At 40.6% G+C, this 72,089-nt stretch overlaps 1 protein-coding gene across 3 annotated transcripts; it reads left to right on the top strand.

Annotated features, from left to right (window-relative positions):
- Window positions 1–38,854: 38,854 nt before the first annotated feature.
- LOC147905749 (ethylene receptor-like) lies at window positions 38,855–57,325 on the top strand. Of its 3 annotated transcripts, XM_087374409.1 has the most exons (4): window positions 38,855–40,009; window positions 40,092–40,829; window positions 54,455–56,263; window positions 56,367–57,325. In XM_087374409.1, the coding sequence occupies exons 3-4, from the start codon at window positions 54,494–54,496 to the stop codon at window positions 56,907–56,909; spliced, it is 2,313 nt and encodes a 770-aa protein (XP_087230535.1). In that variant the 5' UTR covers window positions 38,855–40,009; window positions 40,092–40,829; window positions 54,455–54,493; the 3' UTR covers window positions 56,910–57,325. The 3 variants fall into 3 exon arrangements, with proteins under 3 accessions (XP_087230535.1, XP_087230528.1, XP_087230530.1); XM_087374402.1 differs by having other exon boundaries at window positions 38,855–40,829; XM_087374404.1 differs by having other exon boundaries at window positions 38,855–40,829; window positions 54,377–56,263.
- The last annotated feature ends 14,764 nt before the right edge of the window (window positions 57,326–72,089 follow it).

Genomic DNA, 72,089 nt, shown 5'->3' with positions numbered 1-72,089 from the left:
CAACAAAATGCCCTATTTGGCCAGCATACATATGTTGATTATGCTCTATAAAGCAACTATATCAGGCTACAATTGCCTGATATACATCCAGACCAGTTTCCATTTGCGACCATCACACATTCCCTGTACATTGAGAGTAACACACTTCAGATGATCAAGCATATTTACAGTTATGGGACAGGTATGTACAGCAATTAACGGGTTGTCTATGTTTGCATTTCCACCTCAATGTCCGGGCCTCTGCCCTGGGATGAAGCATCAGCCTGAGGAGAGGACAAAAGTGCAGCAACTTCTTCTTCAGGAAACAAGGTTCGATTTGTAGTCCCAGTGGACATACCACCTTACCGAGGAAAGCTGCAATTTTAGTTAGAAGAGAAGACAAGAATTGAGGAAAATCCACAACTTCTACCCAAACAGGGCAACGATGCCGAATCAATGCCTGATAATCTCGAGTGGGAGACCAGGGCAGGACATGGACCATCTGTTGGCCATAGAAGAGAGGAGAGTGCTCCAACAAAACCTGACGGTGCTCCTCATCAGCCATGATGATCTCAAAAAGCCCCTCGCTGCATAATGAACTTTTTTGACATAAGAACCACCCAAGGTTCGAGTCAACCAATTCCCAACATCTGCTGCAGTAGGCATCCGTCCGGGGAAGAAAAGTATAATGGCATGCTTTGCATACTCCTTAACTGGATCAAATATATCATCCACTTCCACCATAATGCCAGTGGTGGGAAGTGAATCTTTCCAACCTTTGTGGGTGTCTTCAAACCCTTCATGCATAACCTCATAAACAAGCTGAGCCTCAGTAGAGTCATGAAGGGAATCATCTAAATCCATCATCTATTTTTGTTTCTTGTTGGAAACTGACTTGTCTTTGTGAAAGGTTTTCTCATAGGAATAATCCGCCATTCGAGTTAAGGAAAAGGCTTGGAAGCAGTAACGCTTTACAAGCAAGAAAGCACATCAGGTACAAAATTGTACGGATTTTTCCTGGCTGTACGGACAAAATTAAAGATTTTGACAATAGGAATTTTTTATTTCCTGACAGCAAAACTGTACTGATTTTCCCGACTGTACAAACAAAACTGTACAGATTTTTCCTGACTGTACGAACAAAATCCTATGGATTTTTGACAGTATAAAATTTTTTTCCCCCGAATTTTTCGACAGAGTATATGGACACAAAATGCGCGTCAAATGAAACCTTGAGGGCGTAAAATTGAGGGAGAAACAAGAAGCTGCAGTGTGGGAGCACGAGGGCTAGCATGGGATCTCTCTCTCACACTCCCAATGACACACCACACACACACACACACACACCCCTTTCTCTTCTATTGTGGCACTAGGGCATGGTCTGCTTATAGTCTAAGCATCGATCTGTCCACTGGGATTGAAATTGAGTGTAGGAAAATGGCGGTCGATATGGTTGGGGACCTCCAAAATGTAGTCCAAGGTTTTGCAAAAGAGAGCATTTTGTCAGAGGATGCAGTCAAAGTTACCTCGCATTATTGTCTCATGTTGTTGAAGTGCTTGGATCAGTGTGCCTTGGATGTTCCATTCTATACCAGAGTATGGCTCGATCATTGGCCAATTAATGGTGCAATCCTCATCCAAAGTGTCTATGTTGGCCTCCCATCTATGCTGTCATGGAACTGCGTAGAGTTTGGGATGGGTTCTGAGGCATGGAGGTACATGGAGGTATTCCTTCAAGAATTTTACATCAAAGAGCTTGGGGTGGTACCAATCAAGTTGGGGATCCAACTTGCAGATCCAAGCTTCAATAATTTGGTGTTGATGAAGGTTGGTAGAAAAATTGTTCAGGGTCCATTCCCCTCGAGTTTTCATATTTGGATACTTGTTCCAGAAATCCTTCATGGGGTTACTAGGAAGTGGTATTACATCAAAATCATACCCATCATTGCAATTTGGCATGGTAGTGCAATTTAGATTATCTAGATCTTGATATTCAAAATCAAAGATTAGATCCATTTCTACTGATGGCAGCACAAATAGTGTCGGAGGTGGCAGCGGTGCATGGAGAGAAAATAGGGACATGGGGGAGTAATATGGAAGAGTGTTATTTATGGGAGGGGAATCTGAGGGGAGGGGGGGAAGAAATAGGCAAATGGATTGAGCAGTTTGGTAATCCTCGGGGGTAGGATTAGCAAGGGTAGGGAAGAAGTTAGGTGTAAGGGGCTAGGAAGTTTGTGACTTTTGGGTGAATTGAAAGTGGTGAGAGGCATGAGCAAAGAGATAAGGAAGGGAGTAGATATTTGGCTGGAGCTCAGGGAGGGTTAAGAGGCATTAGGAAAGAAGGGAACTCATTTTGGGATCCTCTAAGAAATTCACTATTTACCTATTTTTGTTGCACTCAAAATATGAGAAATACCATAAAATACGGATACTTACGACAAAAATGTCAGTCTAGTCCTCAGGCTTCACATTAAATGCATATATAAGATCCTTGATTTTATGTGCAGAATTTGATGATTTTGACATCACCAATGCATCCGGGAGCAGACGAAAGCCCCCCAATCCGACCCTGGAGACACCAAAAATCAACACGCTCTGAGGGTCGAAAAAGGGCAAAAATGCTCAAAACGAGGGATTTGTACTCAAACGCTATTTGGCCAATTGGCACGATAACGCGATTTGGCACTGTGCCAACTAGCCAAATCGCGTTTTAGTACAAATCCCCCGTTTTGGGCATTTTTGCCCTTTTTTTGTCCTTCGAGTGCGTCGGTTTTCGGTGTCTCCAAGGTCGATGGAGGGGTTTTGGCCCACTCCAGACACGCTGACAATGTCAAAATCATCGAATTCTACACAAAAAATCATCTTTTGAAGATCACATATGTGACACATAATAACAAAAAAAGATTTTAAATATGACTTATTTTATCTTTTTACATGGTTTTTGGTATTTTCCAACGTTACATCGGCCCTCTTCTGATTGGTCAAAAGCCTAATTTTCTAAACCCTAAAAGGTCCCAATGTGAGCTCTCTTTTTTCCTAATGGTGGTAGCAACAAGGGAAAATGAGATTATGAGTTTGGCATTAAGAGTGGTTAGATATGGCAAGATAGATTTGAGATAGGTGATGTCATCCTCTGATACTTTTTTTTGTTGGTGAGATGGGATCATTAGCTACTACAAGGGTGGGATGTTGGTTATGTCATGCCTTGTAGAGATAAGAGTGATGTTGGTTACTGCATTGTAGATAAGAGTGATGGATTTTATAGCAATGGCAACAAACCACCAATGACCTTGAGGGGAGGACTACCCACAAGGCATACATATGCTATGAAAGCATCTGTCCTGAGTGTAGTAAACCCATCATGTGTGCACAAGTAGAAGATATTTTTTTCATCTTTGAAAAAGTGTTGGCAAATTTTATGCAAAGGTTTTGTTCCCATGGAATGTTCCCAATTTTTATTTAGATGAACAGATATGATCTTGAGTTGGAGTTGTTTCCATTGGATAAGCGCTTGTGCTCTGAGATGATCTTCAACTTGTAGAGCAGCCACAAGCCCTTGGTACACTAGCATTGCACAATGTAGTGGGGCTTCATTCGTGGTGTCATCCATTGCCTCATTGTTTTGCACTAGAAATTGGAGTTCAAGCTTTGAGATGGTTGATTTATGGGAGTGCAACTCGTCTGTAGTATTGGTGGGGGGTTTCTCCATTATTAGGCCGGACACTTGGGTACAGTAGTTGTGTTGCTGAGCTAGCACTAGATCTCCTTGTGGCTCATTGACCGGCATGATATTGACAGTGGGTGGTGTTGGCACCACTGTAGCCTCTGGCTCTTGCTGTTGTTATTGCTACTGATGGAGATATATTGGTCACAACGTGCATTGAGCTGTAGCATCTCTTGGGGAAATTCCTCATTTTCTCCCTAATAGGCATTTCTTCTGAGGCATCTGCATTTGGCAATGTGGTAGATGTGAATTTAGCACATGCATTGAGACTATGGAATGAAAGTGTGTGGAACAATTATTGATTCAATCTACTCTGTACCTATGCAAAAGCATGTGAGTGACGTGGCCTAGTAACTAGGCAAGGACTAACTATATCCTTATTTTGCAAAGATTTCATAGGGTAGCTAGGAATCAATCACATTACTTCTAAGCCCTAGGTTGAAATTAATTGATGCTACCTATATGTGTGAAGATATACATATGCTAGTGAGTGCTCGTGATACAATCTAATGCTAACTATGGAAGACTTGGAACTCCCAAATCTTCATTATTTTTAGGGATGGCTTGCATTGGCATGCAGTAGCATTTCAATCAGCTACTGTAATTGTGGTGGCGAATTGGACTCCATCCAATGTTTCGAGCATATTTGCTCCAATGGGATTCATCTTTTTAACTCTATGAGGTCTTGACCTAGATATTTGAGTTTGTCCTTGTGTACTTTGGCATTGTAGAGCATAATTAGATCACCTTGCTTAATCTCTTTATCTTTAAGGTTTCTATTAAACCATGCCTTTCTTCTTCATTTTTCTGCTATCATCGCATGGCAGGAAACTAACCTTGTCTCTGTATGGTTTTCCTCTTCTTAGTTGTGAAAGCCAAAAGAACTCTCTCTAAGTACAAAAGGAATAGGTGAACCCTATATGTGGGTCTCAAACCAAACTCAACTAACCTAGGTGGCATACTAACTGAGCCACTAACTAGAGTACATAAAGATAGAAGTCATCCAGCTATTATTCATGGGTGGTGTACCAACCACATTTGCAGCTAACAAGTCGATGACATAAATGCACAACGGTCACCCTGGCATATCACGAGTGGAGCTCGATATCTCAACATAAGATATGATCAAGAGTAGAGTGTTGTCTCTTGAAGCTAGCATACCCTAATTCTCTCTATTTGTGTGCCTCTATGTAGGAGCTAATCTCTCGCTCAAGCACCACGATCCATAGATATTAGCCAACGTGTGACCAATCATCGAGTGTGATAGTTTCTAGTATCCATGGGATCTCCTACTTTGTGTATTAGCACAATGGTGGTAGTACTCCAAGCAAGGGGGAAGCCATGGAACATAGCATGATTGAATATCTGTGCTAAGATCGGGGTCAAGACCTCCTATCCATGTGCAAAGTGCTGAGTCCATAGCCCCTCATGATACTGGGCTCTTTGGTTGTGGAGCCAGCGTAATGTAGCCCTCACATTCTATGGAGTGAAGAACCTGCAAGTGCTGGGCCATAGGAGAGCAAACATATTAGGTGGTGTTTGAGCCAGGACATCGTAGAGGGATGTCACATAGGTGTGCCACACAACTAGATCTATGATGGGTATAGGTGGCTTCCCCTCGGATAAGAGTCCCCATAAAAAACTGGGATCATCTCCATGAAAAGATTGGATGACTTTCTATGTGAGAGGAATGTCCGCCTCTTCCATCACGTCAGACATTGTGAAATACGATGTGCCTTAGATCTCGTCATTTGTCCCAATCCCTACTACCGTACGAGGTGGGATCTCATCACCCAGCACTCCTCATCAAACCAAGGGTTCTATGGCATCTTCATAGCTGAGGAGAGAGTTGTGGATCTAATCGTAGGAAATAATTTGGTGGCGGCATCATGAATCACTAATACTAGTGTGTTTGAGGCAAGAGAAAGAACTTCGTCATCTCTAAGAGGAATTGCAAGCCCATGGGATAAGATACTTAGACGTGGCTGGGGGAAGGTGGATCACATACCATGGCTGGCAATGTAGTCAAGATACTAAATGACACCAAGAGGGACTTTGAAGTCCTGCAACCATGTCATAAAAATCGGGGAGCCCATCAAGTAGTCTATGGTGTGTGTGTGCATGCATGCATGCGTGCGTGCGTGCGTGCGTGCGTGCGTGCGTGCGTGCGTGCGTGCGTGCGTGTGTGTGTGTGTGTGTGTGTGTGTGTGTGTGTGTGTGTGTGTGTGTGTGTGTGAGAGAGAGAGAGAGAGAGAGAGAGAGAGAGAGAAGGTCCTAAACCATCCACCCAGAGTCACCTTCATGCTCTTAGGAAACCAATGCCTCAAGGAGACCCAAATGACCAAGTAACCCATGTGCATATACCATGATGCTAACTTTGCATTGCTACTGTGCTACTATAGGGATCTCATTCACCATGATCCTTCTTGACTTTCTTATAGAGTTGGAAACTTAAAGATAGTGCTCACATGCCACTCCCTCGACTATATTTCCTACTTAAAACTACTATTATATGCTACGATGTGCTCCATATTCAAACCCATAGCCTTCTTACTCCCATATCTTGCTTCTCATGTTATGACTTGTGGCCTCCATACCCATGTAAATACCTATCCTATACAGTGCAAGCCCACAAGACAATTACTAGGATAATGCAACAATGTTTCAAGAATTTGCACAAAAGAAAAATAAGCATTCTCAATGTTTAGGGAGAGACTAAAGGAATGAAGCCACAATTCGAATGACCTAGTCAGTGTTTCTTTTGAAGAAAAATTTACTCCCAACGTGGAGTGGTGCCCAAGCTCTTCATTTATAAGGATCTATTCTTGTCATTTCTTGATGATGATCTTGTTGTTTTTCATGTTTTCTTGACGTGACACCACATCTACAATTGAATATTTTGAGCACTTTGCTTCCCCTTATCAACATGAAACATCATGCAGATGAATGCTTAATTGGAAATATTAGGCATTGAAACACAATAATATGCACTTGGGCTACTAGATATTAGTTTAAAGTGGTAAGATCTAACAACTTTGTTTGGTGAGACTCTAGAATTACATGTTAGATTTACTAGCTCTTTTGGAATTGATTCTAATTTTGCAGTTGAATCTATGGGTTTGTGGCTTGTCTATAGGTGCATGTTAGAGCTACTAATTCCAAAGCTTTAGATTTTGAAAGTGAAAACTTGCAAGTGGGATTACATATTAACTCCTTGGTCATCTTTTATGTGACTTCCCTTCATATCCTAGGATGCACTTCTTTGGTAGATCCATTATGGTGTGTTAACATGGAAAGCCTTATTGTTGAGTTGGTCCAAGGTGCATGAGATATTGTAGGAGATGATAACCCTATGCGATAGGGTTATTTTTAAACATTTGGCTCACTTATTGATAAGCTAGTCCTAGCATATGAGCACCAATGTACAATATAGTTGGATTTTCAATGCTATTAATCATGGTGGTTGCAAAGTCTTCTCTCAAATCCATATCAACATAAAGGAGAAACAAGCAAAAACTTAAAGAAATGATTGTATGGCAATTTGAACTGCCTTGGAGATTCACGAATGAAGCTAAAAGCACACCTTTGTATATATTTTCATGAATTTCCTAGATTTGACTACTCCTCCCTTTGAACCCAAGTTATAGGGCTACATCCATGGATAAGTGGTGAACAATATTATGAGGCCTTTTTGAAGGATTGTCAAGATTTCCTTATTTCATGGAAAAATATACCATGTATTAGGAGACTTGGAGAAGTGATCAAGGAGATCACGCATTTTAAGGGGCAGATTTCTTTTGGAATGGACACCGAATGGGGACACCTTGAGTTGAGTTCAGAGTGATTGTTTTGTATAGAGTTTATAACCCTAGTCTTCAAACATTTAGTGATCCTGAGGTGGATCTTCCTTGGGTCTTATCCAGTTTGGTAGGAGGCTACATGTCTATAATATTCTAGGTGAGACTTCCATATTATTTAAAATTTTCCTCTTTTTCAACCTACCTATCATTGTTGTCTCATGTTGGCATGGTTTCCTCTAGAACCTCTAGGAGCCTTTTGCCATAGTTTATTTCTTGCATAATATTTGTGTATCTTGATCATCTGATTGGGGCACCCATATAAGGTATTACATTTGGAACACACAATGATAGAAAATATGGTGGAGGTTTTCACTAGTGATGTCCTCCTTTGATTAGCAATGAGTTCCTAAATCAGCTTCCAGGCTTATTGACAAGTTCTTTCTCTATTCCCTCTAGTTTTATTCTCATCACTATGCAAAAATCTAGTACATTATTGATTGATTTAAAACAAAGAGCTCCATGCTCTTTTTCATAAATATTATACATGGTGACATAGTATACCTACACTGCTATTTGAGATGCATAGTTTATATTTCATTGCAACAAGATAATTTAGGTACTCCCCCATGAATTTTCCTTACATGCTCAACTTGGAACATGTAAGCTATGGGCTTGATATATCTTAATTAAGAGCTCTGTCTTAAGAAATATATCATGGAGAAGAGGAATAATGGGTCACTTTGAATGGCTATCAAGTTGAATTGGATAGCTCAGTGATGTTTGGGAGCTAGGAAAAAGAGCACATGGTTTGCTTCTCTTGGATTGGCTTGTGTATTTTCCTTAGCTTCTTTTGCATGAAGATGTGCTTATTGTGATTTTAAAGGTAGCTTTGGTTCTATTTTTGAGCTAATTTGACTCCTAGAGAAGGTTCTCCATGCATCAATTGTAACAATTGAGTAGATTAGGATGTAGAGTTTGATGGCTAGATTTATGAAGTTAAATAATGTTTTCACATATGTAATATTGATTTTGGGATACAAATGGGAGGAGTACTTTGTACATGATAATGATTTATGTACAACACATTACTTGTTGAGGGTATGTCTTCTCTTTGCTTCATTATATGGGACTATATGACACATGGAATAGTGTATGCTCATTAGATGTGTAGGGATTATGCCCCATAGATTGTTAGTTTCTAGTGGCGAAAACACATTTGCCTACCCTAGGAATGGTTTTGATGCCTTTTCTTTTTGTAAGGAGGTGTCAAGGGAGTAAACCATTGCATTTCTATTAATGCACTTTTTCTTTGCCACATATGTTTCCATGCATATTGATTAGAGATATGCTATCCTACATTGTTAAAGAGGGTGTATCAAGATCACCTATAATCCCTAAAATATTAAAGGGCTTCTAACACCACTCAATTGGTGGTTGCATCCTTCCATGAAGTTAGGGGTTCGATACCAATCAGTCCACATTGTTGAACAAGGTGCCTTAACATCAATTGTAATAAATGAAATACTAATGTGCTCCTTGCATAACTAAGTTGGTGCTCCCTTGCATGTAAGTTGATGTCTCCTTCCATGAGGTTAGGGGTCCAATACAAATGAGTTCAGGCAACCTCTCAAGCATGGAGGTCTTCATGACTATACATGTAATTACATGACTGAGAGGAATCTTGTAGGCAATGAATCAAAACATATTCTAGGGCTCTAATGCAAATCAAGTACAAAGTTTTGGTACCTATGCTTTCACATAAATATTTGCACCTATGTAATGCTTTGTACAATAAATTATTTACACACAAATTACCATGAACATGCTCCTCTTCCTTAACCACATATGACTTTTCTTTTTAAAAAATTGCTAAATTTATTAAGAGCGAGTGGTCAGCCTGCCAAAAGGACCAGTCATACAAAATTGGGTACGGGAAGGGCTAGAGCCCGGGACCAGCGCTGCATGTAGCTACCACCCACTAGCCTGACCTCGAGGCCGATTTCATTTCCTTCAGCATAGTACTAACTAGGGGCTCCTTCTCTACAACTATGAAGCTAAAGCCTGAAAGATATGCTCTCACTCTAGAGATTATGCTCGAGGCTCTCAGCCCTTTCTGCATATGATATTGGAACGCAGATTGGTTCCTCGTCTCCCACACCACGAGGAGAACCAGTGCCCTAATCAAAGGCCAACATCTGCCAATGTGGAGGGGATTTTGTATGTGTCACCTAAGAGCATTGCTCTCCACCTTGCTCCTAACTTGGACTGAGCCATCAAACATGTGCTCCTAATGGCTCGCTCTACTTTTTGCCAAACTTCCTGCATCACGGGATAGTTCCAAAAGAGATGCCTTACAAACTCTGGGGTCACGCTACAAAGACCACACATCGGATTCATTGGGAGATGTTTTGCTAGCTTCCCCCAAATAGGCAGCCACCAATTCATAAGTTTCCACATGAGGAATCTCGCCTTGCCTATCGGGCAGCTTCTCTAGATCAATTCATATTTTTTCCTCCAACATGACGGCCCGTGTTTAAGGTTCCATTTGCGATTGAAGCCTAGAAATCTCAATTCCGTCTGAATGAGATGATTGTAGAAAAAATTAGCTGTCAGATTGTGATGGGTCTTGCCTACTATCCACTGATTGGCTCTCCAGTCCATTGCAGAGACTACATTGGTTGGCCATGAGTCAGGGATGCAGTCGAGCATGGCTTGAATCACGTCTGCCTCCCCATCGGTGAGAGCAAAGGAGTTGTGCAATTGGTCCATGTTGTGCCAATGTGCCTTCCTTGCATCCCATAGATCTTCCCAGATCCTGATGCCTTTCCTATAAAGGCTCCTCGCTCTGCGTATGTCGTACATCGCAAAAGGCTCCCCTTCTTTGGGCGGTGCTCTGCTCCACCAGATGCTCTCTTTCAAGCTCGTGTGTCTGCGTAGACCCTTTCGCCCCTTCCATGTCATGATCTTGACCCCTAATTTCCAAGCTTGAACCAGACCTTAGGAAACATCCGAGCCTTTATGTTCACCGAGAATGAGGAGCATATGCAGTCGTACCAGCCAAGATTAGGCCAATTTCCTACTCCCCTTGAGTTGTTGGATATGAAATATTTAACCATGGCCACCCATGGAGCATTCACCTCAAATAGGCATGGCAACAACTTACCTAGCATTGCTATATTCTTGAAGCAGTAGTCCAGTAGATTCAGCCTCCTTGTAGCTTGGGCACATTTAGTGGATCCCATGGGATATAATGCATCCTTTTTTTCCCCTGATCCTTTTCCCAAACAAAGCCGCAAAAGAGCTTGTCTACCTCTAGCCATTGCATTTTGGAGAAGTGCCATATTGATGCCGTGTAAGTGATTGAGGCAGTGAGAATACGATGAACCACTAGAATGCGTGATTTCTAGCTGAGGGACAACCCGCTCCATGCCTAAATTTTTACCTTATGATTTGGTCCAGAAACCACTCAAATCTCTACCTCCTTGACAAGTCAATTCCGAGTGGGGCACCCAAGTAGCAAACAACTTTGCCTTTTGGGATGGATTCCACCCCTAGCTCCTCGAGCCAGACGGGTGCAGGATCATTGAACATCCTTAAAAGAAAGGTTTTTGCCCAGTTGCATTTGGAGCCCAAAGCAATGCAAAAGGTATCCAAGATCTGTAGGATCTCTGGACGCTGGGCTTGTCTTCCTATACCATCGCCATAGTCTCATCTACGAATAATTTGCAACTGAGCTGCTCCCTTGAAGGAAGGGACAGTTCGATAGACCAAGGCTGATTTCATCAAAGACATAAGTGGGACCGTGGCCAAAGACAAAAGAAGGGGGCAAGGAAGTAGCCCTCTCTCACCGTTCTTCGCTGTCAAAGTAGCCGACAGCCCTATTGATATATCGAGCTCCACTCGTGATATGCCAAGGTGACCGTTGTGCATTTATGTCACCGACTTGTTAGTTGCAGATGCGGTCGATACACCGCCCATGAATAATAGCTGGATAATAGCTATCTTTATGTACTCTAGTTAGTGGCTCACTTAGTATGCCACCTTAGTTAGCTGAGTTTGGTTTGAGACCCACATATAGGGTTCACCTATTCATTTTATACTTAGAGAGTTCTTTTGGCTTTCACAACTAAGAAGAGGAAAACTATTTTTAGCTTCACCTTTGTGTATATTCCCCCATTATGTATGTGAGAAAGCTGTAAGTGAGACTCCTTCCTTCTCTCCCACTCTCTTCACATGGTATTAGAGCTCGGTTCGTGGTAAGGAGCTAGAGAAAGCAAACCAAGTTCATGGTGTCCTAGTAAGAGGATCAGTGTTGCTTTTCTTTTTTTGAGTTTGGGAGCAAATCTCTGATAGCATAGCCGGAAAGTGCAAGAGTGCACTGCCTCAGATTGGGATGCCCTTCGCGGTGTGGCGAGAGGGCAGTTTGCCCTTGTGAGGCAGAAGTTGTGTTTTTTTGCAGTGATAGAATATTTTGCAGTGTTCTGTAATGGTGTCTAATGCTCTTTCACAAATTGTCACTGAAAAGCTTGATAAGAAAAAATTTCCAAGCATGGAAGTTTAGAATAACGAATTTCCTTAAGGGAAAAGGCTATTGGGAGTTCATTACTAGAGCTGAACAAGAACCACTTATTGCTAATCTTCCCAATCAACAAGAGTTGTAGGCATTTAAAGGTTGGCATGAGAGAGCCAAAAAAGTTATGTACTGGCTGTTTATCAGTATTTCAGATTCTATGATTGTGCATATTCAGGATGCAAGCACGTCAAAGGAGGCATGGGATACTTTGACAAAAATGTATAGCACAAATACGCAAGCCAAGAAAATATAGCTCAAGCAGGAGTTGCATAATGTGCAAAGAGAAAATATGAGCATCAATGAATACCACATGAAGGTAAAGAAGATTGCAGATGCACTTGCTTCTATTGGGTGGCCAGTGGAAGATGATGATTTAGTTTCTGTGACCTTGAATGGTCTAGGAAAGGATTATGCACAATTCTGGACATAAATTGCCGTCCATGAGAATTTTCCTGATTTTGAGGAGTTGATTGCTCTTCTAATTTCTAAAGAGCAGAGAAATGGTGGTGCATCTTCTTCAGGAGGAACTTCAAAAGAAGTTGTCTTCTACTCAAATGTTGGAAGAGGTAGAGGCAGAGGTAGAGCAGGCCAATTTGGAGGCCATGGCAGAAATCAAAATATGCAGCAAATTCAAGAAAACCAGTCCTATGGAGGAGGACGTGATAACTTTAGAGGCAAGGGGAGCCAAAGAGGTCATGGTGGATGGTAGAGAGGCCAAAATGCAAACAGCAATGTTGAATGCTACTACTGTGGTAAAATGGGTCATATGGTTAAAGACTGCTATAAAAAGTAGAATGACATCATGACTAGAAAATTGTAGCAATGCAATTATGCATCCTCTAGTAGATAGGGTGATGATAGAAAAGAGCATCTATTTATGGTGTAGCACATGACCAATTCTGTGACAAGTGTAGAAGAAAGCAATGATGTGTGGTATGTTGACTCAGGTCCATCAAACTACATGACAGGACATGCAGAATAGATGCAGGATGCAAGGAAAATGGAAAGACTAGGATTTGTGGAGACTGGTGATGATACTGCACATCCTATGTGCAGATTGATAAAATTCCTTTGTTTATGCAAGATGGAAAAAATAAATACCTGTTTGATGTATTTCATGTCTCAAACATCACCAAGAACCTCGTTTCTGTTGGTCAAATGGTCGAGCAGGGCTTGCAGGTCAGATTTAATCCTCATCGATGCTTTATTGAGGATATGAAAAATAAAGGTTGCTTGATAGCAAAAGGGAAGAAGAAGGGCAAGATGTTTACGTTGGATGCGGACATGCCTGAATTGAGTGTAGCAATGTTTACACATGGGACCAATGTAGTTGTAGATATTGATATCTGGCATAAACACATTGGTCATGTTAATGTACATCGACTTAAATTAATGCAGGCCCAAAATATTGTTGCAAGATTGCCTAAGTTCAAGGTTACAAAAATGCATAAGGTATGTGAAGCCTATCAATTTGAAAAACAGGCAAGGAAACCATTTCCTAGACATGTTCAAGAGAGTAAGAGGCCATTGGAATTAATCCACTCTAAGGTGTTACTAAAGCTGCATCTATTGGAGGCTATCATTATTTTGTCACTTTTATTGATGACTACAACAGAAAAGTTTGGGTTTATTTTATGAAAAAGAAAAGTGAAGTGTTTGAGCATTTCAAAGCTTTTAAAGCTATGATTGAAAAAGAAACAGGCCTGTAAATAAAATGCCTAAGGTCAAATGGAGAGGGAGACTACCTCTCAAATGAGTTTGCAAGTTTCCTACAGGAGCATGGCATAAAGCAGCAATATTCATGCAGTCATACCCCACAACAAAATGGACTTGCAGAGAAAGGAAAAACAGGCATATTGGAGAGGTATCTCATGCCATGCTAAATGGAAAAGACCTGCCAGATTATTATTGCACTGAAGCAGTTCCTACAGTAGTCTACATAATGAACAGGACTCCCACTGTAGCAATACATGGCATGACGCCAGAGGAGAGGTATACTGGTAGGAAACCAGATATTTCTCAGTTGAAAGTTTTTGGTTGCATTGCCTATGTTCATGTGCCAGATGAGTTGAGATCCAAGTTGGATCCAAAAGCTGAGAAGTGCATCTTTATTGGTTATTCTCTGCAGCAAAAAGGGTATAGATGTTATAACCCTTCTACTCATAAGTTTACAATAAGCAGAGATGTTTTTGATGAGATGAGTAGCTGGTATAAACCACTAAATGTGATTGATGATGTAGATGCACAAAATGGTAATGCTGCACAGAATTCATAGCAACAATCACAAAATATTAGTGGACTTGTAGTGTCCTCTAGTAGTGGTTCACATACTTGACCATGGATAGGCAGATTGAGATCAGGAGGATCTCCTCAAAGCAATGCAGATAGTGGTATGCAAGTATCACAAAAAGGAAAAGATAAAGTAGATCAGCCCATGTTTGATGTGAATGCAAGTCACTCTTATTTTGATGGTGAATCTTGTGGCTCAGAATAGAGCCTTGATGATGAACTGGGTATTCCTTCTGTTGTTACACCTAGAGTAAGGAAGACAAGGGATGTTTTGAGAGCACCTGGTAGTGAGCCTATTTTGCACAGGTCTACCAGAGCTAGGTATCCTGTGGATAGGCTGAAATATGATGGATTTATAGCCATTCACTATGCCTATATGGTCAAAGTGATACATGAACCAGAACCCACTTCTTTTGAGCAAGCCATGGGAAAAGAAAAATGGGAGAAAGCCATGGATGAAGAAATGGATGCCTTGGAAGTAAATGCTACATGGGAATTGGTGCCTTTGCCTAAAGACAAGAATGCAATTGGCTGCAAGTGGGTTTATAAGATGAATCACAATACAGATGGTTCTGTGAACAGATAGAAGACAAGATTAGTTGTCAAGGGGTATGCACAGACATAATTATGAAGAAACATTCAGTCTAGTTGCAAGGATGGCAACCGTAAGAGCAGTCATTGCTATGGCTGCATTAAAGGGATGGTCTTTACATCAGATGGATGTAAAGAATGCCTTCTTGCATGGTGATTTAAAAGAAGAGGTCTATATGGAGCAGCCACCAAGTTATGTTCATGTTGTTTATCCTGAGTTTATTTACAGGTTGAAGAAAGCCTTGTATGGCTTGAAGCAAGCACCCAGAGCATGGTCTGACAAGATAGGACAATATATTGTCACTATTGGCTTTCAGATTTCCAAGGCAGATTTCTCACTTTATGTGAGAAAAATAGAGAAAGGCATTATGCTGCTTGTCATTTATGTTGATGATTTGATAATCACATGTGATAGTGATGAAGATATCCTTCATGTGAAAATGCTATTGAAGCAGAAGTTTGAGATGAAGGATTTGGGAGAGCTGCGTTACTTTTTGGGCATTGAGGTGATTAGATCCACAAGTGGGATATGGCTCTTGGAGGATTATCAAAAAGCGAGCAGAGGAAAGCGAGCAGCCGCAAATAAGCGAGCAAGATTAAATAGGTTTCAAGCGAGCGAGAACCTCATCCAGCATCTTATTCCTCTCAATATCATTGGAACAATTGATGTGATCATAAGCAAATTAAACATATTCCAACAATGAAGGCATGCATGAAATTCACAATTAACTTCTCTTTCATCCCAATACTATCACATTTGAGCCGTTATAGAGAGGTAGAGACACAACAATACATAAAATTTGCGATAAAAAAAGCAAACACTACTCAGATTGAACATCCACACAGCAAGATAATGATAGATCACAAGGTAGAATATATGACTAAAAATATGTAAACATGATCATGTGCTACATATACATATCATGTCTTTCATGCTTGCAGAAGATCATTTATACATTCGATCCAAAAACATGGAAACACAACTAACTATGTCAAAAGAAAAAAAACACATTTTCATCATAAGGATTAATTTTTCTCAGTGAAAATACCTATGTAATCTGGACAATACCATGCTTTAAAAAACTTAGGGAGCCAAAAAAGGATTTTAGCCCTCCATACTTCTATTATGACCAATGTCTGAATGATAGTTCTATCGGAACTAGAAATGAATGCATCTAACCACTATGTTGAGTGCTCATCCCCAGTATCCTATAGACTATTATGTTAAACTCAATATGTGATCACAAACTCAAGCATAAGAGGAGCATGATTCAAGTGAAATAATTGGCAAAGACACTCTGTAAATAGTATCCTATTGCATCTAACGAAAAATATGCACCAGGCATTAACAAGCTTCTATTTCCACCCCTATAAGCAAACTCGTATCCTGTAGTATGAAAAACTTTAAGGAAAACATTGCACTTAATGCATCAATTAAGCCAATGACTACTCATCATGCAAAATCGGACAATCATCAAGGAAAGTCTAGTCAAACAAGTTGAAGCAAAAAACCAAATATCTATTCGGATCTATGCCGTGGTGTATCCGCAAATCATGAGTAGCAAAAGAACCTATGAAAAAAGCAAAATAGGGATTAGGCCACTCTACCATGATCACTTCCATGCTACAAATGAGGGAATACATAGTCATTTTAGGGTACTTTTAGGGTTCATTCCCAACCACTAAAAAGAGAGCCAATGCTATCTATTTGTATTCATAAAATCTTTATGAACATTATCATGTTCAAGATAAGGATAGGAGCCAGCTCAATGGGTAGTCTTAAACAAATATAAATACTATTCGAATTTTAACCTTATGCAAAAGCTTTTTTTAAAACACAAAGTAAAACTTGATTATACATATAGATGGAAATCAGGTCACCATTGTAAGTATGTATTTAGTAATTAAATTGAAAATATTCCCTTAGAAAAATAGCTCAATCAACATAGTACCCATATTATATATCCAAAATTTACAAGATCTCATTCATACCATTAGATTGTTTTCATCACTTGTCATAAGTACTAACCTCAATTGGCATTATGTATTTGGGTCAAAATAGTTTTTAGTATAGGATATAATGGAGCAATACATTTATGTAATATCTAGTGATCATAGTTTCTAATATAGGATAAAATGGAGCATAGAGTAATGTTGTCATTCAAAAATGATAATATAACTTCTTTGACCATATACAAGTATCATGCATTCATAAAAAAAGTTAGACATAAACTGCAATATAATGTGCCCATAATGCATGTACATTAAATCTTCACATGTTAGAATATGAGAAAGGGAATAATTTAACTATGAAATCAGGGATCAATGTAGGAAATGGTCTTCTATGCACACATATATGCTAAGGGTCCATCTAATACAATATTGGAAATTGATGTGAGTATAAGTGTATGCATCCATCGGTGATGTATATGAGTGTATGCATCCATTTGTGATGTATATTGTTGTATTGATCCATGGTGCTTTATGGCTTGAGTTGTTTGTAGCACAATTAATCACAACGATGTTGTATTTTTTAAAGAAAAATGCCATAAAAATTTCATGCTGCAAAACACACACAAAAAAATGGCATTTGTAGCATTAATCGAAGCATTTCCTGCAAGCAATCTCCATCCCTCCCTTTCCTACTTACTCTTTCGACCACCTCCACCCTCTTGTTGCCCTTCAAGACTGCCTCTTGCCTCCTCGCCTCCTTGCTTCCTCACCTCCTCACCTCCTTGCTTCTTTGCCTTCTCACCTCCTTGCATCATGCTTGTTGTTGGCAATTCCAAGGTTGCTATCCCTCCCCTCATTGGCAAGCTCCTCTACTCCTCACGTCATCCTTCCCCTCATTTTGGTGTCTCCAATGAATAGCTTGGGGGTCTTGTTTTTGGAGGGGGGAAGCATAAGAATGGCAACACATTAATGCGCTGTCATTTTTTGTGCTTTTGCCACCCAAAAACAAGACCTGCAAAACCCTTGCTTAAGCTTGAATGAGCCTCTTGATTTTGGGTGTGTTAAGGCATTTTTGACCATTATACCCCCAAAATCAAGAGGCTCATTCAAGCTTAAGCAAGGGCTTTACAAGCATTGCAAGTCCAATAAATGAAATCAATCAGATTAGGAATTGGCAAACTCGATTTGGGAATGGTCAAAAATACTTTGTCTTTGAATAATGCCTTGGATCATAGGATGGGGTCCCATGAACCTACTGCCTATGATGACAAATGGTTCTGCCCTCGACTAAAGGTGACGTGTGTAGTAGCAAAAGGATAGCCCTCATGGAATCTCTAAGGGGTCTTGATTTTGGCCATGATTTGCACATTCTAGCACTTGAGCCATACATCAATTTCCAACACTTGAGGCATATAGTGGCTTTGCCCATGCAACGTTTCCAGCTGCAATCTAAGCATCAAGCAATCTCATATTCTGTATCCAGAGACATCATGAGGGGTAGAGCCTCTTTTTGGTAGTCTCACTAGCAATATGTAATGCATTCAATTATTATATTCTTCCTTGCTATATGAATGCTCTTAATGCATCCAAATTGTAGAACTACTTCAATACTACTTCTTAGTTATATTGTATAATAACCTCCATATGTGTGCTCGTGAGACAACAAAGAAGAGACTTGGCAACCCAAAAATGATAGCGCATTGATGCACTGCCATTTTTGGGCTACCAGGATGTCTCCTGAACATAAGAACAAGCACTTGTGTTCCTTACCTTTCTTTCCAATGGGGGTCTTGATTTTGGGAGTGTATGCCAAAAATTGATAAACAACATTATTTGATGCATATAGTTTTATTAAATAGATAAAATAGGCAAGAAAACATCTAATTTGGCTCTTGCCATTCGATTTGATGTATGACATGACCCCATTTGGATTTGTAATTCCAAAGATACGGGGTCTTACTTTTAGGGCTTGAATGCCTGAAATAGGCAGTGCGTCAATGCGCTGCCTATTTCATACATTTAGGCCTCAAAAGTAGGACCCCATATAGGACCAAATGAGGTCCTACTTTTGAGGCCTAAATGCATGAAATAGGCAGCACATTAACAAGCTGCCTATTTCAAGAATTCATGCCCTAAAAGTAGGACCCCGTATCTTTGGACTTACGAATCCCAATGGCATCATGTCCTATATCAAATCGAATGGCAAGAGCCAATTTAGATGCTTTTCATGCCTATTTTCTCCATCAATCAAAACTGTATACATGAATATATACATCAAGATATGCATCAATATATACATATGTATGTATGTATATATACATACATAAATACATACATACATACGTACATACGTACACACACACACACACACACACACACACACACACACACACACACACACACATATATATATACACACATATAGATATATATGTATGTATATACATACATATATACATACTTACATACATACAACAAAATTAGGACCCCATTGGTTGCCTATTTCATGCATTTTGTTGTCTCATGAGCATAAGAACAAGCACGTTGATTTTGGGGGGGGTATGCCAAAAATTGATAAACAACATTATTTGATGAATATAGTTTTAGTTGATGGAGAAAATGGACATGAAAACCATCTAAATTAGATCTTGCCATTCGATTTGATATATGACATGACCCCATTCGGATATGCAAGTCCAAAGGTACAGGGTGCTACTTTTAGGGTCTGAATGCATAAAATAGGCAGCGCATTAATGCGCTGCCTATTTCATGCATTTAGGCCTCAAAAGTAGGACCCCATTGGTGTTGCCAATGGGGTCCTACTTTTAAGGCCTAAATGCATGAAATAGGCAGCGCGTTAATATTTCAGACATTCAGGCCCTAAAAGTAGGACCCTGTATCTTTGGACGTACAAATCTAAATGGGGTCATGTCATATATCAAATCAAACAGCAAGAGCCAATTTAGATGATTTTCATGTCCATTTTCTCCATATATCAAAATTGTATGCATCAATATATACATATATGCATCAACATATACATACACACACACACACACACACACATATATATATATGTATGTATGTATGTATGTATGTATGTATGTACATGCATATATATACATACATACATACATACAAACATCAAAAGTAAGACCCCATTGGTTTCCCATGTCATGCATTTTGTTGTCTCATGAGCATAAGAACAAGCACTTGTGTTCTTTATATGTGTGTGTGTGTGTGTGTGTATGTATGTATGTATGTATGTATGTATGTATGTATGTATGTATGTGTATATATATATATATATATATATATATATGTATATGTATATGTATATGTATATGTATATGTATATGTATATGTATATGTATATGTTGATGCATATATGTATATATTGATGTATATATTGATGCATACAATTTTAATATATGGAGAAAATGGACATTAAAACCATCTAAATTGGCTCTTGTCGTTCGATTTGATATATGACATGATCCCATTTAGATTTGTAAGTCCAAAGATATGGGGTCCTACTTTTAGGGCCTGAATGCCTGAAATAGGCAGTGCATTAATGCGCTACCTATTTCATGCATTTAGGCCTCAAAAGTAGGACCCCATTGGCAACACAATGGGGTCCTAATTTTGAGGCCTAAATGCATGAAATAGACAGGGCATTAATGCGCTGCCTATTTCAGGCATTCAGGCCCTAAAAGTAGGACCCCGTATCTTTGGACTTACAAATCTAAATGGGGTCATGTCATATATCAAATCAAATGGCAAGAGCCAATTTAGATGATTTTCATGTCCATTTTCTCCATATATCAAAATTGTATGCATCAATATATACATATATGCATCAACATATACATACATACATACATACATACATATATATGTATGTATGTATGTATGTATATGTTGATGCATCAACATATACATACATACATACATACATACATACATACATACATACATATATATATATATATATATATATATATATATATATATGTATGTATGTATGTATGTATGTATATGTTGATGCATATATGTATATATTGATGCATACAATTTTGATATATGCAGAAAATGGACATGAAAATCATCTAAATTGGCTCTTGCCATTTGATTTGATATATGACATGACCCCATTTAGATTTGTAAGTCCAAAGATACGGGGTCCTACTTTTAGGGCTTGAATGCCTGAAATAGGCAACGCATTAATGCACTGTCTATTTCATGCATTTAGGCCTCAAAATTAGGACATGCATATATATACATACATACATACATACATACAAACATCAAAAGTAAGACCCCATTGGTTTCCCATGTCATGCATTTTATTGTCTCACGAGCATAAGAACAAGCACTTGTATTCTTTACCTTTCTTTGCAATGGGGGTCTTGATTTTGGGGGGGTATGCCAAAAATTGATCAACAACATTATTTGATGAATATAGTTTTAGTTGATGGAGAAAATGGACATGAAAACCATCTAAATTGGATCTTGCCGTTCGATTTGATATATGACATGACCCCATTTGGATATGCAAGTCCAAAGATACGGGGTACTAACTTTAGGGCCTGAATGCCTAAAATAGGCAGCGCGTTAACGCGCTATCTATTTCATGCATTTAGGCCTCAAAACTAGGACCCCATTGTGTTGCCAATGGGGTCCTACTTTTGAGGCCTAAATGCATGAAATAGGTAGTGCGTTAATGCCCTGCTTATTTTAGGCATTCACACCCTAAAAGTAGGGGGAAAGTAGGACCCCATATCTTTGGACTTACAAATCCAAATGGGATCATGTCATATATCAAATCGAACGACAATAGCCAATTTAGATGGTTTTAATGTCCATTTTCTCCATATATCAAAATTGTATGCATCAATATATACATCAATATATACATATATGCATCAACATATACATATACATATATATATATATATGTATACATACATACATACATACACACACTTTTTTTTTAGTAATACACACACACACACACACACACACACACACATACACATATAGATATATATGTATGTATATACATACATATATACATACTTACATACATACAGCAAAATTAGGACCCCATTGGTTGCCTATTTCATGCATTTTTTTGTCTCATGAGCATAAGAACAAGCACTTGTGTTCCTTACCCTTCTTTGCAATGGGGGTCTTGATTTTTGGGGGGGGGGTATGCCAAAAATTGATAAACAACATTATTTGATGAATATAGTTTTAGTTGATGGAGAAAATGGACATGAAAACCATCTAAATTGGATCTTGCCATTCGATTTGATATATGACATGACCCCATTCGGATATGCAAGTCTAAAGATATGGGGTGCTACTTTTAGGTTTGAATGCCTAAAATAGGCAACGCATTAACATTGGTGTGATATGGGAATCTCCCAGTCTGCAATTTTAGCACCAATTTTAAGATGTAAACTGCATAGTCAGGTCCAAAAAAAGTTGTCTCAATTCTTGCATTAAATGTAGGGTGATGAATATATCCTATTTCATCATGAGGCCTACAGAAGACGGAGGGAAAAAATTGAACCTCCAAAAAGACTTCTTTTACCAGTCTATGGGGCCCAGCTCTTACTAGCATTGATAGTGGACAAGACAGCTACCGCTGGTGTGATATGGGAATCTCCAAGTCTCAAGTTTTGGGGTACATGAAATTAGATCATGCTAACGGTAACTCTAAGAGGTTCCAAAGGCAGGAAACATTCTTCATCATAGCTAACTCAAATGCAAGGTAGTCAAAATGCCAAGAGAGTTGCTAGGTAGCATTGATTTTGGGAAGGGATATGATGATACTTTGTTGTGTTATGTAGGATATTAATTTCCATTAAATTTGGGACATGTTAGATATAACTTCCTAAGTCATGAAATCAATACATTACAAGCTCAAGCATAAATAATAGTCATGAAGTTAATGCATTAAATATTCAAGCCTAAAGAAGAATTAATCAAGACCTAATGCACCATACCAGAGACTTTGGCCTTACCCTCATTCCATAGACTTGCCAACGTAAGGCCAAAAATTTCATTCTTAAGAATATATGGAAAGACCTTACGTTTGGCCCACTTTTGGCGAAAAAATTTCATTCTAAAGAATAGGTGGAGTGAAATTTTGTTTGATAAATACAAATCAATGCTCAAGTTTGGTAATAAATAAAGGTATCCTTTTGAAGATATTGGAACACATGAGAGAAATAATATTGAAGATACATGAATTTTTAGACATACTATTAAAGACAAATGAACATATAATGGATGAAATCCTATTGATGATACATGAATTTTCAATAGAACTATCATTCAAAAGATTTGATGGATTGAATGTAGCTTTAATACATTATCCCTTTTACAAGGGTGTTTGAGTTTGAGGCTTGAAACATAAAAATGAATCTGTGTTGAAGCCTAGTGGTTTGTTAAGGATATGTGAAACTTATAGTAAAAGTACTTACAATGGAAGGGATTATATCAAGATTCTATTAAGGACATGTGAACATATAGTAGAATAATTCTACATAAAATCAGTGGATCAAACTTAATGGCTCAAAAGCAAAAAAGGATGATGGTGCAACCTAGGGGCTACTCTACGGCACTATGGTAGCAATCTTTGTAGTTACTATCAAAGGTAGTGTAGCTTTTTTGTCAAGGAAAGAGATGCGAACCACTCCACATGACCTAGATCTATATGACCTAGGTTGCACCGACTTGTTTCTTTCATGGATAAAAAGTGACCCTTAGGTGATGCTATAGCACTCCCTTTTTTGGTCCATTATTATAACACAATTGGGGCCTTTTGACCGAATACTAGCTACCCATCAAATATTTGTTGTAGATGTTAGGGGTAATTACCAAACTACTAGTGGTAGTTTTGTCACCACCATTAGTAATTTTATTAGAGTGTTCCTTAATGGTAGTTCTCCTATTACTACATACAATATTACCAATAGTAGTCCTAATCCCAATGATAGTACACATAATATTATTATGACTGTCTAACTTTAATCATCATTATATCTATAAATGCATATATATAGGTCTATCTATATCTATACCTATTTATTCCTCATCCAGTATGTTTGCATTTATTTTTGGTGCTTTGCTTACTTTGAAACTAAAGATAATGTGATTTCATTATTGTTTGCATTCTTTCAAACATGAGGAGCTGGAATGCATAAGAGTTGGGAGGCACACTATAATTGTTGTGCAGATTTGAGCCATTGAATAGCCTATTGATTCTGATTGTTTTCTTTCTTATTAAATCCTTAATTTGGTTATTTCACACCGAACATCACCATATCAATTCATATTTTTTTTGTTCTAGTAATGTCCTATTGCAGCATACTCTAGGGTTGATCATACAAGATAAATGGGTGCTCACATTTAATATATTTTTGGGAGTCAGAGAATAGTGGCTGTAGACTACAAAATCATCACTTTGAATAAATTTGGCAAGATTCTTCTGATAGAAAGAATAATTTCTATTGCACTAACGATGAAAGAAAATTATCAAAAGGTTGATACAAGGCTCAAAATCACACTGGTGCTACTAGGCTTAATGGTCGTAGGCTACTAGTAGTACTAGCGTATTTACTAAGTAGTGTGCATGCCTCTCCTCATTAAAATTCATAGTCTTCAAAAATAGATAATACATAAGTCAAAATATTCTAATTAGTTTTATCATCTTAATGTTGAAACTGACTTAAATTCATAGTCTTCAAAAAGGTATAATACATAAGTCAAAATATTCCAATTAGTTTTATTGTCCTCATGTTGAAACTGACTTTCTCTTCCTTCGTCTCCTATGAGCTTCAAACCTTTAATCCATTAATCTCTCAAATAGTAAGAATGGTCTTGTATTAAGAGGCGATGATATCTAAAGTGATCCACAAATACTAAGAATGGTCTTATATTAAGAGGTGATGATATCTCAAGTGTTATACAAATCCTAAGAATGGTTTTGTATTAAAAGGTGATGATATCTCAAGTGTTCTACAAATAGTAAGAATGGTTCAAGTGCTCTACAAAAGTATTAGGTACCTCTTAGTGGCTGAAGGGAAGGAGTGATGATATCTCAAGTGTTCTACAAATAGTAAGAATGGTCTTGTATTAAGAGGTGATGATATCTCAAGTGTTCTACAAATAGTAATAATGGTTTTGTATTAGGAGGTGATGATATCTCAAGTGTTCTATAAAACTATTAGATACCTCTTAGTGGTTGAAGGGAAGGGGTTGGAAGTATGGGCAAAATCTCTAGGAACTACAGGATGGTTGCAAGAACAATTTTGAATGTCATAAATGACACAGGTTTTTCAACATACGGGTGAACTATTTTTAAACATTCACTTCTTTCATGGTTGATAACACTTTTAATAAGAAGAACCATTTTGAATGTCATAAGTGTTGATGCAATCCCATGCTATGAAGTCTACAGACAGTTTTTTTTCCCCGCATATGGGTGAAGTGATGTTTACGTTACTAAGTTCAACATATCAAGCAACGCATTTGTTTGATTATTGAAGGAGTTTGATAATAAGACCCATTTCAAATGCAAAAGAATTGTTGTATCAGTAATGGAATTCGCTTTGGAGTGGAAATTCGGTCTCTTTCAAACCCACATACTATTGTTGCATAATGTGAGTATGGCTCTAATTGGAAGTTAAGGTAGACTATAATTCGCAATATTGGTATAGATACACATAGTAACATAAGTTTTATTTTCGATAATCTTCCCAAATAGTGGTTTCCACAAAGCTATGTTGAGTACCTCGATAAGGAAATTGTGGAAAAGCTCGCTCGCTTTTTTGGGCCCGCTCGCTTTTCCTTGCTCGCTCTATCGACTGCCTCTGGCTCTTGCAAAGGCAGTATGGATTGGACATGTTGTCCAAATATGGGATGACAGGCTGTAAGCCTATTTCAGTTCCTTTGGAGCAGAATGTGAAGTTGAGCACAGATGCAGGTGAGCTTCTGGAAGACCCTACTATGTACAGATGCATAGTAGGAAGTTTGATTTATATGACTATTACCAGGCTAGATTTGAGCTATGATAGATTGGGTTATTTGCCAAGTGTATACTGCTCATTTTGTCACAATAAATGACAACTGGCCCATCTGTAGACTAATGCATATCATAAAGTAGCTTATGCAACCAAGCTACCTCACATGCAGCCATTGCTGCACCCTTGTACTCAGCCTCTATGCTCGACAAGGCAACTGTAGGCTGTTTCTTGCTACCAAGTGACTGCAACACTCCCAAATGAGAATACATATCCACTTGTAGATCGTTTATCAGAAATACTACCAGCCCAATCAGCATCAGTGTATCCATGCAACTGAATCTGAACCCCAGTCTCATAAAATAGTCCATACTGCAATGTGGACTTCACATACCTGAGTATGCGTCTAGCCGCATCGAAATGCGGTTTCCTTGGAGCCTGCATAAACTGACTTACCAATCCAACAGCATAGCTCAAATCTGGCCTGGTAATAGTCATATAAATCAAACTTCCTACTATGTGTCTGTACATAGTAGGGTCTTCCAGAAACTCACCTGCATCTATGCTCAACTTCACATTCTGCTCCAAAGGAACTAAAATAGTCTTATAGCATATCATCCCATATTTGGACAGCATGTCCAATCCATATTGCCTCTGCAAGAGCCGTATCCCACTTGGTGATATAATCACCTCAATGCCCAAGAAATAATGCAGCTCTCCCAAATCCTTCATCTCAAACTTCTACTTCAATAGCATTTTCACATGAAGGATATCTTCATCACTATCACCTGTGATGATCAAATTATCAACATAAATGACAAGCCGTATAATACCTTTCTCTATTTTTCTCACATAAAGTGAGAAATCTGCCTTGGAAATCTGAAAGCCAATAGTGACAAGATATTGTCCTATCTTGTCAGACCATGCTCTAGGTACTTGCTTCAAGCCATACAAGGCTTTCTTCAACCTGCAAACAAACTCAGGATGAACAGCATAACATAACCTGGTGGCTGCTCCATAAAGACCTCTTCTTGCAAATCACCATGCAAGAAGGCATTCTTTACATCCATCTGATGTAAAGACCATCCCTTTGATGGAACCGTAGCAGTGACTGCTCTTACGGTTGTCATCCTTGCAACCGGACTGAATGTTTCTTCATAATCAATGCCATATGTCTGTGCATATGCCTTGACAACTAATCTTGCCTTGTATCTGTTCACAGAACCATCTGCATTGTGCTTTACCTTATAAACCCACTTACAACCAATTGCATTCTTGTCTTTAGGCAAAGGCACCAATTCCCATGTAGCATTTGCTTCCAAGGCATCCATTTCTTCATCCATGGCTTTCTCCCATTTTTCTTTTCCCATGGCTTGCTCAAAAAAAGTGGAATCTGGTTCCTGTATCACTTTGACCATATAGGCATAGTGAATGGCTGTATATCCATCATATTTCAGCCTATCCATAGGATACCTAGCTCTGGTATACCTGCACAAAATAGGCTCACTTCCAAGTGCTCTCAAAACATCCCTGGTCTTCCTTACTCCAGGTGTAACAATAGAAGGAATACCTAACTCGTCAACAATGCTCTGTTCTGAGCCACTAGATTCACCATCCACATAAGAGTGACCTGCATTCACATCAAACATGGGCTGATCTACCTTCTTTTTTCCTTTTCGTGATACCTACATACCACTATCTGCATTGCTTTGAGGAGATTCTCCTGATCTCAATCTGCCTGTCCATGGCGAAGTATGTAACCAGTGCTAGAGGACACTATAGGTCCACTAATATTTTGTGATTGCTGCTGTGAATTCTGTGCAACATTACCATTTTGTGCATCTACATCATCAATCACATTTACTGGTTTATACCAGCTACTCATCTCATCAAAGACAACATCTCTGCTCACTGTAAACTTACGAGTAGAAGGCTTATAGTATCTATACCCTTTCTGCTGTAAACAATAACCAATAAAGATGCACTTCTCAGCTTTTGGATCCAACTTGGACCTCAACTCATCTGGCATATGAACATAGGCAATGCAACCAAAAATTTTCAAATGAGAAATATCTGGTTTCCTACCAGTATACATCTCCTCTGGCATCATGCCTTGTATTGCTGCGTGGGAGTCCTGTTCATTATGTAAACTACTGTAGCAACTGCTTCAGCCCAATAATAATTTGGTAGGTCTTTTTCATTTAGCATGGCCCGAGATACCTCTCCAATATGCCTGTTTTTCCTTTCTACAAGTCCATTTTGCTGTGGGGTATGACTGCATGAATATTGCTGCTTTATGCCATGCTCTTGCAGGAAGCTTGCAGACTCATTTGAGAGGTACTCTCCCCCTCCATCTGACCTTAGGCATTTTATTTGCAGGCCTGTTTCTTTTTCAACCATAGATTTAAAAGTGTTGGAATGCCCAAACACTTCACTTTTCTTTTTTATAAAATGCACCCAAACTTTTCTGCTATAGTCATCAATAAAAGTGATAAAATAATGACAGCCTCCATTAGATGCAGCTTTAGTAGTCCACACATCAGAGTGGATTAATTCCAATGGCTTCTTACTCTCTTGAACATGTCTAGGAAATGGTTTCCTTGCCTGTTTTCCAAATTGACAAGCTTCACATACCTTATGCATTTCTGCAACCTTGAATTTAGGTAATCCTGCAACAATGTTTTGGGCCTGCATTGATTTAAGTCACTGTACATTAACATGACCAATGCGTTTATGCTAGATATCAATATCTGCAACTACACCGATCCCATGTGCAAACATTTCTGCACTCAATTCAAGCATGTCCGCATCCAATGTAAACATCCTGCCCTTCTTCTTTCCTTTTGCTATCAAGCGACCGTTATTTTTCATATTCTCAAAAAAGCATCCATGAGGATTAAATCTGACTTGCAAGCCCTGCTCAACCATTTGACCAACAGAAACCAGGTTCTTGGTGATATTCGGGACATGAAATACATCAGACAGGTATTTCTTTTTCCCATCCTGCATAGACAAAGGAATTTTACCAATCTGCACAATAGGATGTGCAGTATCATCACCAGTCTCCACAAATCTTGGTCTTTCCATTTTCCTTGCATCTTGCATCCATTCTGCATGACCTGTCATGTGGTTTAATGCACCTGAGTCAACATACCACACATCATTGCTTTCTTTTGCACTTGTCACAGAATTGGTCATGTGCTGCACCATAAACAGATGCTCATTTCTGTCATCACCCTGTCTACTAGAAGATGCAAAATTCCCTTACTGCAATTTTCCATTCATGATGTCATTCTGCTTTTTATAGCAGTCTTTAGCCATATGACCCATTTTACCATAGTAGTAGCATTCAACATTGCTGTTTGCATTTTGGCCTCTGCCATCCACCATGACCTCTTTGGCTGCCCCTGCCTCTAGAGTTACCACATCCTCCTCCATAGGACTGGTTTTCTTGAGTTTGCTACATATTTTGATTTCTACCATGGCCTCCAAATCGGCCTGCTCTACCTCTGCCTCTACCTCTTCCAGCATTTGAGTAGAAGATAGTTTCTTTTGAAGTTCCTCCTGAAGAAGATGCACCACCATTTCTCTGCTCTTCAGAAATTAGAAGAGCAAACAACTCCTCAAAATCAAGAAATTTTTCACGGACGGCAATGGATGTTCGAAACTGTGCATAATCCTTTCCTAGACCATTCAAGGTCACAGAAACTAAATCATCATCTTCCACTGGCGACCCAATGGAAGCAAGTGCATCTGCAATTTTCTTCACCTTCATGTGGTAGTCATCCTCTAAATGCGTGCATTTCCTGTTGATTGGGAACATTAGGAAGAACTGGTTCTTCTTCATTTCCTATAATGAACTCCCAATAGCCTTTTCCCATAAGGAAATTCGTCATTCTAAACTTCCATGCTTGGAAGTTGTTCTTGTCAAGCTTTTCAGTGACAATCTGTGAAAGAGAATCAGACGCCATTACAGAACACTGCAAAATATTCTCTCTCTGCAAAAAAACACAGCTTCTGCCTCACAAGGGCAAATCTGCAAAACTGATGAAAGTGGTATTTGACCACACAGTCACTTCCTAGTGATGATTTTGTAACTCCCAATATCTTTGTGCACAGGCATACGATGCAATTTATGTGGTAACTTTTCACCGACCTGCAGAGCAGTGGTCGCACAGCAAAAAACAAGGCCTTTTCTCAGTGTTTGCGGAGAACTTCCGCCTCCAAAATGGGCCCCAAAATGGCCTAGAATTAGAAATCCAAAGCAGTATATATTGCCCTCTCACCACACCGCGAAGGGCGTCTCAATCTAAGACAATGCACTCTTGCACTTTCCGGCTATGCTACCTGTAGAGATTTGCTCCCAAACTCGAAAATGGAAAGCAACACTGGTCCTCTTATCAGGACACTATGAACTTGGTTTGCTTTCTTGAGCTCCTTACCACGAACCAAGCTCTAATACCATGTGAAGATAGTGGGAGAGAAGGAAGGAGTCTCACTTGCGGCTTTCTCACATACACAATGGGGGAATACACACAAAGGTGGAGGCTGAAAACAATTTTCCTCTTCTTAGTCGTGTAAGCCAAAACAAACTAGAGTACATAAGGATAGCTGTCATCCAGCTATTATTCATGGGTGGTGTACCAAGTGCATCTGTAGCTAACAAGTCGGTGACATAAATGCACAATGGTCACCCTGGCATATCATGAGTGGAGCTCGATATCTCAACACTTTTGACCAACTGGAAAAATACCTTGGAGGGGCATCCTCGACTGTAAGCCATGTCAGCCTGCTTTCAAGACAGGCCTGCTCAACCTCTGCTAACTTGACTTCATGGATGGTGACCTCCATCTCTGTCAGTAGTGTGGTAGCTATTTGATATTTAGGATACTCTTGGAGTGTCAACCACAATACTTCATAGATCTTGATGACGGCTTCACGACTCAGCTTCTGTCCTACTTTCAATTTCTTGTTGGCTTCTTTAGTTAAGGCATTAACTCTGCGGATCGCAATGTCCCACTTGGTCAATAAATCAGATGCCTCTTCTGTATCCATAGTCCACGTCCTTTTGACGGCTATGCAATAATCTCACAACTTCAGGAGTAGGGGATTTAATTTGAGGGGTACCTCAAAAGATCTGTCGGTTTTGCATGAAAGGCTAAACCTCCACAGCATCGACATGTGATTAGGTATGTGGATGTGTATGTGACATACTCGCAGTTTGCTAGGGCACGGATCCACCAACCCTCCTCAGACAGGTAGAAGTGATCTTGGTGTGCGGCCTTGAATTCTGCTCCCTTTCGGTGGTTGTTCCAAGAAAAACCCTTAAGGCCTTCCTGGTCTAACTCTATAGCATCGACTAGGCCACGTTTCAGACAAAAATCATCCCACTCTTATTGCTCTACTTCCATTAGGGAGGCTCCTACTTGAGTGCGGCCTGTGATTTTCTCCGTGAAGTTCCACCAATCTCCTCCTAAGATCCAATGGCTGCCTTTTATTCTTGTGCTTAGCTAACTCCAACGTTCCCTCCGTTCGCATAGACAATTCAAGGCGTACACACTCACCACCCCAGATTCCCACCTCGACCATTCGTTTTTTTTGGTTTGCTTCGGGCATGTCTTCATTGGGTTGTGCTTCATGTTGCTGAGGCTGGGTTTCATCGACCTGGGAGGCAAATTCCAACTCTTCACCTCCATTCTTGAGAGGAACATCCAGCTACATGTCGCTATGTTACGGAAATCATATTTTCTGATATATCTTGCTTTGAACATTATTATTTTAGTCAAGTGTGACTATGGCAAAGTACTCCATAGGAGCGCATCGGACGCGGCGGGGGTCCTAGTGGATACTTTGTGTGGTTAGTTGGGGACGCCTGACTAGCTTGTGTTTTGCCATGCTAGATGATCGGTATTGTGGGTGATTCCATGTTAATACTAATGTCACTAGTATTATTGGTGTGTGCTTGATTATTGTGCTTTGATCGTGGTTATGTTGGGATCGGTTGATTCGGTGATTCGTTCAATCGATTGTTAATAACTAATGTAATTAGGGGCTTGAGTACAGGTGATGAAACTCATAGCGAGGATTGGAGTTAGTGCGAGGGTACTGATCGAGGTGTTGCACAGCGCATTATATATGGCCATGGGCCAATTTTTGTATTTGCTTTATTATTGCAAGTTTGAGCAATATATTTTATAGTGGACATAATTCATTTTTGGGCCCTAAGAAGGCTATGTAAAGCAAATCCCTCATTTTTGGATGAGAGGGATAATTTTGGCTCCTTGGTGCTTTTATGAAATATCATAAATACTCTAGATGAGGAAGCGTGAGCCACTCATCTAGGGGGGGGGAGATTGTACCCAATCTGCTGTCGTTTTCGTGGTGTGATTGTGTTCTTCTTCTCCAATTGATTAAGTGGTGACTTTGCATGTGAAAAGAAATATCTTGTTTTTTGGCTTCAGTGGTATCAGAGCTTTGGTTCACTCCAAAGCTTAGGGAGAAGGAAGCTCCAAAAGAAAGTGTGGTTTCTGAGAAGGGGGAAGCTCTGCATCAAAATTTGAACGAGGCTCAAGGTTCACTTGAAGAGTTTAATGCCCACAGGCTATATGGGTACTTTGAACCATCAAAAGAATCTCCTTGAAAAAAAAAAATCCTGAATGAAAACCCCCCGACTGTCTCCACTGCTGCTCATTATTAGAGCTCTTTGGTTTGCCCCGCTACTGCCAACTATCTACTCTCCTACCTCTGCTCAGTGCTAGTTCTCCAGTCTACCACGTGCAGAGCTGCCACGAGTAGAGCCGCAAACTCCTCGGGCGCAGAGCAGCAAAGACTCTCTCGACCGTCGAAGAACTCTACCTATCGCCTCCAGCCCTCCATAATCTGTGCAGTAGTCACCTTTGGAAACCTTGGGACTCCAAAGTTTTCCATTTGCGTGCCCGTCTGCAGCCTGTAGACCTACAGTCAAAGGCAACCTACTCATTAAGATAGACCGTTGCCCGTGCGCAGTCCCACACTCCACCCGCGCGCAGTGCAACAGTTTGCATAGAGGCCACCTCTATTGCATCTTCCTACCTACAGTCGCCGGCAGTAGAGCTTATGGCTCACGGGCCTCTGTCAACGCGGTGCATCCCTGTAGTCTCATCATAGCGGCCACCTCCTTGGCCACCTCCTTTGTCTCTACCATCGTGCGATGCAGACGCCTCAGCGTTTCAAGCGAAAGTTCCTTTTGATTTTTTTTTAAACCAAAGCAAAGGACCCCAAAGGTTCAAAGGTCCTCTAAGGAATTTATCATTATTATTGTTTTAAAAGAGAGAGCTCTAAAGTTCAAAAAAGAAGCTTTCTTCTTGGCGATCTGCAACACAAAAGTGAGAGGCCACTCCACTGACTAGCAAAGGCGATTGGAACCGCGAATCACCTAGCAATTAATTGGAGATCAGTCGAGTGCAAAGACGATTACGAGCGACATCATTGATCACATATCTCCCACTCTAGTCCTTTCTACCTCCGATCAAAGAGCGAGATAAGTGATTTCTTTTGCTTTATATTTCATACACTTAGTATCTTTCGCCATCCATTTCTTACCATACACTCGAATTACACTTTCTCATCCCTTTGATTCTGATATACTTAGTATCCTTATTTTCCTCTCATGGCGCATCAGCCACAACCACCCATGCTCCATGGGAGCTGAGTTTCTTATCAAAACCGATCAGCAAAGTATCAAGCATTTGTTGACTCAGCCACTAATATCCGATAGGCACATCAAGTGGGCATCATTTATACAGAGTTTTTAGCCCATGATTCAATATCAACCTGGAAAAGAGAATGTAGTTTCTGATGCTCTTAGCAAAAAGCCAACTATTAATCACATCACTACTGTAGAGACCCAGCTTTTCGAAGGTATGAAGAATTCTTATCAAGGTGATCCAGACTTTTTCGATACATGGAAAAAATTAAAGGATAATAATTGGAATCCTATGTTGGACTATTCATGCAATGATGGATACCTCTTTTATCAAAAGAAATTATGCATCACTCGACCCTTTAGACAAATTGTAATGGAAGAAATGCACCAACCACCATATATGGGACATAGGGGAGTGACTGCCACTTTACAAGTGATAGCAAGAGAATTTCATTGGCCTACTATAAGAAAAGATGTGGCTAAGTTTGTGGCCGAATGCATCACTTGTCAGAAGATCAAGAGTTATAAAGGAAAGACCCCATGATTGCTAATGCCTTTGCCTATTCCTACGCAACCTTGGGAACAAATATCTATGGATTTCATAACAGGTTTTCCTATTACAATGAATCAAAATGATATGATTTGGACGATAGTAGACCGCTTTAGTAAGCAAGCTTATTTCATCCCATGCAAGAAGACTTTAACAGCTCAGTAAGCTGCACATTTATTCATCAAGCATATCTTTGTTCATCATGGCTTGCCAAAGATTATAGTGTCTGAAAGTTTTGCAGTAATTTCTAGACTGCATTATTTCATAATCTAGGCACTAAGTTAGATTTCTGATTAGCTTTTCATTCGGAATCGAATGGACAAACTGAAGTTACAAACAATACTATTCGGGATATGATAAGAACTTATGTGGGAAGTCAACCAAAGACTTGGGATAAATACTTTCATCTCTTACAGTTTGCTTATAATAATACTCCTCATTCTGCAACTGGAAGAGCACCCTTTGAGATTATCTATGGGAAGGTTTTACCTATTCCTATCACACGATTGACCCATAGAGTGGAGGCAGCAGATGCATTTACCCATGACTATCAAAATATTCTCAAAGAGGTTTGAGAAGCTATAGCTCAAGAGAAGTACACAAAACAAGCTAATAAGAAACTGAAACACATGCTTTTTAAAGAAGGCAATTATGTACTTCTTCAGATTGAGAAAAGAAGATTGAAGAGTGTTGAGAAATGGCCAGTAATCAAGATGTCCCCATGTTTTTATGGACCATTCAAGGTGATTCAGAAAATCAATGATCTAGCTTATAGGCTTGAATTACCTGATAATTGGAAAATACATAATGCTTTCCATATCAGCCTCTTAAAGCCCTTCAAAAGACCTTTACCTATTCATCCTGTCTATGAAGAGGCCCCATTGATTGTTGATGAAGAAGAAATTTTAGAACCCGAATGCATTATTGATCATCAATAGATCTTGACCCGAAAAGGAAATGTCTATATTAAATACTTGCTCAAATTTAAGAATCATCCGAGAGATGATGCTCAGTGGATGCCTGAGTGGTTCTTTCGAACTTTTCTAGACCTCATTAGTTCCTATAATCAAACATGCAACTGAGGTCAGTTGCAATCCAAGCAAGAGGGATGTTACGAAAATTATATTTTCTGATATATCTTGCTTTGGACATTATTATTTTAGTCAAGTGTGACTATGGCAAAGTACTCCATAGGAGCGCATTGGATGCGGCGGGGGTCCTAGTGGATACTTTGTGTGGTTAGTTGGGGACGCCTGGCTAGCTTGTGTTTTGCCATGCTAGATGATCGGTATTGTGGGTGATTCCATGTTAATACTGATGTCGCTAGTATTATTGGTGTTGTGCTTGATTATTGTGCTTTGAGCATGGTTATGTTGGAATCGGTTGATTCGATGATTTGTTCAATCGATTGTTAATAACTAATGTAATTGGCGGCTTGAGTACAGGTGATGGAACTCATAGCGAGGATTGGAGTTAGTGCGAGGGTACCGATCGAGGTGTCGCACAGCACATTATATATGGCCATGGGATAATTTTTGTATTTGCTTTATTATTGCAAGTTTGAGCAATATATTTTATAGTGGACATAATTCATTTTTGGGCCCTAAGAAGGCTATGTAAAGCAAATCCCTCATTTTTGGATGAGAGGGATAATTTTGGCTCCTTGGTGCTTTTATGAAATGTCATAAATACTCTAAATGAGGAAGTGTGAGCCACTCATCTAGGGGGGGATATTGTACCCAGTCTGCTGTCGTTTTCGTGGTGTGATTGTGTTCTTCTTCTCCAATTGATTAAGTGGTGACTTTGTGTGTGAAAAGAAATATCTTCTTTTTTGGTTTCACTGTGATTGGAAGCTCTATCATGAGAAATTGATTGCACGTCGACCTATGACTGTTGATGTATCCTACCCTTCCATCCCACCACCATCCAGTGTTTTGACTGGTCTTAGGGAGCGGAGCTAGGACGGATACTGGGGGTAGCTGCATGATGATCTTCTAGTCCGGTGGCACGTGACAACGCGTCCTCTCCTTCTTGGCTTGTGTCATGGATTGACCAAGGCTCTACCTCCTCTTTGCCTTTGGCGCCCTCTTCCATTGTCTCTACCCCCTTCACCAGTGCTGTGTTTGCCGGTTTGAGAGGATAATTGCGCGCAAATTGGCCTAGGCCCTCGTAGACAAAGCATGCATCAGGAAATGGGCTAAACTTGATATGTAGAGCTAGGGGTGGTCTGTCAAGGAACTACACTTGTGTGAAGTCTTGAGTCTCCTGCGATCTGTCCCACAACACCCACGCTCTCTTTTTGCCCGATGGGTAGATGGAGGAATCTGTAAGACACGACTGAGAGAGGCAGCCACCATCCCAAAGTTTTCTTCCAACCACAATGGGATAAACAGGAACTCGATCCAAACTAGGCATTCGTGGAGGAGGAATCTGTCGACGCTGAAGTCTGCACTCCAAGGAAGAACCAAAATAGGGGCCCTTGAAAAATAGAATGATCTAGCCAACATGTCATCTCTAATCGCCTCAGACACATAGTGGATGAGGAAGAAGCCCTTCCCCATGAATCTAGTTGAGTAATCGTTCGACGGGAGGTCGCATTCGTAGGACATGAATTGCTCCAACTCCACAAGGGATGGGACTCGACCCGTGAAGAATAGGTAGACCACTGCTCGTGCTCGGCGCTCTAGTTGGACATGTACATCTTCCACTTGTAGCATGCAAAACGTCTTGTGTTTCTTGCCTGACTCAAACTAGGGCATCCTTTCCACCTCCTTCGCTCTTCTACCCAGCTCAGCTTGTAGGATCTTCTTGGCCCCGTCTTCGGGGAGGGAGGAGAAACTGCTCTGAAACTTCTTAGCCAACACTTCCACATATGATGGCATTTCCTCGAGGGCCTCGTTATGAGTATGGGGGCCGGCTGGATCTCCTTCTTCGCTTCCCTCGACGGAGGCTTCTTCCTCGAACGTATCTTGCACAATTTGGGGGGACGAATCACCACCGTTGTCACTCATTGCCTCCTTAAACAAGGGAGCCGGGTTCTTACTGCACACTCTAGACCTCTTCCTGGGCAAGCCTACTCTTCCTCCATATAGGTGTTGTGTGTCTACCATGCACCTCTAAAGTTTTCCTAGAAGATCATCCACATACAGCTTACTTACAACTAATGTGCTCTTCTTCCAAATTCCCTATTCTCTCCTTATTATGTACATGGAAACGTTTGCCAAATAATAATCACCTACTAGCTAATCACACAATTCCTTCTTTCACATCCATGCTTTCGCATGCTAGAATTTGCCTCGTTGCTTGTCAACTCTTGTATGCTAAAATTTGCATCATTGCTTGTCAGCTCTTGGATGCTAAAAGCTGTCTCACTACTTCCCACGAATTCCTAAAACGATTTGAATGCATCAAGGGTGACTTGTGCAATGTTGTCAACTAGGAAGTTTGTTGTGCGAGAGAGAGAGAGAGAGAGCGAGAGAGAGAGAGAGAGAGTCACATGTGCGCCTTACACTATGTATCTATGATTTAAGAAGCTAGAAACCTTCAAAAACATTGCCTTGCTTTGAAAAGGCAAACTTAAAAAATAATACACTCTCCTCTTTTTACCTAATACACTTGATATTTAGGTAAACTTAGTACCCTCTCCTCTCTTCCTTGCATGTCACATGGGTTTTAATTGATTGAATGCTATTTTCCTAACATTCTAGGTATTTATTGCTAAATTGTCTATGCCCTTGTGCACATGATAAAAAGTGCTAATAGCACCTATGTTTGCTCTTCCAAGAAAAATCTCCCATTATATAGGTGACTAGACCTCTATATCCACACCTCTTTGTGTAAAAGAGTATACGAATTTGCCTCTATACCTCTATTTTTCTTTATCAACCCCTCCCTCATAGATTACCCTCCTCCCTTCCTAGATCTCGGTATATGGATCCCCAAAAAGTACCTATCTTTCAAACTCACATGCTACTTTACATCATGATAAGTGCACCCCTTAGGTGCCAATGTACCATCTATTTCTCTATTTTGAAGGTGACCTCTCATTGGCTAATATTAAGAGTATAGTTATTAATAGGTTCATGACAGTGGGTTTTTGGACACTCTAACCCAAAGTGAGATAGATCTTCAATGTGTTAATGCCAGAGATCGTTGGATCCTATTGGCTCAAGACACATGCAAGAAAAAGAATAAGAGGGCCTCTCAGTTATGGAGACATAGGCCATTTGAAATTTGTCGGAAAGCTTTTAAGGAAATGCCCAAGGGAGGCATTTCCGCTTGGGCATTTCCTGAGAGTGGAGGTCCTGAGGAAGCTAAAGACAGTGACAGGCAAATTATTTTCCGGGTGACAACTCAGGAAGGCTGACAACGATCGGACGTATGACCTTCACAAGGATTGCTCATGCGCTCAGATGTGAATTCAATGAAAGAAAAGTACGTGATCGTACGGTATAGACAGTCGTCTAGAGCTTCCCGAGGACCTTCATCAAGTAGGATATGCTAATAATAAGAGGGGATCCCCGCGCCAGCCTGTAGGGCTGGAGCAGTGGCTCAAGCAAAAATGCCCAGCCGGTATTTTTGCCTGGTAGTGGACTGCTCTCCTACTAGGATGGATTTCATGAATTCCAGCCCTCTCTCCCCACTCTCCATTGGATGAACCCGTTGCAGGTGGTGCAACCCGGATTGTGGCTCACCAGACACAAGGCTGTAGACACGCGGGGATGCTATCTCATTCTTAGAGATCCCCATCGACTGGGCAGCGTCCTTGGAGCTCCTCTAAAATTTATGTGGGGAAGGAGTTGAGATGGCGTTTCCGTGGAGGATGATGGGAGCATGTTTTGTGGATGTTTGGTTGCCATGAACGAGATACGTGTGAGTAGGAGATTGTTGGACTTGTTTAGTTGCCATTAGCGCGTTGGTTGACGTGGGTGCATTCTGTGACAGGGAAACGCCTCAGATATTTTCTGTGACTGCTCAGTTTTTAATGCCAAGTTGAGAAAGGCAAATTCTGTTGTTGATTCACTCGTGGCGGAAGACCCGTGAGTGGAGATAGATATCTACATCATCGCAAGTCTGAAGATGGAGGGAATGTTGAAACTGAGTGCAGAAATATGGAAACAAACGCCGAAATTCGAACGATCAAAGTCTGTGGAAGATCGGAGAGAACACAGAGATTTCGGAGATGAGAGGATGCTCAGAAGGTAGGCAGGACGCGTAGAGAGTGGAAATGCAGAACGATCAAAGTGCAAACGCTGTGATCGATGAGAGCAAAGCGAGAGACTTAGCAGCTTAGAATGGGAGGGAGACAACAGCAGAGCAGACAGAGTGATGAATTTGTGAGTGAAAACTGTAGAGTAATTCCCGGGAGAATCACGGAGGATGAGAGGGAAGACGGCCAACAGAAAGATGAATTTGCGGGTGACAACTGTAGAGTTCGGAGGCACAAACTGGGAGATCTGAGCAGCTGCAGTATGGTTGCATGAAGTGCGTGAAGATCTGCATTCGTGAGTAGATTCTCAACCAGCGCAGACGGCTGTCGATCGTTGAGTCTCTTTCGTTTTTCCGAGTTTGGACTCTGGAGGGAGCGCGGAACTGCCCATTTTGTTGCCTACTGCCTCGTGAAATGTGATGCACCCGCAGCTCGCCTCTGCAACGCTCCCTCCCCCCGCGAGTTTCATCCTCTTCCGGGTCCTTGAATGAGTGATCGTCACATGGAACGGAAGGGCCCTCGTCCTCACCCTTGCATGGAAAGGAGCTCCACCGCGAAAGACGAGAGAAATGACGTCTCCTACGCAGATGGTCACCCGTGCGAAGTGTGGAAGGGCACGCCGGTGGGGTTTAGTTTTATCGTATTTGTAGGATTTGAGCTCTGCGTCCTGTTTGATTCCATGTCTCTCCCCATTCGATGCACAGGATTCCGAATCGATTGTGTCCAACAAGGAGCATAGTAGGGGGTCGCTGAGGAGAATGAGAAGGCTGGCGTACTAATCAATCCCGTTCAAGCGTGAATTGGAAAGATAGGCAGATGGAAGGCAGGTCTGCTCTTGCGTCTAGCACCTTGGGGGCAGAGAAAGAGGAGAGAACATCTTGGGCATCTCGAACGGGCGCGCAGAGAGAGAGCAGACAGAGAGAGAGAGAGAGAGAGAGCGAGAGCGCGCGAGATGTGAGTCGAAATCAATGTGCAATGCGAACGACTTTTCTTTGGCGGACATCAGGAGCACGATTCGCAACCTCGCTCGCAATAATACACATCTGATGACTTCCCCTGCAGCCAAGGTGCAGGATCGCCGAGAATACTGGGAGCCCATCTCTTTCATCTCAGTGTCCTTGTTCAATGGATCAAACGAACAGAACTAATTCATTCCTAGGTTTTCCCGAGTGCCTCTTTCTGCAGTGATATTTGAATCGCACTGGCTGCTGGCTAGCAAGAAACAAACTCCATTTTGGGCTCTGCGCATCTGGGATCGTGGTGCTTCAAAAGGGGAGAATACAGACGAAAGTGACAAAGCCTTTGCCTGTAATTTAACGAAAAAACTTTCCGGAGAGGGCTGCTCAAAATACGGAGAGTAGACAATCAGAGTTTTCGTATTTCCAAGCTATTTTTTACCTCTTGGGGCTGATGATCCAACATTAGCCGACGAAAAACTTACGGTACTTTCTCCACTTTCTGGTGAATAGAGAAATCTCTGGATGCTTTTGTTTCATCTCTATGAGTGTGAAGGTCGCGTAAATAGTTTTCACAGCAAATGTATTGAGAGTAGCGGTCGGTATCATATAGAGTTTTGAATTTCTTATCTCGGGATGAACGTATTCTTTTGGGAATACTGACTCTGCTACTAAATTTGAATGTGCGACGTGCAAAACCTTGAGGAATTCGGGTTGACAAACAATAATAGGGAAGTCGATTACGTTAAACAGAAGCAGGTGAGATCTGGGATGCCCGTCAACGTGCATGCTTTTGTAAGTTGTGTCAAGCTCCAGAGGTTGAAGTGAGAAACGTTTACGTATACTATATTGGCCACCGAATTTTCTCATTTAGTGTGTTCAACTTTAAGCTTTGATGGTCAATAATTTGTAAAATGGATCGGACCTCTGTGACCACACCTCGACCATATACGTGAGAAGTTGCGGAAGCGCAACTAAGAAAACTCCAAGGGAGTCAACAGAATATGTTCTGAGTTTTACTTGACACATTGTTTTTTAAGATTTGTGACGAGTCACATTGTTATCTACGAAAATCAGTCAATGCATCCACATTTGGACATTAGGTTTCATAACCTCCAGGATTTTTCGTGCCGAATGTGTGGAGGATTCCTAAACCAAGGTTATGGTGGTCAGTTTTTAAACGAGTGTAGTTTTCAGCTGCCTCTTGCTAATTGGTTGGACTCATCCCGCCGTATAAACTTACAGCACAGAAATCAGGCAATGGGCCGTTGCAACCTAAGGTTAACAGGAAAATTCCTTCCGTGGCACACGTCTTAACCATGGTGATCAAGACCGCCTGTGGAAGCGAAATTCTAAATAAAACAGAGGGAATGAAACGCTTGGCTAGGCTGTGAGTGGCAGCTTGGAGGCGAGTATTCCCTTATCACGCCTCGCTTGTGGAGAATAGGAAGAGTCCGCGGAAAGCTGTGGCTTCAACTTAGGCAGCCTCAAGTCCAAATGCTACCAAGGGTGTAAATAAAAGTTTGTCCACTTCCAATTGGGTTGCAGAGGGTTAATGTTATGCCCGCCCTGGCAGAAAGCCCCAAAGATTGTTGGCTGCTAAACTTCCTGCACCTCCTAGATTGTATCCTGACCTGCGAGGTCTCTGCATATGCTTGAACTTTCTGAATTTAGGATGATTTTGAAACTTAAAACAGCAAATACTTACATGACCACATGGATTAACTTCCCTAGGAATGAAGTTCCTTCACCACAATAGGTTATTCCTCGATCTTGCCACCCCCATCCTCCACATTTCTTTCTGCCCATACAAAGCTACCTTAGGTGACAGACGGTTGGTTTTTGTATACAGGGCTTGAGAACAAAAAGTTAGGATTCTTGTAAGGTTTCTTCTGAATTTCTATGGAGCTCAGATTACGGAAACATAAGGATGTTGTTCTGGTTGCAAAAAGTGTGTACTGCTCTATAGTTTACAAATAAAGTAGCTAGGAGTCTGACCAGCAGGTAGATGAAACTAGTACGGCATCAGAGGTGACGGAATTTGCAAGCATTGGTGGCTGGTTGAATCGTCCAGATTAGAGGTGATGATTTTAATAAGGTACTTCTAAATGCTGGTTAGTTCTATAATCGGCATATATCAGCAAATCCACGGTTGAGGGAGTTGCATGAGAACGTACCTAGTACCAACAATTTTAATTTAGAAGGGTAGACAATGTTGCAGGGAGTTGGACAGATTTGAAACCCAAGGTGTTTTGAACTGGGTAGGTTAAAAAATGCAACCCAAGCCAGGAAAGGTGATTTCAGACAATCGGAAGGGTGAGTGCGATGTGGAGGTTTTTGAGAATCATGGATTTCTAGAAAAACAGCCTGGAGTCAAGGGCAAGTCTAAGGACTTCATTTAAAAATTAGGTGATTTCATAGATACTTAGTTGTCATGGACTTGATGAGTTGCTAACGTGTGGGCACTCCACTTAACAATCCTTTGAATAAAGCACATTCCTTTGAATAAAGCACATTCCTTTGAGTCATTTCAAGGTATTTGACCTAATAAGCCTAGGTTATCTTGAGTTCTACTTGTCAAGAATTATTCATAGTTTTGAGAATTAGAATCCCCTGATCGACTTCTACGACGTGACAAACATTTAAGGTTTGGATTTGTAAAACCCTCCCATCCTAACGTATGGGTCTTACCCTTTGTATCTTTGGAGTCTTTAGATCAATTATCCCACTCTCAAAGATCGTTCCGGACTATACGTAGGTTGGCCCATTATGGGACTTAGGTGGGGCGTGTTTAAGCTTCCCCAATAAGGATACTATCATTGCTTTTCCACATAATGGTTTGATTAGCTACCATCAAAGTGGCATGTGACTCTATTCAAGATAGTTACTGTTGTCTATGTCTTAGTGCAAGGAGAAATTATAAGTACAGTACATTTGGGTTGTAGGCATTTCGTGATTGAAAGTTGTGATTCTTAGGTATGTAGCATAAAAATAGAGAAAACACCAAAGTGATACATTTTCATTTGATCTGGCTCCCTTTGTTGCTGATTTAGTTGAGCTCAATTGCAAAGCGTTCTCGTGTGCAACAAGAATTGACGCATAATCTTGTTTTAAAACTAGGGTGCGGTAGGCCGCCTAAGGGGAATGAATGAAGAGAGTAATCTATAGTATGTTGATTATAAATTAACGATGAAGAAAGGATGACATGCCGGTGTTTGAAAAATACCCGACTATAAACTAAGCCGACAATAGCAGGCTCGACCAAATGGCGTATGTGTTTAAGCATTTCCTTCTTGCGAACACCTCGGCACACAAATAGAAAAAGAAGAATTTAGAATATGCAAAAGCAAAAGAAAACATAGAATTTGAAATGGAAAACATATATATATATATATATATATATATATAGAGAGAGAGAGAGAGAGAGAGAGAGAGAGAGAGAGAGAGAGATATGTATATATTTTATATAACCACATATAGTGTGGGCGGGGAGGCGGCGCGCTTCCTTCCCCAAATAGTTATAATCCGAGGGAACGGGCCCTTTCCCGTGCGTTGAGGTTGTAATGGTCGAGAATTTTAGTGCCGAGATTGAGTATCGCGAATATGTAAGAGAATGATTTATTACCTAAATCTCAATGAGTGTATCTGTATTCCAACTCGAGCATCGGCCAAATTCTTGTCATGATTTGGTTTCTCGATGTGAGCGATGTTGGAGAGAGAGGGTGGCAAAGCCAACATACAATCCAAAGAGTTGAAGTTTGCGAAATATATAGATTTAGAGGCCTTCAAAAGCACTCATGCTTTCCATCAAGAGCTTTTCATCAAGTGTTGTAGGCCTTCAGATCAAAATTAAATCCAAGGCTTATATTAGGACATGTGGCTCAAGGAGAGGCCAAGAAACCCAAAATTCCCCATAGGCTGCCTTCAGTGAAGATTTACCCTCGTCATATGCATTGGCAGATCCTGGAAGTTGAGGAGATATCTCTTGGAGCACAGCCTCTTATCGGTCTTTGGTTGTTGGCTTCTGTAGGAATGTTTTCCACGTATGTTTTTAGCAGATTGATATAAAAAATATAATGTTACAATTATGGGATAGAAGGTCAAGTCTGAAATTACATGGATGACTTTGAAAATGTGATGTGGCCTGAGGGCCAAAGAACCTCAAGGACAGCTTAAGGAAAATGCATCCTATGGTCTTTGATTTCAGCCTTGCCTTGTCACAGCAGAGAAGAATCCACTGTCCCTCTCGAAGTGCAAGATACCTTGATCAATTGTCTGTAACTTTAGGCTTAGAGGCAAGGTCCAATCATAATTGATCGCATTTCCAGTGGAAGTACTAAACCGTGTTATAACCAAGGCTAGAGGTGCTCCCATAGTTTGTTCATCATGCATATAAAATTTCAAGAGGTCTAGAATAGCAATATTTGTGACCAAAGGAGGACTTCCAGTGGAAGTATTGACTGTGTTGTAAGCAATCTCTACAGAAGCTACAACTGCTGCCATAGTTTGTTGATCATGCACATAAATATTCATGAGGTCTGGAATAATACTATTTGTCCTCATGCACATAAATATTCATGAGGTCTACAATAAATATTCATGAGGTGTAGAATAGTACTATTTGTGGCCTCATTGTGCCCGTTTGTCTATTAGTGGAAAGCTGCAGAAAAATTTAGATCGGCTCCTAAGTTGTAATTACTGGTGAACTTATTGTCTGTTTGAATTTATGGATCCGGGAAGACCTTGATGCAAATGAATGTGAATAAACAAATGGGCTCCTGAATCAATTTACAACAGTCCTTATCATATCATGTCCATGAATAGTCTATCATGAAATCCATTGTGAGCAAGTGTGCAAGCTGCAACATCTTATATAGCAGCTTATGCAGGTTGCAGCTACAGTGGTATGGATATGTAGCTTAGATTACCAAGTTTTGTCTTTCTAGGATTATGGTTAGGGTAAGAGTTTCATATATAGTCCAAAACCCTTCATGTTTTCAATAGTTGGTGGTTCATTGTGGATTCTGCTCTTATGTCTTGCTTACTGACTTTCTTTTACTCTCGTCGTCCGCCATACCCCTCCGCTGTAGCCTCACAGAAACCCCGCCCAAGTACCTTGTCGCTCAAGTAACTTGTCGCCAAGCAGCTCCAGGTTGTCGACCAGTTAGGGTTCACGCCACTTCAGTTCAGCCCCAACTAGTCTGATCCAGTTAGGGTTCGTCAGGTTGTCAGCTACATTTCAAGTCATCCCAGGCTGGGCTGAACTCCAGGCCCTGTCCAGGGGCTAGCTTTAGCTTTGGGGTTATTTAGATATGGCCAGTATGGAGTGGCCAACTCTTTCTTCAAAATCCCCCTCAACACCAGCAACGTACGATATGCGACAGTGACAGCCATGACGCCCTCTCCATTTGCATATAAGTAACCAACACGCAGGTTCAAAGAAACCCATCATTGGGCAACATGAACAGATTTATTACTTGCAGCAAACAGTCAGAGAGTTAAGGCTGGAGCTGGCAGAAGTAAAGGCTCAGCTCGAGGTTCTAGAAGGGCCTGGCAAACAGGCAGTGATTGATGAGGTTGTGAAGTCTTGTAAGGCTTCCCCCACTACGCCCAAGTTAGTCTCTACAGTTAAGGATTTAGTTCATAATGAAATATGGACAGCCAAACAGGACGTCATTGTGGAGTTGAAGCAAAGGTCAACAAAGTTGATATTCAGCAAGAGATCAAGGAACATGAAGCCAGACAGGATAATGCATTAAAAATCAAATTGAGGGACTCTCAGAAGGATGTTACAAGGAGGAGGACTCATCCAGTGATACCTTAGCAAATGTCAAAGCAGCATTGTCCGACAACAGTGATTGGACAGTTGATGAGGATGACTAGTCTGATGATTCTGATGATGACGGTGAAGGTAGAACAGTCTCTATTTCCTGGAGTAAAGGTCATACTGTCCTTACATTCAATTCACGAGATCTATGACTCAAGATTTTACGTCAGTCTTACAAGCTCAAAGGTACTAAACTATGGATAGCCGAGGAACTCACAAGGGCTCAGCTGAATAATAAAGCAATGGAATTAGCCAAAGTTAAGGCTGCCAGGAAGGATGGTAAATGGGCAGTGTACCGTGGAGGAACAGCACTCATTAAGGAGTTTAAATCAAAACCAAAAGACTCTCAGTCTTAAAATGATGTATGGCGACTATATGTTTTTTTCTAGTGTATAATCTAGGTACTCCAAACAAATGGAGTTGCTTCATGCACTCTCAGGGAGCTGCCATGTGCCCTCCCTAAGCTGATGTATTGGCTGGCTTTTCTATTGTCCCATAGACCTTTGGTCTCCCGTGGATGTTGATAGACTTTCTTTCTTTCTTTCTTTCTCTGTGGCTTTCTTTGGTATAAGAGACTCCCTTTTTGTTCCCAGTTGCATCCCTGCCAGGACTTGAGGAAGATGACTTGGAAACCTCCATTTCTGCATCAGTTTTGCAGCGGATTCTTTGCTTGCAGTAAGCATGACGTTGGGGTGCAGCCAGGCAGCTGCTTATTTCAGGCTGTTGTGGTTAAAATTTTGAGCTGCTGGAAACTCAACAAGGATATGTAGACCTCGTTTTTTGCCTTTCCAAGCTGTGGATGCTGTCATTTTTGCCTTTACAGCTCTTGCTTGTTATGCCCAGCCCATGTAACCACTCGGGTTGAAGTGGTGCCCACCACAAATCCCTAAACAACAAAGATGTTTGCAGACTTTACACGTGAATGCATCTTCTAGCTTGTGCTTTCACATTTGCAGCTTGTGAGTCGCAACTTGAGGTGCACTTTGGTGGGGAATTTGTGCAAGTTTATTTGAAATTTTAGTTAAGATTCAGGGAAAATATTTTTGATTATTTGATGCACATTTTGCGGCTCCATACATTCTATTTTGAGAATTTGCTATCAAATACATCCATTGCATCAGTTAAAGACATGAAATGTAACTTGTTTTGCTCTGTTCTAAGTATAAAAACGTCACTGAAAGCTTTTTTGTGACTGTTGTAAAGACACGCGTGTCTTATGATAAGACGCTTAAGACACTTGTCTTACCTTAAGATACTTTTAGACACTCATGTTTTTTTTTTTTTTGTGGGTGGGGTGTAACAACAAACATTGAGTTTGACTTAACCATGCTATCATTGATGGTGACTTTGGATCCAGCAGTGGCAGTGACCTCGCAGATTTGAATCTTGAGAGATTTGACTCTTGAGAGTCGAAAGTTTCCTTTCAATTATATGTATCAAGATTTCATTCATGTCACATGTGACTGACAGACTGTTGCCATGATACTGATGTTTATTGATCTATCATGATTGGTATATAATCTATATAGCCCTCTAGGCTCTTGCTAAGTTGTTTATCTGGATTTTCGAATATCAAGATTCAATTATCAGTTTAAACCTTTAAAGTTGTGAGTCGTGACTTGCAAGCTCTCGAGTTGTGACTCTTAACTTGCAAGCTCTTGAGTCGTGAGTCTTAACTTTAACTTTTAAGTCTTGAGTGACGAGGCTTGACTCTAAACTACATTGTACAAGTGCATTGTTACTTCATGCATTGTTTAAGTGTAGCTTATTGTACTTCTAGAATCTAGTAGCTAGCTATGCTAGCAAGTTGTACACTTGTATACTTATACATATATTAATTAAATTATTATTATTATAACCACAATGATGTGTCTTACGTGTCTGAAGCGTGTTTGACGTGTCGTGTCTTAACATGTCTTACAACCATGTTGTAACCTATTGTGGTTGTCATGCTTCAATTTTCATGTTTTTAGCAGACATGCCTCAACTTTACATGGAATTGGCATATACTCCAAGATACCCAAGATGTCCGACTCCAGAGATATACCCTATTTCTCAATTTCCGGGGTCTGGTTTTAGATAGTTTTACAACTTGCATCCCAATGCAAATTTCCTTGGGACTGCCATCATAGAGATAATATGAGGGACTGCCATCACAGAGATTTGGGATGCCAGAAATAGCGAGATTTTCAGAATATTCTGTTCAAAGTGGAATGCAGTAAAAGTGTTAAGCTTAAAGCTCTGGGCCTGCTGAAGGTTAGGGTCGAAAAGTGATCTTGAAGCGAATCTAGCCGTATAGCTTGTTTTTTATTACCCCTTTCAAATTTTAATATAAATCTTCAGTATCTCGGGAAAAAAAAACTTGCAAAAGGATGCCTGAGTATTATGTCAGATTCAAATGGAAATTAAATAAGCAGTATTACTCAAATCATTTTTCAATTCACCCTTAGAAAGGGAGTACCTGTTGAGGAGGAATGCGTCCCAAGGCACTTTTTTGTTTAAAAAATGGATTTTCCCTTAAAAAATGTTCCAGAATGTTGGGCTTTTGATGCTTGAAATGTGGGTACAATCTGGGTCATCTGGGTCAAATTTGGTGTCAGAATAGTTGACTAATAGACCTCCAAAATTAGGTGGAAAATAGGGGGGAATTGTGGGTTGTAGGCTTTAAGGACATGTCCTTGTGTGAATAGACTAAAGTTTTAAAGTAACTAGACCTAATGGGTAGGATTCAGCTAGATTAACCATGGTGTTTTAGTAGCCCCAAAGCATGTGAAGCTGCAGAATGTCTTCTGGTTCGGGTACTAAAGGCCCTTCCCTTGGGACTTGCAAGGACCTTGAGTCCTTATACATGCAGAGGCATTGAGAGCCTCAAGGGAATGGTACAAGGCTATTGACAGCTGCTTGAAAATCATGACTAGTACTTTGGGACAAGTACTTTGGGGCTGTGTAGGTGTTGTAGGAGCCCGTGAGCTCCCTCAATTGCTGTGCGAGCTCCTTGGCTCCAATCTTTAAAGCAAAGGATTTATTAAAGCCTTGGCAGGTCAGTTCGTTGCGATGATTGTTGTAGGTCACAAGGGTTCCATGAGTGTCTTGAGATTTAGAATGTGCATCGAAGACCTTCAAGTACTCAAACGGACTTCAAGGATTGCTTCTGGGACGGTGAATCAATTAAGAAGAAGTGCCCAAGTACAAAAAAATGATTTGAGGGATCTCACAGGAAATTTGCAAGCCTCTTTCTCCTGTCCATGTTGCCTAAAGCAATAACTCCAGCTCCGTGAAGCCAATCTAGAGCTCTTGGTCTCAAAATGGAGGGAAAATTGTGTAGCACGTCATCTCAGCTCTGATACCATGTTAGAAGATCTGGATGGGAGAGAGGAGTGCACACCACAAGACAGCTAATTGTATGCTACTTTTTAAAGTGAAGATGAGGGATATATACGACTAGGTGGACAAGGGGTTGCTCCCATGAGCACACATGTTGATGGTATTGTGCCAATTAAGTGCAACTTACCATATGCTCCTTTTCAGTCCTCAAGGAGTCCAAAGTGCTTGAGTTGGGAACCTTTGTATCTCCCTACTAAAGGTCCTATACTTCCAATCCAAGGGCTTTGATATAGGAGGTTTGATCGGCCTTCTTTCAAGGCACCCTGTGACTCAATGTGGCTGTTTTTGAGCACATGGACCTCTTCTTGTGGCGCCTTATGATTAGCCCCTTGAATGTCTAGTTTCACCATGCAAATCATGATAATACAACTTGGTTTTATCAATGTGCACTAGAGAACCGACAGGATCTAAGGGACAAAGGCATTTTACTGTATCAAAGATTACATGTCGCAGCTTGAATTTGGTGTTAGAATGGTTGAGTTATAGACCTCCAATTTTGGTAGAAAATAACGGGAAAACGTGGGTTTTTAGGCTTTAAGGACACGTCCTTGCATGAATAGATTAAGCTCGTTTAAGTAGCTAGACAAATGGATAGGATCTTGTTAGATTAACCGTAGTGGTTGAGGAGACCCAAAGCATGGGAGGCTGCAAAGAGTCTTTTGGTTCGAGGCCTAAGGTCCTTGCCTTGGGACTTGCAAGGACCTTGAGACCTTATACTATGTGGAGGAAACAATAGCCTGAACAAAATGCTACAGCACTATTGACATGTGCTCAAAAGTCGCTGACAAGCACTTAAGGGCTGTGTAGGTGTCTTTGGGAGCCCTTGAGCTCCCTTGTTTGCCGTGCGAGCTCCTTGGCTCCAAATATCACAACAAAGGATTTTCAAAGCCTTGGTAGGTCAGTTTTTTGAGATGATTGTTACCAGTCACACGGTTCTCCGTGGGCATCGTGATCTTTAGATTGTGCATTGCAGACCTTGTACCCAAACATATTGCAAGGATTGCTCCTGGGGTGGTGAAAACCCTAGGAAGAAGAGCCGAAGTACAAAAATATGATTGAGGGATCTCATAGAATGTTGTAAAGCTGTCTCCTTTCCCTGTTGTCTGTTACGCTCAAGTCGAGGTAACATGACCTCGGAATGGTCAGTCGACATTTTCCTTGAAAAGATCAATGTTTGTATTATATTTGTTTGGGCTTCATGTAAATGATCAAGAAAGGAATAAAGGTCAAGGTCCTTGGTGAGGGTGTCATGGCACTAGACTAGGTGGATCTAAGGCTAAGGGACCTAAATGCATGAATTGTGCCTAGGAGCAAATGATTTAATAGATATCCCAAGAGAGGGGTAAATGATGCATTAAGGAAGGACCCTAAATTGCAGACATGTGGCATACTAGATCCATCTAGGGAGTTTTGGGGCTCGTTGGGATTAAGCAAGCAAAAGCTTTTACGAAAACAGATCCTTCTGGATTTTCAGCAGAGAAGCTTGCAACCAACGAGGTTGGCTGGGAGGATAAACCAAGTGCCTGTGCCCGTGATTCAACGAAAAGCCGGAAGAAATCAGATTGGGATGTTTCATTTGGTATCAGAGCTTTGGTACGATCTGTGGAGAGTAGACCGTTCAGATCATCGTTACGTTGGATAATAAGAGAAGCGCGCAGAATGATCAAGGGTAGAGCTGATAAGCAGCGCACGACCAAGTCACTGTGGGTTCACGTAAGCTGTTGACGAATTAAAGGTGTGGAAGACGAGAGTCACTGACGTGATAGTGCAGATAGATTCGGTATTTAATTACCAGTGCGCTCCAGCTGCTGCGGAACATACAGCCACTATACGGCTTTGCTCCATGAGGGCCATGACGATTCAAGAGGGCCTTGGGCTTCTTTTGGCCAAAGATGAAAAAGCATATTCATGAATATGTGACGTTGTTTTTCGTGTCAGGTAAGTAAGGTAGAGCGGGTGAAGCCACCCGGACTTTTACAGCCCTTGGAGATACCACTAGGTAAGTGGGAGAGCATTTCCATGGACTTTATTGTAGGTCTGTCTACGACACAAGGTGGATATGATTCTATCCTTGTGGTGGTTGATCGTCTTACCAAAATGGCTCACTTCATTTCAACTAGAGAGTCTGTTAGTGCCCCACAAGTGGCGGATTTGTTTATTAGACATATATTTCGTTTGCATGGATTATCCAAATCCATAGTGTCAGACAGAGATGTCAAATTTACCGGTCATTTTTGGATTGCGGTATTTGAGACACTAAGGATTGAGTTGGGAATGAGCAGTGGGGATCATCCAAAAACGGATGGTCAGACGGAAAGAATCAACCAAAATTTTAGAGGATATGCTTAGAGCATATGTGTCATTGAGGCAACATATATGGGACAAGTGGTTGCCATTGTTAGAATTTGCCTACAATGATAGAAAACATTCCTCTACAGGGATCAGTCCGTTTGAGCTAAACTATGGTTATAGACCAGCGAATCCAACTATAGTTGGAATACCTCAGAAAGTGCCTAGTGCCGCGAACTTTGTGGTTCAGATGCGGGAGATGCTAGCACTTGCGAGAGCTAACATCCGCCAAGCTATGGATAGAGCTAAGGCGTATGCAGATGAAAACCGATCCGCTAGAGAATTTAAGGAAAGAGAAAAAGTTTTTCTCAGAGTTCCTTCGCACTCTAAGTCATTGACTGCAGGAGAGTGTGCCAAGTTATCACCTCGATATTGTGGGCCATGGGGTAATTCTAAAAAGAATAGGCAAGGTAGCCTATAAATTAGAATTGCCACAGGGTTGTAAGGTGCACCCAGTGTTTCATGTTTCTCGTTTAAAGAAATTTTTGCATACAGGTGACTCACTAATCGAGGGTGTTGTTTTGTTTCAGGAGATAGAGGATAATGCAAGACGCAAACCAACAGGAATCCTGGACCGAGGAACAATGCAAGTACGCAATCGAAAGATACCCACGGTGTTGGTTGCATGGCATGGTCTACCTCTATCAAAAGCTACCTGGGAATCCGTATACCAGTTACGGAGAGTGTTCCCAGACTTTATCATCGAGGACGCTGATGCCTGAAGAGGGAAGGAATGTTACGCTCAAGTCGAGGTAACAGGACCTCGGAAGGGTCAGTCGACATTTTCCTTTAAAGGATCAATGTTTGTATTATATTTGTTTGGGCTTCATGTAAATGATCAAGAAAGGAATAAAGGTCAAGGTCCTTGGTGAGGGTGTCATGGCACTAGACTAGGTGGATCTAAGGCTAAGGGACCTAAATGCATGAATTGTGCCTAGGGGCAAATGGTTTAATAGATATCCCAAGAGAGGGGTAAATGATGCATTAAGGAAGGACCCTAAATTGCAGAGATGTGGCATACTAGATCCATCTAGGGAGTTTTGGGGCTCGTTGGGATTAAGCAAGCAAAAGCTTTTACGAAAACAGATCCTTCTGGATTTTCAGCAGAGAAGCTTGCAACCCACGAGGTTGGCTGGGAGGATAAACCAAGTGCCTGTGCCCGTGATTCAACGAAAAGCTTGGGATGTTTCATTGTCTCTCAGTCACAAACCTCTTTCTTTCTCATTTACAAAACCACACAAACTTCACAAAAAGAACCACATTCTTTATAAAGCAATAACTCGAGTTCCGTGAATCCAAACCAAGAGTTTTTGTCTTGAAATGAAGGTACTACAAGTTGGAAGGTAAACAATGGACAATGTCTTAGAAGGAAGATTTTATGCCTCAACAGAAGGCTTACTCACAAGAGGGAGCTCTGATACCATGTTAGAAGATATGGGTGAGAGAGAGGAGTGGACACCACTAATTGTATACTACTTTCAAAATGAAGATGAGGGGTATATATACAACTGGGTGGACAAGGGTTGTTCCTGTGAGTTCTCATATTCCTGATGTTGTTGTGCCAATGAAATGCAACTTACCATATTTTCTTAACATTTTCAGTCCTCAAGCAGTCCAAAGTGCTTGAATTGGGAACCTTTGTAGCTTTAATTACTGTACCTCCAATCCAAGAGCTTTGATATAGGAGGCTGGATTGTCCAAGGTCTTCTTTATGGCATTATTGCCTGCTTTCAAGGCATCCTGTGGCTCTTTTTGAGCGCATGAATCCCTTCTTGTGATGCCTTATGATTAGCCCCTTGAATGTCATGTTTCACCATGCAGATCATAATAAATATGACTTGATGTTATTAATGTGCACAAGAGAACCAACAGGATCTAAGGGGAAAGTTACTGTACCAAGATTATAGGTTACAGCTCTAAATTTAGCTGTGAACAGTATATTTTTCTTATGCACATGCTGCTAGTGTGTGAGCACCTATCGAAGACCCAACTACATTGTTCTAAAAGTTTTTTTAGCATAGAATCCGACCAGGTTGCCCGCATGCCCAAAGATTTTGTGGCTGTGAGAGCTTGTATCTTGTATTCCTCCCTGATGTGCTGATATCTCCAGTATAGAAGAAATGTATGGTGTTCATCCCTCAACTTCTCTTGATGGCATATTTTGCAAATTTTGTTCTCATTCTCCCATTTGCTTATTTCCACCTCAGGCTCATGAGAGCCGGTTCTTTTTTGTATTTTGGCCTGAAGAGAGATTGTCGTTGAGTTGTGTGTGTGTGAAGAGAGAGAGAGAGAGAGAGAGAGAGAGAGAGAGAGAATTGTTAACAATAATTAGCATTGTTTGACCATTGCAAGTCTCGTCTTCAGAAAAGAAAGGGTAGAGTTTGGTCAAATAACTTTACTGCATGGATTCTCTTCACAGTTGGCACTCTGAAGCTTGACGCCATCCTATTAATTGTACAACGTTTCTATGTAGGTCAACTTTTGATGGTGCTTTCCCATTTTCTGGGCTAGCTTCTGAGCTGTAGCTGAATAGCTTGAATTGCTTTCACAGGAGAGAGTGTGTGCTATTATTGTCTACAAAGCACTTGCCATGATGACCCGGATGTGGATGCCTTTGTTGGGTGTTCTTCTCCTTTTGGCAATATCAGTGGCAGTGATCGGTGCACCTAGTAGCCCACATACATTGGGCCCTTGTAACTGTGAGGAGTCTGGATGGAATCTGGAAATTATGATGCACTTCCAGCTTGTAGGCGATTTCCTCATTGCATTGGCTTATTTCTCGATCCCCCTTGAGCTACTGTATTTTTTCAGCTGCACAAAAGTATTCCCATTTTGGTGGGTGGTAGCTCAGTTTGGAGCATTTATTGTGCTATGTGGTCTAACACACTTTGTATCCATGTGGACCTATGGACCTCATTCATTTAATATAATGCTGATTCAAACTATCTTGAAAGTACTTACAGCTCTCGTATCATGCGCCACTGCAATTTCCGTTGTTCATATTATTCCAATTTTGCTAAATGTGAAAGTTAGAGAACTATTCCTAAGAAACAAGGCTGAGGAGCTGAATCGTGAAGTCGATTTGATTAAAAGGCAGGAGGCGGCAGGAAGGCATGTACGCATGCTCACTCAAGAGATTCGGAGCTCAATAGATAAACATACCATACTTGCAATTATGCTGGAAGAGCTAGGAAAAATACTTAATTTGGAAAACTGCACCATATGGATGCCAGATTCCAAAAGTGACACACTTGAGCTCACTCATGAACTGAAGCGGCGGGTATTGCAAGTCCCTGTGCTGGTGCCTATGGCTGATGAATTGGTCAAAATGGTGCAAGAATCTAGGAATGTGGTAGTTGTCCCTGCCGATTCTGCTCTTGGAGTAGCAAGCAGCCATGCCGCTGCAGTGCTTGGGCCAATGGTTGCAGTCAGGCTTCCTTTGCTGATATGTTCAAATTTCAAGAGTGGTACACCACAGAGGCTGGATACAACATATGCAATAATGGTCCTAGGACTGCCCCATGCACCTGGAAGGGAGTGGGGTGAAAATGAACTGGAGATAGTGGAAGGGGTGGCTGATCAAGTGGCTGTGGCTCTTTCTCATGCTGCTGTGCTAGAGGAATCCCATAGAATACAAGACCAGTTAGTTGAACAGAATAAGGCTCTACAGTTGGTCAGGCGAGATGCAGAGATGGCTGTCCAAGCCAGGAATGATTTTTTGGTCGTAATGAATCATGAAATGCGGACTCCCTTGCATGCTGTTACAGCTCTTTCATCATTGTTGCAGGAATCTAGTTTGAGCAATGAGCAGCGGGCTGTTGTAGAGACAGTGGCAAAGAGTAGTGGTCTGCTCTCAAATATCATCAATGATATGCGGGATTACTCCAGGCTTGAGGATGGAGGCCTGGCTCTTGAACTTCAGCCCTTCGAGCTGCCAACAGTTTTCAGGGAGGCTGCCAATTTTGCCATCCCTATGGCAAGAAGCAAAAACCTCAAATTTTCATTGGAACTCTCAACAGAAATACCCCAGCATGTGATTGGAGATGAAAAGCGCCTCCTTCAGGTAACTTTGAATCTAATCGGGAATGCTATAAAGTTTACTAATCAGGGAAATGTGGTCGTGACAGTAAGGGCTGACAAAAAAGAAGAGTTTAGGTGGGATCCACGGAATCCAGTGTGGCGCCCCTCTGTACGTGATGGATTTATGTTTCTGCGTGTGGAAGTGAGGGACACAGGCATGGGTGTTGCAGAAAATGAAATATCAAAAATGTTCCATAAAGTTGTACAGTATGCGAATGTGGCCTTCAATCACCAGCGTGGTGCTGGGCTTCGTTTGGCCATTTGTGAGAAATTTGTGCAGGTAAGCCTACTTTTTTGCTCGCACCTTTCAAGTTTGTTATTTTGCATTGCAAAATTTTTCTACCTTTTTCTCACGATTGATACTTGTTTGGGGAATAATGCAGCTTATGCATGGTCATATATGGGTTGAAAGTGCTGGCCTTGGTTTAGGTTCTGTGGTCACCTTTGTGGTACGCCTTCAGCTTCCTTCCCCGTCAGTTGGTGTACCTCAGCAGGAACCTCTATATATGGAGGATCTGAAAGGGCTCAAAGTGCTTGTAACAGATGACAACCTTATCAATCGTACTGTAACAAGGCAGCTGCTTGAGAAACTGGGCTGCCAGGCAACGGTTGTAGAGTCAGGGCGCCAGTGCCTAGCTACACTTGCACAACCTGGAAGAATGTTTAAATTGTTGCTACTTGATATATGGATGCCAGAGATGGATGGCTATGAGGTGGCACTACGCATCCAAAAGAACATCCATCCAGAAAGACGGCCTTTGGTGGTAGCTCTCACAGCTGACACAGACAAAAGTACACAGGAGCGCTGCTTGAAGGTCGGAATGGATGGAATTGTGCTCAAGCCAGTTTCGCTGGCTGAAATGAGCAGCAAGCTCTGTAAAATATTGCAGGGGGCAAGTAAGGTGCATTATAATATAATAAGGTAATACAGCTGGTTATTAATGTCTATGAGTGATCTTAAGCTTCCCTTGAATTGTGGGGGTGGATAGTTGATTTTAGAGTAAATTGTATGGCATATGCTCAGATTTTTTTTAGTGTGCCATTGTCTGTAGGACGCAGCAATTCTAAGCTTTTGTAACTGTAATATTATTTCAGGTAGGTCATGAGAAACAGTAATTCCATTGTGTCACCTTGGTCGCAATTGCTGTATCAAGATTGGTCTTAACCAGATCGACTTCACCTGGCTGTTCTCCCAGATTTACAAAGGATTTCATTATCAAATGTAACGCTCAGACCAGGCATTTTCTGTTGGGATGCAGTCGTGGTGCCAAGAGATCCTTAAGCATGCTTGGGAATCCCATTCACAACACATTGAATCACCTTATTTAGACAAGTATTCAGATCACGGATATGAAATTGCCATGTCTATCATTATTGAATTTCAGTTTGAAGCTGTAAGATGCTAGTCTTTAAACTCTATTCTCTGCTGGCAAAGGTTCCAGATTGATTGAGAGCACATGTTAATACCATTGGAAGAGCTTGCTCCACTAGTTTGTAGAAGGCCACGAAAGATGTGTTTTTGTCTGAACAGAAAGGCATATTGATTATCGGGGTTTCCAGGTTGGTGGAATATGATGAGTTGAGACTTTGAACAAAGTGTCGATTTGTGTTGTGGGAGCAAGCCGATTCTTCTGAAGTATTGTCAATCCGCTGGTACTGTGTTTGTGGGCCTGTTTCAGCCCCTACAATGCCTTCTTAGATGGCCTCATTCAGCTTCCCGTTCAAGAAGGCTGGCTTGACATCCATCTAGAAGATGGACCACTCCAAATGGGCTTCCAATGCAATCAATATCTGGATCGTCTCCATTCATGTTGTGGGAGCAAACATGTCGGCGCAGTGCAGCCCTTCCATCTCTGCAAATCCCTTTGCCACCAGCTTGGCTTTATACTCGTCAAGCATCTCATCAGATCAGAACTTGATTTTCTATATCTACTTGGTTCATAAGAACCCTCCACGAGGTCAACCTCGGAACTAGATCCCACGTCCGGTTCCTCTCAATGGAGTTCATCTCCATCTCCATTGCGAATTGCCAATTGCCAATTTGGATTGTCCCTTGCCTCTACAAAGGACCTCGGCTACTTTATCTACTTGACTTGAGCCGTCAAAGCTAGTCCACCATAGTCACGTTTGGAGTTGCCTCGACCTCCATAACCCTCGGAACTAGTCTCTGGGATATTGGCATTCCCAAAGTTGTCCAGTGTCTCCACACACCAAAGTGGTCTTCTTTACATTTATGGTAGGGTTGACTACCTTTCCCTAGAACGATTGTTGGAGGTCCTTCCCTGTCAACACAATCAACTTCTTGACTATCACGTGGCTCTTACATTGTGTTGTCCCATTCTTCTAAGATGTCCTTGCCATTTGATCTCGAATCTGTAGCACTTGCAAAACTCCATCAATGTTAACTCCACCTTTGTTAGTCCAAAATGTTTTCAACAATCGACCTTCATTTTCCACTCTAGGAACATGTCAAAGGCCTCTTAGATAACGTGTAAATCCATGTCACTTGATTGTTGTTATTAATGAACATGAGGAAGTACTCATTCGATTAGGGATCTCATGTGCATGGGCCCAGCGATGTTGGAGTGGACGAGCTACAATAGTTTCATGGCTTGAAATCATGGCCATCATCAAGAATGGATTTCTGGAGTTGATTGCTTTCCATTCAAGTCCAATGTTTGAGAATGTTTGGTGGGAGCCTAGTGTCCATCATTTTGGATCTCTCTACAATGTATCTAGGATAGGATATTTGGCATGGTTGACTTTTTCATGTTAGGATCTTGAGGCATCTCTCTCATCTCGTACCATTCGTGCACTAATCTTGTTGAGGCCTTCCGCCTCTACTCCTTTCACAATCACTATGCTCGGGACTTTGGAGTGTTTGACAACATCATCTTTATTGAAGACCACACTCATCTTGCTCCTTGCAAGTTGATTGATGTACAACGGGTTTATGCACAAGTTTGAGACGTACGTTATTCCCTTGTGTACTTTCTCCTCTCAGTGGGTGAGAGTTTTGGTTGTCATCCTGGCCACTCCTAGGTACCGCGAGTATAGAACACCTTTCCATCACCCATGGTCCTCCTTGACGACATTTGTCCACTTTGCATTCACTCGAACCAGTTTGGCATCTTTGGAGCACTTCCTGGAATCACCATCTTGCTTCGGTAGTCCTTGGTAAAATGGCCCAATTGGCTAGCATCTCTTGTACATCTTGTTAGAGTTGAAGCATGCCTTGTACCCTTGTACTCTTCTCGGGTCTTCGTTGACCATTCCCTTTTGCCAAGGTCTTGTCTCCGAATGTGCAAAGTTTCTTTTCTTGAGCCTCTCCTTGTAAGAACGATCACACCAGCTCTTCAAAAGTAATAGGCACCAACCTCTACCTTGCAATTAAGGTCATCACGAACCCTTTGTAGTTATGGGGAAGCATGCCCAGCACCAATTTAGCAATCCAGGATGACTCCATTCTTTGTCCAAGTGCAACCTTAACCTCCATGATGTAGCCCTGTATTGAGTTTCCCTCATCTATCTTCCTATTGTGAAGATTCGTTTCGAGGTTGAATATTCAAGCTTTCATTACTCACTTCGAAAATCTCCTTGAGCAACTTCCAAAATTGTGTTGACATCTGACTCCATTTTTTGTCCAAGTGCACTTAACCTTCATGATGTATAGCCTTGTATCGAGTTTCCCTCATCCATCTTCCTATGTGAAGATTTGTCTCGAGGTTGAGTATTCAAGCTTTCATTATTCACTTGGAAAATCTCCTTGAGCACCTTCCAAGATTGTGCTTGACATCTTAGTAAAAGGGTGGCATTTGCAAAAGTCTTGATGACAAAGCCTTTGCATCTTGCACTACCCAATCTCGTGTTGCAATCGATCCATTGCTATGGGTACCACTCTAATGGCATTTTTTATGTCCTTGGGTCTTGACTCCATTACGGCAATAATTTGCTAGATACGTTTGACAACTATGTGACTAACACTCTTCATCTTCCACAATGGATAGTTGGACTTGTCAAGCTTTCCGATTTTCTCAAAGTTGGAGATGGACAACTGGCTAGCCATCTCAAGGTAAACTTGTTGTGTTAATGGGTTGCAGGATCTAACTGAACATTGAGCTTCCTCAATCAAGAAGGAACTCCTTTGTTCAGCGTTGATGTAGACTACGATAAATTTTCAACAAGGCTCTTATACAATTAGTTGAAATACACGATCCATGCCACCCCCAGAAGTATAGAAAAAATTATCTACCTAGGGGCCTTGACCTTGAAAGCTTCTCTTTGCTTCTACACTCAATTGATATCGCAGATACATGCGTGAACACATTGCACCACTTATCCAGCTGTGCCTTCTCCCCACAAGTTGCTCGTTCCACACCAAACAACACCTTGTCAGGTGTCTCATTGTACATATGCTCCTCTGCTATGTGCATTAGTTTGCAGTCTCAGTTTGCATTTGCATCATCCAATCTGGTATGCACGTCTCCTTGTGCCATCTGCTCTCTGCATCTGCTTGTGTGATTAACTCTACGCCATTTGCTCATCTAAGTGCAGCTAGCCTGTATAGTTTGCCTTGGCCATCTCTTGGCCATGCACAATCATATCTGCCATTTGGCCCATTTGCGTAGTGCAGTCTTCCTTGGCCGCTTTGCACCATTGAAAAGTCGTAGTCGATGCCCTATTGTCGCAACATGTACCAATTATCACATCACATGCCCACATTGTCTACATGTCAACGTCGTCGCTACCATTTACCCTCTTCCACTGCCAAATTTGAGTAATTACCATCCTTTACTCTATCAACCCCCTCTCTCACTTGACCTTGATGGTTGAGAAATTGCTCTGGTTGCACTTTCCTGATTGGAAAGCCGTTGGAAATGCGGCTCGCGACCTTCTGGCTACCTGTCGCTTTCTTGCGGCTTCCCTCCAAGAGCACTTTCCCTCCAACCATCAAGCTTGCCTTGGTCTCTTATGCACCTTAGAGACATAAATTCTTTTGTTAATCAGAAGACCAAGAAAGTAGAGAAGATCCATATGCAAAAGGATATATTAACTACTTGAAAGGCAAGCTAATCATATAGTCGCTCAACAATCTCATGAAAAGAAAGGGTATACATATTTGAATATATATTTTGGTCTCTAAGTGCCAAAACATTCTCTTTTCAACAAGGCCTAACCATAATTAGCAAACTACTAAATATCCTTAAACTGGTTCGAAGAGAACCCTTCCCCTACCAACATGTAAGAGCTTTGTCATTTAGCTTTATCACCCCATGAAAATAAAAAAAATGCCACTAGACCTTGCCTTGCATTCGTAATAGAGGACCATCATACAAAAGGCGGCATTGACACTAAAAATGGCCATGAAATCTTCATTCAAATTGAGGACTTTCAAAACACCTACTAACATTTTATGACTTTTTGTTGACGAGTCATTTATAGATTTCACCAAAAGCAATGCACCAATTGAGAACTTTCAAAGCACATACTTCCATATCAAGACTTTATGTTGAGGACTCATTTAGAGGATTCTTTGAATGTTTCAATTTTATGATATCATGGGCTTTATGTACGATTCTCTTGAACGATGCTACACATTTGTATTATCTTTCTAAGAGAAGATTTAAAGTGTGTGTTACATGTAGATGTATATAAAATTTTAAACTCCCTCTATAGTATTGTAATGGCCTTATAACTCTTGGCATTGTGCATAACAACCTGCTTGTCTTATGCCCTTTGACAATACACCCACTATATAGGTACATGACTTGTTTGTGTGTGATGCATCAATTGACGTATGGAAAGCCCCCCTCAGGTGATGTAAGTATTACATTCAATAGGAGATGGTGATTCCATCCATCCAAGACCATTGTTGCATTTGCTAGTAAGGATTGCTATTGATATTATCTTTCTCTTTAGCATAGGCTTTGTCCACTATATTTGTGTGCAATGTGTGTTATGATGGTGTCTTGAAATCCCAATCCATACCCAACAATGCAATTTCATGAAATTCTATGCATCTTGCATATCCTCATTATCTAGTGGTGCAATTCTATGCACCTCATATATCCTCACTAGCCACCATACTTATTGGATTGTAGAATTAGTATTGGATCAAGGAGGACACTTCCTAAATAGAAGCATAAAAAAACTGACAAAAGTTCACATGATTGTTCATAAAATTGTATCAACATACCATCCTAGCTGGACAGGTAGAAAGTTCTAACAAAATCATGAAGCGGGTTTTGAAATTGACAGTTTCGTAAAATATGATAGACTGGGACACAAATCTCGATTTAGCATTGTAGGCATTCCGAACAGCATTCAAGGTGGGAATGACACCCTTCAAGCTGGTCTATGGAGTTGAGGCGGTAGCTCCCATGGAATTTGTAACCGCTAGTTTACGAGTCTTAGTAGAGAAGCTAAATCTAGAGGAGCCAATACAATTCCAATGATAGCAGTTGAATCAATTGGAAGAAGACCGACTTGAAAGTCGACATACTACCCAAGTCATCCAAGAGTGAAGAAAATCTTGGGTTGACAAAAACATTAAATTTAAAATTTTCAAGGAAGGAGATTGGGTACTGATGTTTAATACAAAATTGGGGAAGTTCCTTGGAAAATTGAAGTTAAGATATGATGGACCATTCAAAACTATGAAGGATTTAGGCCAAGGCACATTCCGACTGTTTGATGTATCATTAAAAGTAGTCAATGGGTTCTGACTGAAGCCATTTGTCAGATTCAGGAACAAGTACGATTCTCACTTTGGACTAGTTGGTCGGACATTGGACTTTTGAAGATTCGATGGTTCGTTACATTGTGCCTTTAAAAAGGGAAATCATGCAAGGAAGTGATAACAATGACACTTCATATGTGCAGGTGTTTCAATGCATGCAAAAATCAGCATTTCACTTTGTTCACAATAGTCAATCCAAATTTCCCATTGTCCTGCACCTTCTTCAACACTCAGATAATCATCCCTTTTATTCCCATTGGTTTGACAACATGCGGACTAATCTCAAACCCATAGCTGAAGAGCACATGGGTGGTAAAGGAGCTGCAATCAGTTCTTCTAGTTTACAAGTGATGGCCACAACCATCACAATGGTCACTGCACAGTCAAGTGAGTACTAACATCGATGACAAATTAGTGGAATCACCTCGACCCACAAAGAAAAGGTCACGAGACAATTCAACTTGTGATTTCTAGGATTTTAAGCGTGATCTATATACGACTGGTCCCCAAAATATTGCATGGTTACATAAGATGGGACTCTATGATTATTATCATCTTCCTTGGTGGGAGTGGGCAATGACTATGGAGGAAAAGGCCAATTAGATCATTTGCGGGACACAAAAGGCATGCTCACATCGTAATTGTCCGTGATAGTCGAGGTGGTAGCTTAGGTTTTCAAATTACTATTTATTCCAAATGCACCAACAAAGGCTCTAAGCCGGTAGCCAGATGAAGTTATGATAAAGGAGTTCGGTGAGAAAGTGCATTCAAAGGGCTACTTTTATGCCAAGATTTTTTTGAAGGGTTAGAGACGTTGCCAATGAAAATTTTTTCTGGAAAGGATGTTACTTTCGACTACGTATGATTACATCTCAAAGGATAATTATTCATTGATGCATTTTGTTGAGCTCGGTAATCCAGTGAATTGGGTTGGGTTCATGCATGAATGGATAATGGGAAAAATCAGTGGCAAAGAGAACCACTCCCAACAAGCACCGATTGATACTATATACTTTATTTATTAAAATTTTGGAGGGTCCAAAGCCACACCAGTGCTTCCCATTTTTGGATGAGGAAAATGAACTAGACAACCAACGCCTCGGGAAAGAGATTCAAAGACAGGAAATAGTCAAACTACTGAGGGAGGCTGGTTATGAGCAATCAAAAATTGAGGCAGCAGTAGGAGGACAGAAGGATTTTCAAAACCCACTGGAAATTACCCACCAACAGACCAAACCCAAATCAACCAAAAAGCCCAATTTAAAAATTAGATGCAAGACCATCCATAGGAGACCATGCAACAGAGATGAGTAGGAAGCTAAAAGACAATAAGTGCAGCAAGTTGAAAAAACCATGCCAAAAAAGCAATACAAGAGAATCCAAAAGAATAGAGGCTAGAGAGTCATGGGGGAACACCCCAGTGGAGGAAGAGCATCTGAACTCACCACAGCAAAGGCACTCACCACAACAGTCACCACTACACACACGAGAATCCAAAAAATAGAGAACAAAATCTTGAGGAAAATTATGAAGATCAAATAACATTTACTGATGTAGATGAAGCCATTAATCTTCTATAGAGATTCTAAGTACAATAATATAGAGGGATGCAAAACGTATAGTTAGAATGGCAGCAATTGAAAGAAGATAATGATGTTTTGATGGAATAGAATCACTGCCTAAAGCAGGATATACAGTACAAGGTGGAAGAATAGAAAATGTTGACACAACAGGAAAAAGTGAGCTACAATAGGATGTGGAGGAGATGTGGAGCAGCTCAAAGCTGATTGATTGAAAACCAACAAACAACTAAGGCATTGAGGAAATGGTCAGTACACATCTAACAAGGGATGCTAAAAGACAAACTTATGCAGCATATGGTTCACTTATGGGTGCAAGTGGACAATAGGCTGCTCCATTTGCAGAAACAACCAGCTCAACATTGGGATGATAATTTGTCTTAATTATTACTGAACAAAGAGGTACATGAATTGGAAAAAGAAATCTATGTGTTGAAGATCAATTGGCTAAGATAGAAGAGTATGAACCAATAGGTCCCTTAGCTCAGGTTGAATCAGAACAGGTGATCAAAGAGGGACCTGAAACTTCTTCATCTCAATTCTTATCCCTTGCTAAATATTTCCCTGCATTTGTAATAATTGATTTTGAGAACCAGTGGCTCCAACAAAACAGAGTTCAGTAGTAACAGAATGCCTGACAGAGAAGGAAGAAGCTCATACTTTACTCATGATAAAAATAGAGAAAATAAAAGATATGGATGTGGAAATCATGATATTGAGGATGAAGACACATATTTTAATCTTACAGGAATTGATAAATCCCTTGATACACTACAAGACACAGGCTACTTTTTGACGCTAATACCAATGCTAAATACACTTTTTTTTGAAAAAACAAGTGAAAAGTGTTGGAATGTCCATCGGTGTGTACGTCGCAAAGAAAGCATCGATATTATCATTGGTATGGGCATCGGTACGTGAATGTTCCCAATGTCCATTAGTATATACTAACACTACAACGTTGGTATATACCGATGTTTTAACAAAAGTTTTAAAAAAATTGTGGGGCAGGATGGGGCTTGTTTTAGTCCCATTCTGCCCCACAAATTTCTTTTCCACTAAAATCATGATAAAATATTACAAAAGAGTCTACAAAATCATGTTACAATGTTACAAAAAAGGTATACAAAATGGCAAAAGTGCCAAAGTTGAAAATGGCAAATCTGCCGAAGTAATGCACTACAAAATGGCAAAAGTACCGAAATATAAAACGACAAATTGTCCTATACTACTATTGCTCCTCCTCCCAACTCTCCTCATCCTCCTCACCCTCCTCATCCTCCTTGCCCTCCTTGTCTATGGCCTCTCTGCGTAGGCTTGATCCCTTGTCCTCCTCTTCTACGAGCCTCTTCTCTTCTTCTTGAGATCTAGTCTCTATGTCTGGATATTTGGATGGGTCGAAGTTCCCTCCCTAAGATTGAAACAAGCTAGAAAATAAGATAAGAGCGTCGATTGTAAGACAATGATGATACTAAAATGACAATGATGAGGATTATGTATACTCACATGATGCTCCGCCGCCACCTTTTGCCAATTGATTCTATATTCTTCTTGCTCCTTCTCCTTAAACCAAGGATTGGCTCCAATCTTGTATGCCCTTCTGTATTTGTCATCGTCTGGAGGCCTACCAATCAGAGATTCATGTGGATCAGGAGTTAGATATAAATAACAAAACATTTTTCAAACAACCCTCATAGAGTTGATTCATTGTATACCTCTTTGGGAGATTGTTTAATGGTTTACCTTCATGCCATAATTCTGTGAATGTGCTAGGGATTCCCATTTCATTCCTTGCTATTCGAGAAACCTTTGCAACCCAAATTGGTCCCCCTTGGTCATCCAACTTTGATTCTGGATCTGCTGCACAAACGGCAACAAAAAGTCCCTTATCAGATGGTACAAACTCTGGCAACGGCTTATCACCCTTCCTACCACAAAGTTTATGAGGAAAAAGGCATTGCTTAGTTCCTTCCATATCTTCAGCTCTAGTGGACTCTCTAGAAAATACAGAATCTTCATTTGACTCAATTTGTTGCGGCCAAAATAGATTTGAGTATTCTATGTTGGTAAATTTTCTTTCCCTTTTAGATATTTGACAAGAGATTCATTTTCTGTGATTATCTCCATATTTTCTCAGATTGCTCTTGGTATTTTCGCATCATACTCCTAATGTGAGAAATGAATGCTTGCAAGCCTTTCATTTTTCATCCATGTCAAGTGCTTTGTTTTTTGTGAAAACTAAAGTAGTCTCCTCCAAGGGGATTATTTGTTCTAGTTAAAGCGTATGGTGCACCCCATAAATGATCTATGTCCACTAAGTACTACTTCCACTGCACACTGGAGTGTTGTCATGCATGCTAAACTAGAAGTAGTGTGGATTTGTGTGTCCACATAGTGCAGAATCTCCTGGTTTCAAATGTGGCTCTATGAATGCTCTCCAATCTTCTCTAGGACAGCCACTTCTGACTCTTCCTTTCAAGAACATCCGATTTTTTTTCCAATTCGATGATTTATGTCATCCATTGTCAAAACATCCCTTGACTTCAACTCTCTAGAGATAACACTAAATATTTGATCTATGTCTTCGTGTGTATGGCCGACAAGAAGAAAACTAACTTCCACTTGTTCAAATATTTCCAAACCAACTAGCATAGAGCACAAAGCAAAAATGTGTATTTCTTATTTTCTCTCAGCAATTATCAGCTTGTATACGCAAGATGCAAGGTAAACATCCACGTGCATCCTTGACCTTTCGTATTGCTTTCATGATGGATGTTGCTACTTGGTTACTATCATGTTCATGCAAGCAATCAATCCATAGATCACAAAAGAGTCGAAATCTATGTACTAATACTCAACACAAGTGTGTTTTAAGTCCATGTTTACCCTCCAATGGAGGCAGGGTGCGTTTGAATGTAGGCAAAGTTGTTGTATTCTGATCCATGCCATCAATGCTGATGCAGATAGACTTCCTGATATCTAAAATAGCTTCCTCCCTCTAAGAAGCATACACCATTCTAGCATCTTGCACATGACATAAATGGATATCTCTCCATCTTATATATTTTCATCAATGTTTCTCGCATTTACTATGCTCAATGGCATTTTTCAATTCATCACATATCTTGCATTTTGACATTCTTTGCTTTGATGGATGCCAAATTTTATAAAAAGTTGCTCTAGAAATTTCTCTTTCTTCTCTTTCTTGTAATGTTCTGTTAATAGACTCTAGCACAATCATTCCTAGAGGAAGATGATGTTGGCATATAATACTTCAATCTGGCATTATTTGTGGAAGATGAGTTGTGGCAATGCATTATCTTCAAGGATTTGCTTTAAAGTTGTGGTTGCATTCAAGGTGCTTCTTTGTCCTTTTAACTTGCATACATTTCCATGAACTCTATGAATCACTTTATCTTTGTCCTTTGCCGATATGCTCTAGTAGCTACCATGTGATAATCCACTTAACAAAACTAGTGTCATCGGTTACAAATGACTAGTCCATTAACCATTGGCATTAACCGAGGTTTGCATAGCGTTGTCTTTAAGATGCCTTCAAGTTGTCGAAGAAAGCAAGAAAACTCTTGAAGAAGATGATTACATTTATTTGGCCATGTCTTGCTCCAATTACATACACGTATAGCCTCACAATCTTCCTTTGTAACTCTTCTAAGGTAGAGTTTTTTGCAACAAGGTTTCATTATAGTTTCTTGTATATTCTATTCAGATAGCCATAATCTCGCTTGTAATACTTTTCTAGTAGTTAATTCCCCTTGGAAATGTCCTCCTGATGAACCCAAGTGAGCCTCCTGCAACATGATAGCTCATTCGTGGTAAAATCCAATGGCTTAGAATCCCATCTTCACACAATGACGATAGAGTTGCCCGCCAATGAAAGTGTATGTCCAAGCCTTTAAGGCTAGTTTCTTGTGTTTGTCTCGAGGCATGGTTTGAGGAAATCTACCTTTAGATAAGTAATCCACCAACTCAAAAGATTCATTCTCACAATAATCAGTTGCAAACAATTTAGCATCTGGCGATTCCAGATCAACTCCATGTGTTTCCTCAAGTGCTGGCAACCTGGACTAATTATGGATAATTTTGAAGTTGAATCCTTATAGCAAAAACATCCAATGAATAAGTCATCCTTGAATGAGAGTCTTATTGTTGATAAGATCTAGCAAAGGTTGATGATCCACATAAAAGACAAAGTTGTTACCGAGTAAATATTACCTTAGTTTTTTCACACTAAATACCATCCCCAAAGCTTCTTGCTTGGTAGTGCTATAATTTATAGGTGTCAGCAATTGGCTAGCATAATATATTGGGTAGTCCATTCGACCATTTGGATGAGCTAGAATAATACCTAAAGCTTAACCAGAAGCATCCACATGTACATGAAAGATAACATCCCACTTTTACTGTCTGAGAATTGGAGTAGCCATTGCTTGGTTTGAAAAAATCATTGAAACCTACAATTAACTCGGCATTCCATTCAAACTTAGTATCTTTTTTTTGTCAATTCATACAAAGGTATCGCAATTCTGGTAAAGTCTTTGATGAATCTATGGTAGAAACTGATAAACCCCATAACTGAGTTAAGTTTTGAGGCTCAAGAATCTATTGTATGGCTTTAATTTTACCTAGCTTGGTTTTGATACCATCCTTGGAATAACATGTCCTAGTATACCAACTCAGACATAAAACACAGTCTTAGCTAGATTTAAAGAGATATCCACTTGTCTGCATATTAGAAAAACCTTCTCCAAGTATTCTAGGTGATCATTCGATATATGAGGAATACACACAAAAAGTATCTAAGTAAATAGCAATGAACTTGGTGAGGTAATCTTAGAAAGTGTCAACCATAAGCTTCTGAAAGGTTGATGGGGCATTTCTTAATCCAAAAGGCATCACTTTGGTTGCATAGGCACCCCACTATGTAAATAAAAGTAGTTTTTGATTGATCCTTTAGAGCCACTATAATCTGGTTATACCCTCTATAACCATACATAAATGAGTACATCTCATGTCCTACAACTTGATCCAAAATTCCATTAGTAAAGGGTATGGGAAATGGATCAGGAACTATCTGGGCATTTAATTTCTTGTAGTCCACACAGACTTGGAGTTTGTCATTTTTCTTAGGCACAACCACAATAGGAAGGAGCCAGTCACTATGGTCAATGGCATATATAAACCCAGCATGTAAGAGTTGATCCAACTAGGCTTTGACATGCTTCACATAATTGGGATTCATCATGTACCTTTGTTGCCTTATTCACTTAACATCTGCCACTATAGTTATCTTATGTTGACACAATTTAGGAAGAACTCTCCATAAATCTATGTAACTCCATGCAAACACATCCTTATGTTTGAGGAAATCATTCTGAGTTGCTTGGTAGACAGATTGGCACTCACCATTACCATAGCCAGGTGATCTTGTGTTCCAAGTTTTAATTCTTGAGTTGGTTCTGGAACTAGCTGTTTAGTTCTGAGTCAAGTGATAGCCACTAGCATTTCAACAATCTCCCTTTCTACTTCAATGTCTTCAGTGAAATTGCTTGAAAAGAGATCCTTCTGTTTAGCAATCTTCTCATCTCTTAACTTTTGCTTGATGTTAGACAGTAGCTACTTGAAAAATATCTATCTCACCAATAGGTAAGATGTGCAACTCCATTAACCGATACTCAACATCCTATGGAAATGGATCTTTGGCTTCCAAATTCTTATGTCGGCAACAACTTGGGACTTTTTGAGGGTTGGTCAGTATATGCACATCTTGACATCTATCTTGATAGTCATCTCTTTTGTAGCTCAGTCATGGAGTACATTTACACTCTTCAACCAAGTGCTTCCCAATAAGATTGGGTAAGCTTGTTGTTCCATAGCAATCACAATGAAATTGATTATATAATAGATGCCGCCTATTGAAATGACCACATCTTGTAGCATACCTCTGGGGTCAATTTGTTTTTGATCTGCTATGCACACTCAAAATGGCAATGGCTTATATGATTTAAATTTCAGCCTCTGTGCAATATCTTTAGAAATTATATTCAATCCTGGTCCTCCATCCACTATTGCTCCCAATACAGTTTGCTTCTTAATCTTGATAGTGATTACCAAAACTTTCTCATCAACTGCTAGAGTAACAACCACAAGCATAATGGCTAAGGATTGCACTTCCTTTGGTTGCTCAATTAGACTTCTTGATTTGCTGAGCAAAGAAGTCACAACTGTATGGGGCTATTTGCATTAGTTCATGACTAACTTGCATGTTCTTGAATGTCTCCCATGCTTGGGCTAGCTCTATGCTAGTTTCTTATGTAGTGTTTGATTTCAATTCTTTAGACCCAAATCTCGAGGATTCCCCTCTTTTGGTGACAGGATATTGAGTCTACTCGGGCATTTCTACCATTGGAGCTTTTCTTTTCAATTCCCTTGCAATTTTAGCTAGCAACTCAATCTGTGCTTTCCAATTGATGTCTTAACTTGAAGCATCAATGTCTTTAGTGGTTATCAGTGGCCCTCTTGACTGAGTGATTACTTGAGCATCAATTGTATATGGCAACTTGGCTACAATTGCTCAGCACCCTGGATCCACCTCTTTCCTTTCCATATTATTCTTTAGGAACTTCAGGTGCTCCGCTCAGATTGGACAATCAAAGCGCAAATGATATTTTCCACAATAGAAACACTTGATTTTAGATGGATCAATCATCTCTTTACCATTCTTACCCTTGTCGTTTTTCTCGGGACGTGGTGGTTTGCTGTTCGGTGCCCAGTTATCAATTGCCACTTGGTTTTTTGAAACTTAGTGGTTTTTACCATTAAACCAACAATCTGACTCATACATGGCCAAATTTGGTGCAGGTATTGCAATACTTAGGCTTGCAGTCCTCTTCTACATGTCCACCTCTAGAACATCTATTACACCACTTCTCATTGTTACTTGGCTTATCTTGAATGAGGAATTCTTCAGCTCAGTTTTCAACTTATCTTTCTTTTTTGGTGTCTCCTCAGTGTCACTGTCTGCATCTATCTTCCTTGTTTTCAAACCTTCTCTCTTCTCCAAGTCTACAGCTTGGTCCGCCCCGGTAGTTCCTCATAGTTTATAGTTGGAGTGATTTCTCTAGCTTATGCAACTCTACCTAGGTACATCTTGTGATTAACTAGGCTTGCATAGACTTGTCATTTGGAACTGTACTCAACTGATCAATAAGAGATCTCATCCTAAGCACAAAGTCTTAGATAGATTCTTCCTTGTTCTGCTTTAGTTCACTCAACCTTGTCCTCACATCCTCCTTGTTAATTTCCTATCAGAACCTTTGCAAGAAAGCTTTAGACATTGCATACCAATCAGGAAAATACCCAATTGGAAATTGATTGAACAACCTTTGAGAATTTTTAATTAAGGTACATGGAAAGTAGTACATATACTCTTCATTTATTGTTGCATCATTGATGTGACAGACATGCAAAAAACTTTGCAAGTGAATTCAAGGATCTTCATCATTTGCGCCTTTGAAAATTTGAAACTTTACCTTGATGTTGGGGAGCTGGACTTAATCTTTTCCACTCCTAAACTCGAGTAGGTAGGTCTATCACCCATCAGGATCACCAAAATGTTGACGATTTTGATCCCCCACCCGGCTAACTCATAAGTGCTCAATTTATAACCCAACCCATTGCTGTGCTTGGTGGAGATGCTCACTTTTGTAGTCCCAAGGAGAGTGTGCTCGGGTGCAAAATAGGTGCCAACATATAAACCACTTGGAGGT

This window comes from Dipteris shenzhenensis, chromosome 1 (genome assembly GCF_047967505.1).
Source record: "Dipteris shenzhenensis isolate YYH24624 ecotype China chromosome 1, Dip_SZ_1.0, whole genome shotgun sequence".
Classification (NCBI taxonomy): Eukaryota; Viridiplantae; Streptophyta; class Polypodiopsida; order Gleicheniales; family Dipteridaceae; genus Dipteris; species Dipteris shenzhenensis.
The sequence above is the reverse complement of the archived record's forward strand: the minus strand, read 5'-3'. Positions and strand labels throughout refer to the sequence as shown.

What these genes read in the sequence shown, in the direction of transcription:
- LOC147905749 (XM_087374409.1), top strand. Translation starts at nt 54,494, where the DNA reads ATGATGACCCGGATGTGGATGCCTTTGTTGGGTGTTCTTCTCCTTTTG. An exon ending in TTTGTGAGAAATTTGTGCAG is followed by an intron (nt 56,264 to 56,366) that starts GTAAGCCTACTT and finishes GGAATAATGCAG; the next exon opens with CTTATGCATGGTCATATATG.